Here is a 72089-nt window from a genome sequence, read left to right on the forward strand (position 1 = left end):
TTAAAGGGTGGTGACACCCTCAAAGTGTGCTACACAAACAATAAAAATATTGTTCTTTTTTTTTTCTGTCTTTGTGAAATGTGTGGGCTGTAGCCGCACCTGCATCCTTAAAGCAGCAGCAACAAGCGTGCGTCTGTCTGTTAAAGGGTGGTGACACCCTCAAAGTGTGCTACACAAACAATAAAAATATTGTTCTTTTTTTTTCTGTCTTTGTGAAATGTGTGGGCTGTAGCCGCACTTGCATCCTTAAAGCAGCAGCGACAAGCGTGCGTCTGTCTGTTAAAGGGTGGTGACACCCTCAAAGTGTGCTACACAAACAATAAAAATATTCTTCTTCTTTTTTCTGTCTTTGTGAATTGTGCGGGCTGTAGCCGCACTTGCATCCTCAAAGCAGCAGCGACAAGCGTGCGTCTGTCTGTTAAAGGATTACATCGGTGACAGCATCCAAGTAGGCATGTCAGACAGTCCGTACCTGTACTGGCAGGAAAAAGAAGCAATTTGGAGGTCCCTGTACAAACTGGCTCTATTTTACCTGAGTTGCCCCCCCTCCAGTGTGTACTCCGAAAGAGTGTTTAGTGCAGCCGGGAACCTTGTCAGCGAAAGGCGTAGGAGGTTGCTTCCACAAAATGTGGAGAAGATGATGTTCATAAAAATGAATTATCAACTCTTCCAGGGAGACCAGCCTCCAGAACGTACAGAGGGACCTGTGGTTGTGGATTCCAGCGGGGAAGAATTAATACTCTGTGAGGATGAGGATGTACACAACACTGAAGAGGGTGAGGAATCGGAGGATGAGGACGACATCTTGCCTCCGTAGAGCCAGTTTGTGCAGGGACAGATTAATTGCCAGCTTGTTTTGTGGGGGCCCAAACGAACCAATCATTTCAGCCACAGTTGTGTGGCAGACCCTGGCGCTGAAATGATTGGTTTGTTAAAGTGTGCATGTCCTGTTTATACAACATAAGGGTGGGTGGGAGGGCCCAAGGACAATTCCATCTTGCACCTCTTTTTTTTCTTTGCATTATGTACAGTTTGGGGCATAGTTTTTCAAACTGCCATCCTGTCTGCCACTGCAGTTTCACGCCTAGATGGGTCACGTGTTTGTGCCGCCCACTCGTGTCGCTTAGCATAGTCATCCAGCTACCTCGGTGCAACCTTTTGGACATAAAAACACTATTGTGAGGTGTGAGGTGTTCAGAATAGACTGGAAATGAGTGGAAATTAATGTTATTGAGGTTAATAATAGCATAGGAGCAGAAAAACCTACAAATTCTGTGATTTTAGCCGTTTTTATGCTTTTTTTCAAAAAAATACAGATCCAAAACACAAAACCCAGAACCCAAAACACGGAAGGGTGGTTTTGGCAAAACCAATCCAGATCCAAAACACGAAGAAAGATCCAGATCCAAAACCAAAACACGAAAAGTGGCCGGTGCACACCCCTAATATATATATATATATATATATATATATATACACTGTATATATACATACAGTGCTGGGGCCACTTGCTTGCGTTTGCCCCCCAGGCTGAAAGTTGCCAGCCAGCCCCTGCCTACAGGTAAGGGAGCTAACAGCGAGGCTATTGTGGTCAAAGGCTTCAATATAAAAACTCACAGATAATGAGGGACAAAAAAAACTTAAATAAAATGTATTAGTAGCTGTTGCACGCCTCTGACAATTGCAACCATAGACTGTATGACACCAAAGATAATCGCTAATAAAAACGGAAGAAAAAAAAGAAGAGAAAAACATACAAACAGAATTTAGTGTGAAAATGTAGCCATGTATCCTACATTCTCTCATTCATGTCCATGAATCAATCACTGTACATATTTCACCTGCGTCCCGCGCAGGGAATATACTCTGCATCTGGACACATCAGAGACGGACTTTGGCAATTTATAAATCGAATAATAAAAAGTGTTTTACAGTAGTTAATTATTTCCTTCTACAGTCACAGATAGTCCTTTGGCAGTGAAAGGGTTAACCCTTTCAGTGAGTAAAACCAAATCAGTTAAGATTTTCCAATGCCGACCAGCAGGGATATCAGAAAGGCCACATTTCCAGAAACGAAGATCAGAAGAGCCACAGTCTCAAATTCTATCTGAAATATACAATTATGTAAATTTAGTTTTTGTATTTAATTGTAACATTTTCACATGAGATTAATTGAAGTAAAAGTTGTCTGCTTTCCACCCCATATGTAGAACACTTTTATGCTGTTGCATTACTACAGTGTGCTATCTGTGTGTACACAAAGTAAGATTGCATACCCATAAGCCTCTCACATTGATGCCCCATGTGTGCCCTGCTTGGAATGTCAAGAGCACAATGCAGTTCGCCATGTTAGTTTCGCAGAAAACCCCTACATATGTTTTGGTTGATTGATTAACTTAAAACTGTTCACAATAATATTAGTGTTTTATTCAGTAAGAAGACAGATATTCATTAATATTTGATTATTTTAACATAAATACTTGAAAAAGCAATGCCATAAATAACGATTGGTGCCATGCAGAGGAAAGCAAAGGCACGGTTATTGCGCTATAGAAACAAATAAGGATGGACCTGATTGATAACCAAGGCATGTGACATACTATGGCTGCCACTTGAATTATGTGCACAGAACTAAGAGTCTGATTCAGAATTATACTCAAAACCAATGGTTTATGTACAACTCCAATGGTGGGTGGACTATGCATGTGCTGTGATACAGCTGCGGTTTCGGTGGCCGTGTCGGGGAAGCCGCTGCCTGAATGACAGGCTGTGACTGTTTGGTGGTGGGGAGGCTATCTGTTTCACAAAATGTGGGCGTGTTTGCTTCAGCTCTATCATTGGTGCATCTGTCTCAAATCAGAATAATACGCACAACTCATCATGGCCTGCAATTCTGTAGACATGGACTCAATATGCCCTTAATAAACTTAACTTATGTATGAATACCCCTCTGCCACCCAGTTAAGCCCTTACAGTCATACTGCAAGTGGAGATCCTTCTGAGATGCATAAAACTTGATTCTGGTGCATGCATAAATTATAAGATGCATATGGATACACACTATAGAATAATCAGACCGAAGATTTTGCAAAACTCATGGATGGATAGTGGATGCAAACCCGTACTTCGGGATGGGTAATACCGAGTACTGAGGCGCAGAGTCTAACATGTTGGCGGTATTCACCAGGGGTCCCCACAAGGAGGTTTGGACTCAGCTCTGTCCAATGAGCAGGTCGCAGCCTTCAGACTTGGTTCCCTAGTACAGGTGCTGGTGTACTCTGGATATAGTGGTGTACAATGAAGGCATACAAATGTAGTCGACAAGCCGGGTTAGAACCAAATGGACAAGATGGTACCAGGGATCAGACCATGTCAGGGTCAGGAATGAAGCCAAGGTCAGAACCGGAATAACAAGTGCAGTACCAGGGAGGAGAGGGACCACGAGTAAGCTAAGGGTCAGTAACAAGCAGTAGGGTTCATTTAGATATAGGAACGTTGGAGTAAGGTTTGGGAGCTTAAACTCTGGCACAGGTATCCTTATATAGGAGGAGGCTTGAACTTGGCGTCTCCTGTGATGTCACTTAGGTTGTCCTGCAGGTCGGTGCGTGCACCCCTAGGGGAGCTGCGGCCAAGTGTACTTTACAGTTGCATGAGAATGGCGGGGAGAAGCTGGAAGTAGGACACTAGCAGCAGGCGCAGGGGACTCGCTACCCACTGCCGACAGGGACCCTACTGCTGCTGGACCCGGTGAGTGTCTGGCACGCTATGACAGAAGAGCCATTTTCAATCGTTCGGCCCAGTTTATAGGGCTGACTGCTGTTTGGATTATCTCATGCACAACATATTTCAAAATGATGAGCCAAATTCCACAGCAGCAATTCTGGTGTTCTCATAGGATCGTTCCAATCATAACAGTCATTGACAATTGTGTGCACTAGCCATTACACTGAAAGATAATTGAGAGCTTGGATTATTGGTACTGAGGGGTATACACTGCTTAACTCTGCATCCTACTTACTATCACTAACTGCACACAAAGTATTGAAGAGTATAAATAGGTTGTGTAACAGGAATCAATACAGTAATTATTAGCAAAAAACAATACAAAATAGTTTACCTTATCATCAGTGATTTCATATATATCTGAGGATAAAACAAACACATAAAAATTGTGGGTTAGATTTTTATGCACTAGGCTACTCACATACAGCCCTAAACTGGCAATCTTAGAGTGCTAAACACCAGGGGTCTTCCAGCTTATGAGATCACAGGAATTATTTATCTATAAATAATATTTGCCTAACATTTAATACATCCCACACGGGAGGTACTGGGGCAAGTATCTGGTGACATGATCCATATCCTGACTCTGCCACCTGCTTTAAAATACTGTAATAGACTGCATTGCACAACGTGGGACTGGGCTATGGTAATGAAATTTGCAGCGGATGGTGTCATCACAGCTCTGCTTATTACAGGGGAAGTGGCTGGGATCCAGGATGGTAATTTTTCTCTTGAGAATCTGGGAGAACTCCTCACAAATATGGGAGTCTCCAGGAGAGCAGCAATGTATGCTAAAAATACAAGAGACTTACACAATAGATTTGGGACCTTGGAAATAAAGGTACCCCAATCTTCTCCTATACATAATGTACTCAGTTGTGCACAACTTGACAAAAGTAAACTTGAGGCAAGTTTGAAGTTGAAGACATGTCCTTGTTGATTATTGCACTTAGGCCCTGATACATAGCCGGACACTCTGACAGAGCGCTCGCTCTGAGGGCCTGATTCAGAGCCGGACGCTATTTGCGGACGCTCGTTCTGAAAAAGGGGCCGGATATTTAAATTAAGTGCTCGCTCTTTGCGGTCTGTTGACGTCTCTATGTCTGAACGAGCGAACGAAACATGCGCTCGCTATTTTGAAAAAAACGCCCCCTGGCCGCTCGCATCATACGTCATCTCCGCTATTTATTAGATTAATCGAGTACATCAAACGGCGTATGAACTGCTCGCTATTCTTGTGGTAGCATTTTCCTACCGCAATCATGCGAGCAGTTCAGGCTAAGAGACAACCAAGTGACGTGGTCAATGACGCTGCTTTGTTAATTATGCACACCCTTAAAACGCCCGTTTTGACCGTTTGGCACGCCTGCGTTCGGATCTCCACTCCCCGTTTTAAGCACCTTCCCCTGTTACCACCCACAAACGCCTCATCCTGTCACTCAAACACTCGCTATTTTGCGAGCACACGATTTCCGACCGCACTGACTGGTTCGCGCATGCGTATTACAACCCATACACATGCGCAGATGTGCGAACATCGCTCGGAGCGAACGAGCGGCCGCTTACGAGCGGCTCTGAATCAGGCCCGTCCCTCTGAATTTAAGAGCGGCCTCCCGGCCGCTCGCATAGCTCTGGGTGGCCACCCACAGCTATAGCGAGCGCCAAAATGATGGTCGCGATGGTCAAGACTATCGTGACCATTGGGCTTGCGATGAGACCCTTGCGGTAGGGTCTCATTGCCGCAAGCCCTAGAGTGCTTTTGGCTCTATCAGAGCCAAAAGCACTCCCACTGACATCACTTGTGATGTCAGTGGGGCCGGCCCCAGACGGTAGGCGTTCCCATGGGAACGCCTCCGTCTGGGCAGCAACGCCCCCAGCACGCCCACCAAAGGGGGCGTGCTGTCACTCACCATCGACAGCACGCCCCCTTTGGTGCGAGACCCATAACGACGGCTTGGCCGTCGTTATTCGGGTCTCGCACATGCGCACGACGGAGCAGCCTCGCGAGCGGGCCTGAATTAGGCCCCTACTTCACTATGGAGACTTCATGGAGTGCATTTTAAATGACGAAGATGGGTAGTAAAGAATTATTAGTGCTACCTTATACTACTTTTTCATATCAGATAATCAACCAGAAGTTTATTAAATTATTAATGGATTATTAATGGATAATACACCAGTTGTGGCCTTTTTTGGCTTTATTTTGGGTACTATTAAAAAGCCAGAAGGACCATGGTGATGAAGTTAAAAGACCCTTATATATGCCTATACGCTGCTTAAATATGCTAGTGTGTTATCAGCTGTATGTTGTTTGTTATAGTATTGTAAAAGGTGTGTTATTACTTTTTGTTTTTAGACCAAGCAGCCGCAATTTAGGAGTGCAGGTTATAGACAAAATAATTTTTCCAAGTAATTAGCTTGTATGGTTAATCAAACACAAATAGAGCACAAGCAATATGACCCAGGGTGTGTCCTATATGTAACCCACTGAACTTACATGTATGCAGCAAAATGGTGCATTTTAGTACAGTAAAAAGGTCACAAAAACGTAATTGCAGTAGTAGAGTATGAGGTAGGGATGGCCATTGGTGTGGTTACCATCGATGGAGATACAGCAATTGCCATCGATGGTTACCAACTATGTAATGGATGACCATCGATGGTTTCACCAACCGATGCTCATCCCTGTTCTTAGACTGACCAGTCCGTGGGCCAATCAGAACCTGGGGGTGGGGCTTAGTGGGTGTCAGGGGCGGAGCTATGCTCTGTGTCTTGACACCTTGTAAAAAAACATTTGGTTATGCTGTACCATCGATAGAGGAAAACCATTTGGTTCTACCCCACTGATGGTAAAAGCATTCAACATCGGCCATAAACCATTAATTATGAATCATAGACGGTCAATGGCCATCCCTAGTATAACGTATACTGTAGATGAACACATTTTATAATTATTATTCCACAACCAGTAAATGGGTACAGTGGTAATATCACATAGGGGTTCTTACCTTTTGATTTTATTTGGACATTGGTCTCCAGGATAATATAGAACAAAACTTCCCACGCTAAAAATCCACCCATCACCTTTGGCATCCATTGAGTTGGGGTCGTGTCCAAAAGAATCAGGCCAAGGAAGATAGCAGCCACTGGAGGTTGGTGGAATGTGGTATGTTTAGTAGTGATAGCAGATAAATTATTTACCATCCAAATAAAACACATATCTGCAGACATAGATTAGGTAGAAATACACAAATATTCTAGGATTACCTGCTAGTATCTTTATCACTAGTGCATTGATTCTATGCGCCCAGTTAAAGATGAACCGCCTGTAAGTAAAATACATGTTCAGATGGTCACATACAGAACTTTGTGATTTTTAACTGTCCTCTCTAAGCCACACAATTAAAGATTTGAGGGGCATTAGATTATATTTATTCTATTCTTCAGGTTTCTCACAGCTGTGTAAACAGGTATATGAACATCCAGAGGACAGAGCGGTAGCTGAATAAAAAGGTTTTCCTAGAAAACTTTACCTGCTGCTTTTTGGGTCTGGACGAAACAAAGCAGCAATTGGTTGGAAGAATGACAGTATCATGACTATACATCCAAGGACTGGATGGGCACCTGCGTCCTGTGTAAAAACAAAATGCAGTGCAGTTATAGCACTTAACCAGTACTACAATCTCAGCTTTTGCTAATTGGTGGTTGTTATCTTAATCAGCTTTTAAAAATGAGAATTTGGAGACTAATGCATCAACATCAGACTTATCTTAACCCTAAAAGACATGCTACATCACCACTTATCGCAGCAATGCAAGATGTCCGAGTGCTGCAATGTATGAAAAGGAGTCTCCGGAGGAGTGGTACAAAAGTCATTCCTCTGGGGATCTTGGTTACCCTCTGTATTGGATTTTGGAAAAGAAAACCCTCAACAACAGGTAAATATGAGAAGCTTGAGCATGTGTGACCAGTAGAGCATAAGCATCATCTGGTCAGTAAGTAAGCATAACACGATCCTTGTATGGCATTATGTATACGTAGAAAGTGATGAGAAAAGCTTAACTTTTCATCACTTGATAAGTTGTAATCACTGACTATGGTGGTGCTAAGAGAATACAAGGGTGTCGCTGTAGAAAACATCCCCCAAAAAATGTAAATTATAATCACTTCATACATTAACCCTTTGTTTGGATAGGATATGAAAGTCTAATTTTGTGATACTAGTCTAAAACCCCATCCGAAAAGCTGGATAGTAATAATCATAGACTCTACTTCAACAGCGTCCAGAACTGGGGCACTAGGGAACTATACTTGTGGAGTCCAGGAGGGATACTGTAGGTCAGAGGTTCCCAAAGGCGGTCCTCTTGGTTCCCCAAAAGTTCCGGTTTTAGAAATATCCATGGATGAGCACAGGTGGTTAAATCAAATTGACTGAGGCACTAATTAAGTCACATGTGCTCAACCATGGAAATCTCCAGAACCTGGACCTTGAAGACCGTCTTTGGGAACCTCTGCTGTAGGTATTGTATCAGGTTGGAAATTTTGGAGATCAGTACTTTTTACTGCTACTTTGAAAGTAGAGTGGCATTTAGGGGTGTTATCCCGAGTCACAGACTTCTTTATTTATTGTGTGCCGAACTTAGCAGATAAAAAAATAAAGGACATCCATGCTTGAGCACAGCTGACTTAATTAGTACTTCAGTATATTTTATTTAACAATCTCTATCCCTAAAAGCTGGACCTGGATATCCCTAAAACCTGGACTGTAATGGGTGGAGTTTGGGAAAGTCTGCTCTAACCCATCTAACCTTTCAGACTGTTGTACCGCTCAACAATTTGGAGATGCTCTATACATTTGACTGAGGCTTGAAAATAACGGTTATAAAGTTGGTGAAGGCTATAAAGAGATATCTTAAGGATTCCTTCTTGTAATTATCATGGTTGAGAACCTTTTTAAGAAATACAAATTAAGGGTAATAACTGAAGCCAAAGTAAACTCTGGAAAATGCAAAAATCTCACATACAACAGCACTTGAGCCTTTGCTGTTGCATAGTACATCATAGTTTACACAAAATGTCCTGTATGGATGAGATGTCAGAAGGAACCTTTCCTACAATCTCAACAGAAAAGTCTGACTTAAACAAAACAGTATGTGTCAGGATCATATTAAAGGAGGAGGCGCATGTGCAGTCTCCATGTGGCCTCCTTCCTCACTAGTGCCCAATGCAGGAGAGCAGACTCTGGCACTGTGCCTATCTACTGCTCATGAGCAGATCTCCAGGAACATTGTACCCGCACCATGTTCCCAGTAATCAAGGGTGTAACTAGGTATTGCTAAATTTTATGTACCACCCAATTGAAAAATGTATATAACACTAACAAAGAAGATACACCCCCCCCCCCGCCCACCCTAAGCTCTGCACCCCTTGCACCTATGGTTGTTACGCCATTCCAGTCATGTTTCTACTGCGCTTGAGCAAATAACAGGGAAAATATCTGCCATGCCATTTTCCCAATGATGTGTGCAGCACCAATGACAAGGGACTCTAGAGAGGGGAGTAATAAACATGGGTGCAGTGTGTGCACATAGTAGATACGCTACTGGTTAAGTGTTGTGAATAGACTAAGCAAATTTTAAACTTTTTGTCCACAATTACAAAAACAAAAATGTGACAGGTGAAACACTAAAGAAAACAAAACCTTGCTAATCATTAAACATTAGGGTAGATCGATTAGGTGTTGAGGTTGTGTAGAAGTCAATGCTCAAGGAAATACTGTATTGTCTCATAGTTAGTGTAGTTGAAAAGGGGATGTATATTTCAGGTTTTAATCAGTTTACTGCCGCACGGGATGCCGGAAGTCGAAATCCCGGTGCCGGAAGGCCGACCCGCATGCAGAACACCGGCGCATGAATCCCGACATCAGTTGAGATGTTGACTGCCGGCATCCTGAACGTAAGAATAACGGACCGGGTTAGCTGCTAGCCGCAAGGGGGGGGGGTTTAGGTATCACAGGGGGTTAGGGTTGGCTGTGGGGGTGGGGGGTTAGGCTGCGGACATGGGGGGGTTAGGTTTAGGCACCATTGGGGTGAGGGTTAGGCTGCGGACACAGGGGGTTAAGTTTAGGCACCACTGGGGGGGGTTGGGTAAGGCACTAAGGGGGGAGGGTTTGGTTTAGGCACTATGGGAGAGTTAGGGTGCGTGGGGGGGGGGAGGATAGGTTAGGATGCAGGAAGGGAGGGTTAGGGTGAAGGGATGAGGGTAAGAATAATTACGGAGCCCTTGTCGGGATTCTCAGCATCGGGATGCCGCTTTCAGTCTTTTGACACCTGGCATCCAGACTGTCTGTCTCTCATACACAATACTATATATTTCAAGTAGACAAATATCCATAACACAACTTAGGATCAACCATAAAGTAAAACAAAGATTGTCCGATATATTCTCATAAATCTAAATATTCAGTTGCTCTTTACTACAACATATTACATTATTATAAATGGTTAGTTTGGGTGTAAATAGTGTGGTAAGCCTCATGATCCTTATTTTTTTTTACTTACAACTCCATCCGTCAGTAAGTAGTGATTTACATTCCAGTTTTCAATGTTTTAAAATGACTGCATGACTTACATGTGATAAATGGAGAAGGCAGAAATACTTACATAACTCCAGCCAGCAACTTCTACAAACACCATGATAAATGCAATTATAGTCAGAATAACAGTCAGTGCCATGAGAAGTATGTGAGTCTGTATGAACCAAAATAGAAATAGGTATCAAATTATGGGGCTTTTTCAGAACAACAAAACTTGTTATTATTATGCATGCTACAGTTCCGCGATTTTTGCATGCATGAAAAATCCCTAAAGACTTGTATGGAGCATGTGTCCCATGGTGGGTGTACACACAGAGTTACGGTACCTATTGAGACACAGGGTGTCTGTAATGTGCTGGCTGTGCCTGGGCGGTGGCTATTCAGACACAGAGATGTACCATCTTACAGGTGTGTTATGAGAGTGCCGTTGGAGTGTTCTGAACTGGCTGTGAACTCAGAATCACTCACATTGGAGGCTATATTCTGATGGAGGTTCCGCATCTAGCATGAGGCTAGTGCAAGTTTTAATGGTGCGACCGATGGTTGCGTTTAAAAACATACCAAGTGGGATTTTAGTGTCTGACATGCACAAAGTGGGCGTCTTAGTCCCTGCACAGTCAGACATACGGTTGTATAGCAGGGGAAGGGCTAATATTAGCATAAAGTCGCAGACAGGACTACGGCAAGAGATGCTAATGCAGCAGAATCAGGCCCAAGTCTAACAGCAGTTGTAGTGCAATATTTATGCATGCTCTGGCTGGCTGGTGCAAGTCCATGGGAAGCCCTAGGTGACTACCCAAACCAGTTGTATGTGGTGCTAACCCCCTTTTTGAATGTGCCTCCTCACCAGCTGCTTCTTAACTTGGCAAGTGGTGGAGGTATCCTTAGTGCCTCAGACTGGGAGTGAAATACAGATGCCACAAGAGGGTGTATGTAACCTGTTTGTTCAGCATAAATAACAGATACATTGGGCAAACCCAAAAGTTTCTTCTCATCTTTGACACACCTAAAATGAGTAATTAATACACCACCGTCAAGGCCAGTATACAGTAGACGATGTCTAGTGTGTACTGACCTAGTCAGTGACGGGACCCAGCGGGGTGCCGGCATCGTCGAGTACATACAGCTGATGATTTCGCCCGTCAGACCTGCATGCAGGTCCGATGGACGATGTAGCAGACGACGTGCAGGAGCGTGCATAGTCAGCGACAAACGGTACTCACTGGCCGATGTGTACGATATGTTGTCCGATCCGCCGTATCAGACGACATATCGTCTAGTGTGAACCCGGCATTATATTTACATCATAGGCGCCTGTAGGCACACAAACTTTGGTTCCATAAACCTCATCTTAGCCACTAGATATACCTCTTTTATACAGGGAAAGGGACACTATCCCCCTGCCATGTTAATTCTCATAGCTGATGAAAAAAGGCTTGTTACATATATTATGCAGGTAAGATAACAAAAACATATCTCAGACTTTGCTACCCATACTGTAGGTGCAGCCCTCTATTTCTAAAGCTCTATGGCCTGGAGGGGGGCAGTGAGAAATATATGGGCTGCAGGGGGCAGTGAGAAATCTATGGGTTGGATGGGGCCAGTGAGAAATCTATGGGTTGGATGGGGCACATTTGGGGTTTCAGCATGTGGGACTCTACGAGATTCATCAGTTATTCAATTATTGGTGACTAATATATTGCTAATAATTTGAACCTCCACAAGTTTGTATGTCTCTAAAACAGTGTTTATGTATTTTTTTTTCATATATATTGTTTGTTTTCTGTATATCTTTATGTACAGTAGCTATGAGTTATATGCGATTCATGTGTTTATAGCAGAATATGTTTTATTTTTTAGACACCTACTTTACTGACTGCGTACATTGTTGCAAAGACCACCTATCTAGGAAGGGGAGGGGATAAATGGAATAGATAAAAGATTAGAGCGATTAGAGATTTTAGGGGATATGTATCAAGCCTTAGAGGGAGATAATGTGGAGATTGTGCCCAAAGCAACCAATCAGCTTCTAACTATCATTTCATAAATTGTGTTAGATAAATGACAGTTAGATGAGAAGTTGACCAATGCAAAAAAAAAAAAATTATATTATATAACTATTATATATATATATATATATATATATATACACACATACATATACAGTAAATCTCTCTCTCTCTCTCTCTCTCTCTCTCTCAGATTAGAGAGATAAGAGATATGATAGACAGGAGTGCATCAGAGTTCATCACAGGATGTCAAGGATACAGCAGATCAAGTGACAGGTATCAGAAAAGTAGTGTACAATAAACCAACAAATTGGATTAATAATATAACAATTATGGTTTTGGGTTCCAAGATGGGAGATGGGGGAGGGAGTTAGACACTGATATCTAGTACAGCTTATAATCAGCAATAAATATGGAAGTACAATAAGTAGAATAGAATACACGATTGGAGGCCTAGGACAGAGATTCACCATCTCATCTCACCTGGAACCATGCAGCCTTTCCAAGGAATGGTTTTCCAGCTGCACTCTTCATATAACGAGCCATTATCTTCCCGATGCTGCCAGTAGTCATCCATGCAATCAGCATCAGGGCACCTTTGGAACAGATGGTGAATTAGAATGTGGCGTCCCCTCTATGTGTGTGCTTTCCAAGTAAGGTATAAGAAAAGCAGATTGCAATTTTAACACTAGCCAGTCATTAGGAATTGCAAACATCATTAATTGTTTAAGAATATAGAAACAGACTAAGCTCTTTGGGGGTTCAGTCCTTCTATTTTTTACTGTAGTACTAAAGGATAAAGTAAATCATTACACATACTCACCATGACCAAGTACTAAAGAACTTCTTCCACTCTGTGCACTGCCTGACGACTGAAAACTTGAAAGGTCAACAGCACTGCTGGACATGGCGGTCTTTGAGTGTTTTTGGATCTGCCCTGTGTACAATGAATTGGTTTACAATTTGTTTCACTATTCATTCAAAAGACCATAGATGATATTAATGAAAACAGTTCTGACTTGGGGGTAAATTTAATAGGAATTGTGTCTGTCTGAGATGCCATTCACGGGGGAGTTTGCCTTTAGTAAATCACAGTGTTTGAAGAACAGGTCAAACACAGGTAACAAAACCTGAATCTCCCTGAAAAACACAGGTGAACTGAAAACAAACAGAAGTATATACACCATCGGCCAAACTCGCAAGTACTTTCTATAGACAGGAATACAACACGGGAATTTACCAAGAATCATTTTCTTACACGATCATAAATGGAGCACACTCAGGGCAAAATAGAAGTAAAAATAGATTCCCTCCTGAGCAGCGTGTTTAGCAGAAGCATGCACAGATCAGTGTGACCTGTGAATTGTTCTGAGTATAAAACAGGCATTAAATGGTTAATAATAATTTTATATATATATACACACACACACACTCGCAAAAGTGTTAACCAGAAATGTATACCATTTGAATCATTTGGTTAATAACATTGCACACAAGATGTGATGAAGTAAAGTGTTTTCATATTCATGAAATCAATCTTCATAAAACAGTATTTAAACTTAACAATACTAGTTAAAATACAATAGAAGATATAGGGGTCTGTTTACTAAGCAATGTTAGGAGACAGAGTGAAAAGTGATAAGGTGCCAGCCAATCAGCTCCCAACTGTAATTTTTCAAACACAGCCTGTGAGATGGCAGTTAGGAGCTGATTGGCTGGCACCTTATCACTTTTCACTCTGTCTCCTAACACTGCTTAGTAAATAGACCCCATCGAGATGAGAGAGAGATAGGGGAGAGAGAATAAGAGAGAATAATGTAAAATAGCTGCTGAGAAAGCATATCCAAGATGACTGCTGAGAGAGCACATCCAAGATGGCTGCTGAGAAGGCATGGTGAGAGTGTGTGGGGGTTGGTATGGCTCATGTCCTATTGTCCAAATCGCATGGTCCCTAGACAAAAACTCCATTTTGAATGTCAGAAAACTCGCATAATGTTGTAACTCTGTAAATCATATACAGGTTGAGTCTCCCATATCCAAAATGCTTGGGACCAGGGGTATTTTGGATAACTGAATAATCCGTATTTTGGAATAACTGCATACTATAATGAAATATCTTGGGAATAGGACCCCAATATACACACATAATGCATTTATGTGTTATATACACCTTATACACACAGCATGCAGGTCATTTTATACAATATTTTCAATAATTTTGTGGCTCAAGCAAAGTTTGTCTACATACATGAAATTCTTTTATGTTTCATATACACCTTATACACACAGCCTGAAGATAATTTTATACAATATTTTTAATAATTTGTGCCTTAGACAAAAAATTTGTGTACATTGAACCATCAAAAATCAAAAGGTTTCATTATCTCAGTCATGCCAAAATTATTCCGTATTTCGGAATATTTGGATATGGGAGACTCAACCTGTTTCCATTAATGATCATAATTATAACAAACCTATTTAAAGTATACAACACCAAAACTATGATATTATTATAACTATGGGCCTCATTCAGACCCACTCGCGAGCGGCTGTCCGCTCGCAAGTGGGTCGATGGTGTGCACTGCGCATGCGCACGATGGAGGGAGCTCTGTCGTGCGCATGCGCGAGACGCGACGAGTGAAGGACTTTTCTTCGCTCGTTGTGTCTGATCAAAGGGGGCGTGCTGTCGATGTTGATTGACAGCACGCCCCCTTTGGTGGGCGTGCCGGGGGCGTGCCTGCCAGACGGAGGCGTTCCCAAGGGAACGCCTGCAGTCAGAAGCCGGCCCCACTGACATCACTAGTGATATCAGTGGGAGTGATTTTGGCTCTGATAGAGCCAAAATCACTCCTGGCCTTGCGGATGAGAAACTCAACCGCAGGCTTCTGCTCGCACTGGCGATGGTCGCGATGGTCAAGACCATCGCGACCATCACCCTGCACGCTCGTATAGGCTGTGGGTGGTGACCCACAGCTATACGAGCGTCCAGGAGGACGCTCCATATTTCTGGAGGTGGGCCCTGATTCAGAGCGAGCACTCTGGTCAGAGCGTCCGGCTCTGAATCAGGGCCTATGATCACAATGCTAGTAATTCACAACTCAATTGAATCAAGCACATAGTACATGGCCCTAACACAGCTCACCATCTGATATTAAACTGAAATATATATTCTGAATATTGCAATTACACAATCATATCATAATACTGAAAGCATCCACCAACCACATGGACAAACTGCAGTCTCCATTAAACACATGGTATGTGGGGGTCATCCTTATCCCATTCAAAGCTGTTATTATTTCAACTTCCATGATATACCACTGATACCAACCTATGATTACATCCATGATACTATACAAACTTATTCCGATACTATAACATTGTATAATACATATGAACTGATTCATCTGTCCTCTAATTACCTGTGGAGGTGTGGTCAGAAAGGGAATATCCTATTGGTCCATTAAAACTAATGCTCAGTTTAAACATGTGGGCTGTTGTTTAAAGCCTTCCTGTATTTAGGCTATGAGTCATATTCAATTAGATGCGCCCAGCGATACTTTTTCGCCTCCCAACTTTCCGCCTACTTCGCCTGTTTTGTAGTCAGAAAAGTATCACGCGTGTCCTCGCGTATCTCCGTATTCAATTTGAAAGTAGGCAAAAACGGCACCCGGCGAAATTGAAACAGGTGGAAAGTGCTGTCACATTTGAGGAAATCAGCCTGACACCCCCCAAAAGATTCACAGACATGGGGGATCACTATGGGTACCCCCGAATAGCCCTGCTGAAGGTATTTGGGCTTTTTAAACAGGCTCAATAGGTGCCGTTTTGCGTTTTTGGTTAAGTGGTGAAGAATAGTATTTAGCAATTTTTTTTGGACAACATAAGTGTTCCCATCAAATTTGGGGTACTTGAAAACGGGGGGTAGCATATTTAAAAGTTGCTAATTTGAAGTAAAAAATATCATGAAAAATCCACCTGCCACATGCACCTGCAATCTTAAAAACACCTGGGGCATACTTGGGGGACCCCCTGGAGTCTATTTCGCTAGTTTTTAACTTTGTCCCCCCCAATTATTTTTTTTGCCCCCTTTTTCAAAGTCATTTTATGGGGTGTCCTTAAGTGTTTTTTTAAAAAATGTTGACACAGTTTACCTTTGGGGGACTGTCTGAAGGCTGCAGGGGGGTTTCCGCAACACTGCACCCCAAAACCCCAAATTCTGCACCTTTTCCGTCTGTTATTCATAGGCAAAACTTTTTCGCCCATTACATTGCATTGACTTTCCGCCTAGGTGGAAAGTCTTTCAAATTGAATACGGAGTAAATTCAAAACAGGTGAAAATGACGTCATTGGCGAAAAAGTATCGCGGATACGGACTTTTCGCCTCAAATTGAATACGGGCCTATGTGTGACCTGTGGCTCTAGCTAGAGGTAAACAAGTGCTACTTAGGTTGTATTGTGGGATCTGTCTCCATCTATGGGTATGTTAAACCATCTGGCCAAATCAGTTCTGGGATAAGACTCTGGGATAAGTAATTACATATACACACACACACACACACAATATATTATATAGATATATATATTTATTTTTATTTTTTTTAGTTGTATAAGGAATATTATTATGTATTGATATTAATATATTCTACATTATATGGTGATATTGATATACACACTGTAACAAGGACGATCCATGATGATGATCCACAATCTTTTAAATGCTCTCTCTGAATACTACCTTGCATTGTCTGCACTTTCTTCATTGGGTAAAATTAAGTAGCAGTTAAGCTATGTTTGAGTAGTGAAAGCAGCTGAAATACTGTACCGTGGTTTCAGGTAAATAGTCAATACACACGCTGGACATACACACGCTGTTAAAGTGAACATGTACAATGTTACATAGCCATGTTACAGGTGTAACATATCTCCATTTGCATGAAAACTAAATGGAAATTATATATATATATATATATATATATGGGGTGAGCGGGTTCGGATTTCTGAAATCCGAACCCCCCCGAGCCCCCCCGATCCGAGTCCGATCCGAGTCAGGCTCGAGTTTTCCCGCCTGACTCGGATCTGAAATCGAGGCAAAACGTCATCATCCAGTCTTCCGGGTCTCGCGGGTTTTGGATTCTATAAAAGTTACCCGCGTCGGCGCTATTTTCTCACTTGGCTGTGGACAGTGAAGAGGGAGAGTGGGAGTTAGGGCTGGCTGGACTGTATAGTGTAGTGTAGTGTTGTGCTGTGTTGTGCTGTGCTGCTGTTGTCCATAGGGGCTGTGTCCACTCCTCCAAAGTAAATAGGGGCTGGCTGGGCTGTGTTGTGCAGTTTGTTGTCCATAGGGGCTGTGTCCACTCCAAAGTCTATAGGGGCTGGCTGGGCAGTGTTGTGCAGTGTCTCATAAAGGCTGTAGTCCTAAAGGGGTGCTGTAGTGTTGTCCAGGGGGTGACCTGTCCATCAGGGGTGCTCCCCCCAAGTGCAAAAAAAACCCATAGTGGATGCCAAAAAAATATAATAAAATATTTTCTGTATTTGTGACTTGTGTGCGCTGTAGCCGCACGTGCATCAACAAAGTAGCAGCGCCAAGCGTGCGCCCGTGTCAAAAGTCAAGGGCCGGTTTGGACATCCGGTCTGGACTGAAGGACGTGCCAACAATTTCTGACATGTCTACTGTCACTGCATATGATACTGTCACCACTGACAGAATGGTGGAGGATTACATTGGTGACAGCATCCAAGTAGGGATGTCAGACAGTCCGTACCTGTACTGGCAGGAAAAAGAGGCAATTTGGAGGCCCCTGTACAAACTGGCTCTATTTTACCTGAGTTGCCCCCCCTCCAGTGTGTACTCCGAAAGAGTGTTTAGTGCAACCGGGAACCTTGTCAGCGAAAGGCGTAGGAGGTTGCTTCCACAAAATGTGGAGAAGATGATGTTCATAAAAATGAATTATCAACTCTTCCAGGGAGACCAGCCTCCAGAACTTACAGAGGGACCTGTGGTGGTGGATTCCAGCGGGGACGAATTAATTCTCTGTGAGGATGAGGATGTACACAATACTGAAGAGGGTGAAGAATCGGTGGATGAGGACGACATCTTCGTAGAGCCAGTTTGTGCAGGGACAGATTAATTGCCAGTTTGTTTTGTGGGGGCCCAAACGAACCAATCATTTCAGCCACAGTCGTGTGGCAGACCCTGGTGCTGAAATGATTGGTTTGTTAAAGTGTTCATGTCCTGTTTGGGAGGGCCCATTGACAATTCCATCTTGCACCTCTTTTTTTTCTTTGCATTATGTACTGTTTGGGGCCTAGTTTTTCAAACTGCCATCCTGTCTGCCACTGCAGTGTCACTCCTAGATGGGCCACGTGTTTGTGCCGCCCACTCGTGTCGCTTAGCATAGTCATCCAGCTACCTCGGTGCAACCTTTTGGACTAAAAACAATATTGTGAGGTGTTCAGAATAGACTGGAAATGAGTGGAAATTAATGTTATTGAGGTTAATAATAGCACAGGAGCAGAAAAACCCACAAATTCTGTGATTTTAGCTGTTTTATGCTTTTTTTCAAAAAAATACAGATCCAAAACACAAAACCCAGAACCCAAAACACGGAAGGGTGGTTTTGGCAAAACCAATCCAGATCCAAAACACGAAGAAAGATCCAGATCCAAAACCAAAACACAAAACACGAAAAGTGGCCGGTGCACACCCCTAGTATATATATATATATATATATATATATATATACATATACATACATACATACATGCACACATACTGATTAAACATGCACATATAAAGCTGAGGGAAACAAATTGCAAACAGATTGTTAGATGCATGGCATGCAAAAAAAAGTACTGTACATATTACTAGGACAACATCAATCATCCTCTAATCTAGCTCCCATTACCTTCACACCCATTCTGGTACAGTAGTTACCTACAGCTCCAACCTAATAAGCCTAAATTTGCACGATTATCCTTACAATCCTTTGCCACTTCATTTACTTGTGAGTCTATTAGTACTAGTTTTAAAGACATCCATGCTTAAGTACAGATTAAATAATTAGTACCTCAACCATTTTAATTTTCCCATCAGTGTTCATGCATGAATATCCTTAAAACCTACACTGTTAAGGTATCTTGATGACTGAGTTTGGGAAACAGTGGTTTAATAAAAAGGTGAAGGATTTTTAGAAATATAGATAACATTGTGATTATATCCTGCTAGATTGTAAAATGTGTAGTCCTGGATTCATGTATAAAAAGGAACCTTAAACTACTTAATAAATTTAATAAGCATTCACGAGAGAAGGAAAAGATGACTCACATTATATTAATTATTACAGTAAAATATTGTTGCTGGCTTTGCTTACTAGGCCTGTTCTAATTAATCTCCCAGAGAGTTTAACTTCTACTTGTTTTATTATATATTCATTAAAATTGGGAGGTATAGGTCCATCAGATCTATAGTAAAAGATCATAGGGGTTTCCCGTGCTGACCTCTTGTGGACCTTCCCCTTTAATATCGAGAGACTCAGGTGAGACAAGTACTATTCAGAAGAAGAAAAGTATGAAATCGTGTGATCCTGTCATCTATTCCAACTAAAGGTGAGCAGGGGTTACACATATAGTAGGACTGGCACCAGCAACAAATCAGATGTTTGCTGTCATTTTGTAATCTAGGCTACAAAAAAGGCAGCTAGAATCTGAGTAGTTGTAAAGCAACACAACAAGTTAGTGAGCAATAATATATTGTTGGCACAAACACATACAGCTACATAAGTGTCCTCTCTCATCATTGCTGCAGTTGCGCCAAACAGTTTCTCTTGGCGTGCCAGGTCCCATGTTGCTCTGCTAGCACTGGGTGTTTTTTTTTTGCCAAATTGTGATAGGATGCACTGGGAGACTGTGCCGGCTAATTTGATATGAGACACTTGTATATCTGTGTGCGAGTCTCTAAATCAGCATATGAAGTACAATGATGCAGAGGCTGTGGCTTTTTTACAAGCCAAGTTCCACTGTGCTTCATAGACAATATACAAGTATCATATATCAAATGAAAATCGGTAATCATTGTGACTAAGATGCATTTTTAGCAGAAAGAGATGCCTGACACTAAAAGAGTTGCATGATACCTGGCGGCTCACTAACACCAGGGATCTTGTGTCACATGGCGTATTGAGGTAGGACACACGTGTAAATTGCACAGACCTAAATAACAACCAGTTCATAATACCTTAGTGATGGATCATTTGCCATTTGCTTTGATAACCCTTATCAAATCAGATAATCTGTCTGGTGGGAAGGAAAATCTGGTCCGTTTTCCAGTGTTAAGGAGCAAATTTCTATTCTTATTTGCTCCCATACATTACCAGATTTACCTTCCAACCAGACAGATTGGACAAACATATCTACAGATATAGCTATAGGTGTGTACACAGCCTACAGGCTCATACACACTTAACAATATGCTCCATGAGCGATATCGTTAAGGGTTTCCCTTCACTGCTGAGCTCAATGTCATTAACGACATTAAGCATACACACTGAACGATATCGTTAATGATATTGTTCAGTGACGGCACCCTCCCTCATCCCTGTACTTGCAGAACCTCATGATATCATTAGGTTGCCCTGCAAGTATGGGCAATGAAAGACATTGTTAATGATCAGCAGGAGCGCGCATCGTTAACGATGTCTTGCATACACACTGGGCGATATTAAAAGCGATGAACGATATAGTTATCATTCATATCGTCAAACTTATCGTCTAGTGTGTATGCGGCATAGGAGAAGGGACAGGATATGAGGAGGTGTTGTGATCAGTTAAGCTGGCCATCCACTATACAATTTTCTGTCAGATATCTGTCCAATCTGGCTGGTTGGAATGAAAACCTGGTAATGTATGGGAGCAAATGACAGTCGATCATATGGTTTTAATCACTGAAAAAAGGAAATTTTTTTCAAAATGGTTAAATTTGTGTGTTTTAACCAATTTGTCTGAACAATCATTTTTGGCTATTTTCCAGTGTTTGTGAGCAAATGGACAATTGTCATTTAATCCCATACATTACCTGGTTTTCATTCCAACCAGCCAAATTGGACAGATATCAGACAGAAAATTGTATAGTGGATGTCCTGCTTAAGGGCCCGAACATGCATTTGGTCAAACCAAGCTGACCAACCAAAATCTCAAATTGTTTGAGCAGCATAATTTCTCTCATCTCTATGTCATCACTCACTGTTAAGCAGGCCATACACGGTGCGATTTTTTGCACAATATGGGAGATTTAGATCAATCGTATTAACCAATCGTGTAAATCGTGTGCGGTATTTGTATGATGACGATGTGCGTCCCCACCATCGTAATTCTGCATCGTAAATAGGATTTCTACCTAACGTGAACAATGCGACACACATCGTACGCTGTTTTGCAGGCAAAAGATCCAATGTGCGATGTAGGAGGTCTTGCAAAATCCGTGGCCACACCCCTCCATTTTAGGACAGACGACGCAATCGGAAACTAAGCATCTGTATCGTATGTACAATCGTACACCATTTGTCAAATCATATAGAGAATTTCAAGGGAAGAATCTCATGGGAAATCGTACAACACATCTGAACGTTGGGACATCGCACCGAGTATGGCCTGCTTTACAGTATATTATTTCCTTATTCACCATTTTAGATAATAGCTAGATACCATAGTTGTACAAACTGGCCAAGCAAGTCTTCATTTGTTGTTTATGTTAAATGATTATATAATTACAGTATGTAAACCAGTGTATATATGTGCATGTAGCTGTATATATGTGTTTTAACTTTTAAGACTGTATCACTGTGTATCTCTTTGCATAGACTAGCAGATATTGAAATCAGGATCTCAAGTTAGAACAGGTACTATATGCTAATCAAAACTGGTTTACATGCGATTCATATTGGGGACCAGACAATAGATCCATTTGTCAACAACAAGATTTACTTTGATCAAGTCACCTTAATTGTGAAAGTTCAAAAATGCTAAGGCATTTGGCAAGGCCTCATTGCAATTTAAAATACAAAGAAGTGAAGGCTAATCTTATAGAGCCCTGACCTTAATTTTGAATTCTATGTAACAGAGGATTGATGGTTAATTTGGTTATTTTACAAGGTTATGTCACTAGCCAGGGTCTCAATAAAATGGAAAAAGTATATTCCTTTGTATATATTCCTTCGTATACTGTATATTCCTTTGTAGAAGTGACATATGCATACCTTAATGCAAAGAGAATACACTTTGAAGCATACCATGAGAAAAGTCCAGATAGAGAAGATTAGGGGTATAAATATGAGTTGTCAGTCTGAAGTTAAAAAGTTAGTAAAGGGTTGATGGTTAGAGGAATAGGAGGAGATGGAGCTGAACACACCTGGATTCCTGTCCTCTCTCTTCAATCTCTTCCCTCTCCACACATAACTCCCTAGATATACTCTATGGGGTATATTTACTAAAGGTCAATTTTAAATCGATGTTGTGTTTCTGAAGCTAAATAACACATTTACTAACAGACAGTTTTTGGATTTGTTTTTTTAAGTGGTAGTATGTGTGTGATTTAGCTCCAGAAACACAACATCACTTTAGATTGATTTATATTGATTAAAACTACCCTTTAGTAAATAGAACACTATTTGTTTCTCCTTCTCTCTATGGGGTCTATTCATCATCACCTAATTTCTACAAAAGCAGGTGAAAACATTTTTCACCTGCAATTGTAGAAATTAAGTATTCAGGCCACTCATCATGAAGGTAAAGCAGGAGATATCTGTGATATCTCCTGCTTACCTTCCTCTCGCGGAATTGCCCACTGTCCCCATACACTAGCATGGGGACAGAATTCATCAAGCTCCGAAAATACAATACTTTCGGATCTTGAGTACGGGAGCATTTGCCATCTTCAGATAGCGATAAATTATAAAATGATACAATTAGAATATTTGCCTTAAGAAAATGATAGTAATACGAGGAAAGCACCCAAGATGGCTTTTACACTCACCATTTGTCATAGCTGGGCCACTGACAAGAAATACATAGTAGCTGGAAGTGGCACTGGATCGTTGTTGGTTAGGTAGAACGATATTGCTCTGCGTAATGAATGAACATTTCAACACCCCATTTACATAAGATGTTACTAAAGAGCCTGCAGTGCTCTACAAATATAAAAAAATACATTTATAAGTTTGTTGGAGAGCTATATCACAGACAATATAAAAGGCGACTTCATACTTATACTGTAGGAGGCTCTCTTACTCCGGAGAGCAGTTACTGCACAAGTCTTCTACATTTATTTAGATCTAGGAAATATGTTACAGTATGTCTACACTGCCTACACAGCTGCTTCTGCAAATAACCAGGAGGGAAAAAGAGGAACTGGACGTAAAACACAAGAATGGGTAGATAAGCAGGGGCACACAAAGGCTAGGGGCAAGAGACATGGGGAATGCCATTAGGGGATCAGCCAGCAGCATGGAAGACAGACACGGTGTAGGGCATTTCACCTTTTGATATGTGTACTCTAACATGACAGAGTTGTGCTGCGCCAGTGTGCTATATAATTTACATAATGCTTTGTCATTCCGATAGAACTCCAATGTAATTTACAGACCATGACATATTGCAAATACTGTTTGCTGCCTTATACCATTCTCTTTGACCCTGGTGTAAAAGAGCAGTAACTTGGTATTACTGATGAAGTCAGTGGCGTAACTATGGAGGGTGCAGGGGGTGCGGTTGCTATGGGGCCCGGCGGCTTAAGGGGCCCGCCGGCCCAGCGATCGCACCCCCTGCACTTTCCATATGCCGGGCGCCCGCTGAGATTGTGTTACCAGCGGACACCCGACTCCCACTCAAACCCCCGGCGGCAGCCGGAGGACGGAGCTCACTCAGTCTTCCGGGTCCCGCAATGCACTATGGGAGTGACGTCATGACGTCACTCCCATAGTGCCGAGGAGCGGACGCCGGGGACGGAGCTCAGGAATGAGCTCCGTCTTCCGGGTCCCGCAGTGCACTATGGAGAGTGACGTCATGACGTCACTCTCATAGTGCCGAGGAGCGGGCGACGGGGTGGTCGGTAGCTTCACAGGAGCGGGGATAAGGTAAGTTTTTTTTTGTTTGTTTTGTGTTTGCGCCCGCGCCCGTGGGGGGAAGTTACTGGGATCTCACTACTGGGGGCATTACAGAGGGCTCACTACAGGGGGAAGCTACTGGGGGCATTACAAGGGGCTCACTATTGGGGGAAGCTACTGGGGGCTCACTACTGGGGGCAGCTACAGGGGCTCACTACTGGGGGCAACTACAGAGGGTTCACTACAGGGGGTTCACTACTGGGGTAGCTACAGGGGCTCACTACTGGGGGCAGCTACAGGGGGTCACTACTGGGGGCAGCTACAGGAGGTCACTACTGGGGGCAGCTACAGGAGGTCACTACTGGGAGCAGCTACAGGGGATCACTACAGGGGGCTCACTACTGGGGGCAGCTACACAGGGCTCACTACTGGGGGCAGCTACAAGGGGCTCACTATTGGGGGCATTACAGGGGGCTCACTACTGGGGGCAATTACAAGGGGCTCACTACTGGGGGCAACTACAGGGGGCTCACTACTGGGGGCACTGCGTAAGGGGCACCATTACAGTGGGCATTGCATAAGGGGCACCATTACAGTGGGCATTTAATGTTTTAGGGGAACTACTGTGGTTATTGTGTAAGACCTAAGTTAGGGGGGGGCCCTTAAAAATGTTGCTATGGGGCCCAAAAAGTTCTAGTTACGCCCCTGGATGAAGTCTACCCATTACTTCAGCTAGAGGTACTGTAAGTTTGGAAGAGATTTCACACTCAAAGTACAACCCTATTTTCAAATACAAAAATATGAGCCACCAGGCATATTATATGAATTGAACAAAGAGGAAGAGCACTGGTAAGTACTTACTACACTACACATAATTTAGGTGAGGGGGAAATTACTGCAAACAACCGGACCAAACATTGCTTTTTTGTTATATCATACACCAAGTAAGGGGCATAGTAATACATTTCAAACACTAATTGGGGACAATAATAGAGTGATTAACTACCAGCCACTCAGCTCCTAACTATCATGTTACAGGCTGTGTTTGAAAATGACAGTAAGGTTCTGATTGGTTGGTAGTTTATCAATCTCCATTTTATCACTTTAAAGAAATAAATACATTTGGCCCATATGGGAGAAGAATGATATATTAAGTATAGTACAGGGGCACAATTTGATATTTATGTATGGCGGAGCACAATCATATTCATAATAGTACGGGGGCAAAAATATGTATTAATACTAAGGGGTTACTATTCATTTAAAACATAAAGGTGGCAATGAGCTGTACTGTATATTTTCCACCAGCCAGGCATACCAGGAGGGACCCAATGTCATTTCTCTGCTCATCCCCAAGTGCAGTCCCCTCTGTACTTACTGCCCTGCTAGTGAAGGGGATGTTTTTTATGTTATTAACAAACACTAACATTGTTGTTTTTTCCTAAATGGCCTTCTTTTTGTGTTACTCCACATGTGATCTAGAGGTGTCAAAACCTCTGCACATCACAGGCAATTTGTGTTTGAAACTGCTGGATATACATAAATCCGGTGGTTGCAGGGCAGAATCACCACTTTTACAGCAGTTTTAAAACTGGGCAAATAAACGCTTGCTGACAATTTTACCCCAAATCAAGGCAAGTGAGCATTTTGGAGTATTGCAGCCCCATCATACTGATTCCACCCGCACTTACTGTACAAGCTCTTCAGTACTAGTGCTCATCAAACTGGCTTATGCCTATATGCTGCTGATCGCTAACTGGCATCCCTGGAGGGGAACCTGTACTACAAAGTATGATAAGGCCATGAGAGCAGAATGTGAATGGTATGACTATTTGAAACATATTAGTGAGGGCAAAAAGTATATTAAATAGATCTTATACGCTGGCCGCTAACAATCACTTGTTAACTTGGTCAGTCTACTGGAAGCGAAACTAATAATGATATAGTTTGCATGACATTTATTAAACTGCACAGAAGAAGTAAATAAGAAATTGTCAATGTTCCTATGGCACTGTATGAAACATAACAAGCAAAACAAAAAAGAGAGAGTATACTTTACTGTTACAGTGTCCCTTGAAATTTAGCAAATGTTTGTTCATTTATGAGAGAAACAACCACAATAGTGTATTATTATAAATAGGGGTGAGCGGGTTCGGATTTCTGAAATTCGAACCCCCCCCGATCCGAGTCAGATCAGAGTCAGGCTCGACTTTTCCCGCCTGACTCGGATCTGAAATCGAGGCAAAACGTCATCATCCCGCCTTCCGGGTCTCGCGGGTTTGGATCCTATATAAGGTACCCGCGTCGACGCCATTTTCTCACTCGGCTGTGGACAGTGAAGAGGGAAGGTGGGAGTTAGGGCTGGCTGGGCTGTGTAGTGTAGTGTAGTGCAGAGTAGTGTTGTGCTGCGCTGTGCTGCTGTTGTCCACTACTTCAAAGTCCATAGGGGCTGGCTGTGTTGTGCTGTGCTGCTGTTGTTAATAGGGGCTGTGTCCACTACTTCAAAGTCCATAGGGGCTGGCTGGACTGTGTTGTGCAGTCAGTTCTCCATAGGGGCTGTGTCCACTCCAAAGTCCTGTGCAGTGTCCCAGTCCTAAAGGGGTGCTGTAGTGTTGTCCAGGGAGTGCTCTGTCCATCAGGGGTGCTCCCCCCAAGTGCTAAAAAAATAATAATTTTTCTGTGTTTGTGAATTGTGTGCGCACTGCGCAGTAGCCGCACGCGCATCAACAAAGTAGTGCCAAGCGTGCGCCTGTGTCATAAGTATAGGGCCGGCTGGCTTGACCGTTAAAGGGTGCTGTAACCCCCAAAGTACACTCCAAACCCAAAAAAATATTATTTTCTGTGTTTGTGAATTGTGTGCGCAGTAGCCGCACGTGCATCAACAAAGTAGTGCCAAGCGTGCGCCTGTGTCATAAGTAAAGGGCCGGCTGGCTTGACCGTTAAAGGGTGCTGTAACCCCCAAAGTACACTCCAAACCAAAAAAAAAATTATTTTCTGTGTTTGTGAATTGTGTGCGCAGTAGCCGCACGTGCATCAACAAAGTAGTGCCAAGCGTGCGCCTGTGTCATAAGTAAAGGGCCGGCTGGCTTGAGCGTTAAAGGGTGCTGTAACCCCCAAAGTACACTCCAGTCCAAAAAAAAAATTATTTTCTGTGTTTGTGAATTGTGTGCGCAGTAGCCGCACGTGCATCAACAAAGTAGTGCCAAGCGTACGCCTGTGTCATAAGTAAAGGGCCGGCTGGCTTGACCATTAAAGGGTGCTGTAACCCCCAAAGTACACTCCAAACCAAATAACAAAATATTTTTTCTGTGTTTGTGAATTGTGTGCGCAGTAGCCGCACGTGCATCAACAAAGTAGTGCCAAGCGTGCGCCTGTGTCATAAGTAAAGGGTCGGCTGGCTTGACCGTTAAAGGGTGCTGTAACCTCCAAAGTACACTCCAAACCAAATAACAAAATATTTTCTGTGTTTGTGAATTGTGTGCGTAGTAGCCGCACGTGCATCAACAAAGTAGTGCCAAGCGTGCGCCTGTGTCACAAGTAAAGGGCCGGCTGGCTTGACCGTTAAAGGGTGCTGTAACCCCCAAAGTACACTCCAAACCAAATAACAAAATATTTTTTCTGTGTTTGTGAATTGTGTGCGCAGTAGCCGCATGTGCATCAACAAAGTAGTGCCAAGCGTGCGCGTGTGTCATAAGTAAAGGGCCGGCTGGCTTGACCGTTAAAGGGTGCTGTAACCCCCAAAGTACACTCCAAACCAAATCACAAAATATTTTTTCTGTGTTTGTGAATTGTGTGCGCAGTAGCCGCACGTGCATCAACAAAGTAGTGCCAAGCGTGCGCCTGTGTCATAAGTAAAGGGACGGCTGGCTTGACCGTTAAAGGGTGCTGTAACCCCCAAAGTACACTCCAGTCCAAACCAAAAAAATATATATTTTCTGTGTTTGTGACTTGTGTGCACTGTGGCTGCACGCACATCAACAAAGGAGCAGCGCCAAGCGTGCGCCTGTGTCCCATAAGTAAAGAGCCGGCTGGCTCATTTCTTAAAGGGTGGTGTAACCCACAAAGTGCACTAGTCTCCAGCAAAAATAACATAAATGGAGGACCAAACTTTCTCTGATAAAAATAAAATAGGGAAAGATCAAGAACCACTTCCTCCTAGTGCTGTTGCTGCTGCTGGGAGTTGTTCATCATCCCAGAGAGGAAGTAGGAACACCACCACTTTTACTAAACAATTGACCCTCCAACAGTCCCTAGCGATGAGGATGAAGTACGACAGCAGTCATCCTGAAGCAAAACGTATAACTGAGGCCTTGACTGCTATGTTGGTGTTAGACGTGGGTCCGGTATCCGCCATTAGTGCAGTGGGATTTAGACAATTGATGGAGGTAGTGTGTCCCTGGTTCCAAATCCCGTCTAGATTCCACCTGCATCCTCAAAGCAGCAGCGACAAGCATGCGTCTGTCTGTTAAAGGGTGGTGTAACCCTCAAAGTGTGCTCCACAAACAATAAAAAAATTTTTTTTTTTTTCTGTCTTTGTGAAATGTGTGGGCTGTAGCCGCACCTGCATCCTTAAAGCAGCAGCGACAAGCGTGCATCTGTCTGTTAAATGATTACATCGGTGACAGCATCCAAGTAGGCATGTCAGACAGTCCGTACCTGTACTGGCAGGAAAAAGAAGCAATTTGGAGGTCCCTGTACAAACTGGCTCTATTTTACCTGAGTTGCCCCCCCTCCAGTGTGTACTCCGAAAGAGTGTTTAGTGCAGCCGGGAACCTTGTCAGCAAAAGGCGTAGGAGGTTGCTTCCACAAAATGTGGAGAAGATGATGTTCATAAAATGAATTATCAACTCTTCCAGGGAGACCAGCCTCAAGAACTTACAGAGGGACCTGTGGTTGTGGATTCCAGCGGGGACAAATTAATACTCTGTGAGGATGAGGATGTACACAACACTGAAGAGGGTGAGGAATCGGAGGATGAGGACGACATCTTGCCTCCGTAGAGCCAGTTTGTGCAGGGACAGATTAATTGCCAGTTTGTTTTGTGGGGGCCCAAATGAACCAATCATTTCAGCCACAGTCGTGTGGCTGACCCTGGCGCTGAAATGTTTGGTTTGTTAAAGTGTGCATGTCCTGTTTATACAACATAAGGGTGGGTGGGAGGACAATTCCATCTTGCACCTCTTTTTTTTCTTTGAATTATGTACTGTTTGGAGCCTAGTTTTTCAAACTGCCATCCTGTCTGCCACTGCAGTGTCACTCCTAGATGGACCACGTGTTTGTGCCGCCCACTCGTATCTCTTAGCATAGTCATCCAGCTACCTCGGTGCAACCTTTTGGATATAAAAACACTATTGTGAGGTGTTCAGAATAGACTGGAAATTAGTGGAAATTAAGGTTATTGAGGTTAATAATAGCATAGGAGCAGAAAAACACACAAATTCTGTGATTTTAGCTGTTTTTATGCTTTTTTAAAAAAAATTACAGATACAAAACCCAGAACCCAAAACACGGAAGGGTGGTTTTGGCAAAACCAATCCAGATCCAAAACACGAAGAAAGATCCAAAACCAAAACACAAAACACGAAAAGTGGCCGGTGCACACCCCTAATTATAAGACATAAATGGACAAAATTAATATCACTTGGAAACCAGTAAATAGACAAACAACTGAAAAGATTTCTGTAAAACAACTATCAAATTTTGGAATAAAAGACTTGGCGATTACCGAAAGTTGTGTATGCTTCACTTCTGGCTTTGGCGGTTACATTAAACTGCGGTGATGACAGATTCAAACCAATATGGAATAGATTGCAGCCCTATTTAAACCAGCACAGCATGCATTGACTCAAGGAAGAGCTACACCATAGATCAACACATTGGATTGTACTGCATGCTGCATCTCAACATCGCAACCCACTCCAGACTGGAGGGTGACTCAGGATTTATACCCTGTATTCACAACAACGCTGACTTGTGTCCCCCAATTCATGACTGTGGTTGCTCCTTTGAGTTTTTATATCTGGTTTATTTTAAGCATGTGTTTTTATAGCTCTCTCATTATTGCTCTAGTTGAGCTAATTATCATTTTGTTTATTTTATGTACCTCCTGATATTTTTTATCCACTTGGTTATATAGACCCATAAATTTAGTTGTGTTCACAGATTTCTTTTCAGTTGCTTGTCTAGTCACCATAGAAACATTACCACTTTGTTTGCATATTCCCATTTCTGGGGTTTGGGAGACCCTGAGTATTGTGTCCTAAGCTGCTTTTTTTTCTGTGCGCTCCGAAGTATGACCACTATTTTTCTCTACCTGCACATAAGAAGTGCTTGCTTACTCTAATACTCACAGTGTTGGTAATAATTGGAGCGACTTTCCCAGTGGTATATGCCCGTTGTACCATAATATTTCCTGACGAATTGGTACAAATATAAACATCATCAGTTCCCTGCAAGATACAACATGATTAGCTATAATATATTCTAATAATTATAGGACTCAAATGTGACAAATGGTAACACGGGTATAGTCATCATTGACCAGGGGGTGGTGTGTTGTGGTTTCGGGGTGCTGCACCTTTGTGTGGGAGTACCTTTCCCACACCTCCTTGAAGAAGGCACCTGTGCCGAAACGCATTGGGGACCCTCACATCAAACCAGACACCGATCCAGGCTGACCTCCACTAAAGATCCCCATCCCCACCAGGGACCACCAGTGCAGAAAGCTCTCAGCCCACCCGCCTGCTGGTCCGCACCGCTCACACCTCCAGTGACCGGCTCCACCCTGGACCAGCCCCTCTCCCCCCCTGCTCCCAGGCGTGCTCAGCAACTCACTCCTGGCCAGGGGTGTCTCCACCGTCGATCCCCATTTCCACAAGGGACCGTCAGTGATAAGAGCATCCCGCACATCCGGCCGCAAGTCCGCCCAGCCAACATCGCCAGTGACCAGCTCCATCCCGGTCACACTTTCCACATTCCCCTCCCTGGCTTTTTTTGAACCAGGGGTGGTCCCAGCACACACGCTGCAACCCAGCCTCCCAGCAGCTCACCCATCCACACCTCGGGCTCCGCACCACCAGCGGCACGACCAAGAGCCAAATTCAGCTGCATACTCCGGTCGCTGACCTCCGCAGACCAATCAGAACAGCCGTGCACTTGCAGCACTCCAGCAACACGCTGATCCAGCTCACCAACAAACCTGCAGCTTCCAACCTATCTGCAACGGCCGCAACGTCGACCTACATCACCATAACAAAAAACCTACCGGTAGGTAAGTACTGCCAAGACTCACACCAATACGCGGGACGCCGCACAGGTGTTCCAACCCACTCTGCAAATCCCCCCACCCCCCGAGACTTCCTAGACTGTCGACCATAGGTCCAGCAGGGGTGACGTGCAAGGTCACTGAACCGCACGGGAAGGAGCCCCCTAAAAGGGTCCACCTACCTCTCCAGTCTCATCACCACTCATCACTGAACCCCACCCACCTGCCCGGGATCTTAACAGAGCAGCATTGTGACTACTCAATAAAAGATTTTGCCCAAAATTACTGTGTCTCGCTGACCTCATTTTGATCCTATTCCATTCCCCTTTTCACATTACTCCAAACTACACTCATACCCAATCACACCCTCCTCACTCCCAAAACATCACCACCACCAGAAGAAACATTCTAATTAACACCACTCACAAACACACACAAGTCATCACCATCACCATTACTAGCAGGAAGAGCGCACCTTACCCCCCCCTACCCCCATAGTCATCAGGTCAACAACTACAATGTTGATAGTCAAAAGGTTGACACTATAATGTCTACATGGTTAAAATGTTTTCACCTGCAAAATGTTGACACATGAAATGCCAAAAACATTATTTTCAGGGTTGGGTATTAAGGTCAGGGTAAAAATTAGGAGTTGACAAAATGTACCTTTCAATATTATGGGGTCCGTACAATGACGGTCTAGAAAACAAACTGTAACTGGTAAGCTGTAATTTGCTACAATTTTGCTTAAAGGCATCATGTTAAGTAATTATTTTATTAAACTAATAAAAAGAGAAAATTTGTATTAAAAATGCTCTGGAATGTAAATTAAAATTTTAAAGCAGGACAATAGTAAATGTAATGCAATTTACATAATTTCTGAAGGTTCCTGCTTTGGATAGATGGTAAGTTGTAGAAAACATATCACCATAAAATTACTATTGGGAACCTTTAATGTAAAATATATTGTGGCATTGCTACATACCAATATTTATCTTTATGAAACAGTGGGTAATATAAAAGTAGAATTGATCTCAGTCACACCCAATATACACATTCAAACATTTCCCCAGTGACTGGCTGCTTCATGCTTTAGGTCAGTGATTACCAGCCTCGGTCCTCAAGGCACAATAAAGCTGGCCATACACTAGACCAGTGATTCCCAACCTCTGTCCTCAAGGCACACTAACAGTCCTGGTTTTAGTGATACCCATAATTGTGCACAGATGGTTAAATCAAAATAACTGAGGTACTAATTAAGTCACTTATGCTCAAGTATGGCTATCTCCAAAACCTGGACTGGTAGAGTACCTTGAGGACTGTGGTTGGGATCCCCTGCACTAGACCAACTTTCATCCAACCATTCAACTAGCTGGCTGGTTGGATTGAAAATCTGGTAAGGTATGGGAGTAAATGATAATCAGCAATTTGCTCCCAAACGCCGGAAAACAGATGAAAATGGTCGTTCAGACAAGTTGGTTAAATATTTGAGTTAAATAATTTGATTAAACAGTTTTCCGAGGTTTGGGAGCAAATAGTTTATTGTAATTTGCTCTCATACCTTACCAGATTTTAATTCTATTTAATTGAGCACAGATGGTTAAATCAAAATAACTGAGGTACTAATATAAGGCCCCCATATATCAGCAATTGATTGCAGCAATTCTGCAATTTGCAATCGATTGAAAAAGGGAAAGATTTTTATACACAATCAATTGCAAATTGCAGAATTGCTGAAATCAATTGCTGATGTATGGGGCCTTTAGTCACTTATGCATAAGTATGACTATCCTTAAAATCTGGACTGTTAGTGTGCCTTGAGGACCGTGGTTTGGAACCCCTGCTTTAGGTCTTGAAGAGTTTCTTGAAGCAGCACAGACCATTATAGTTTAACCCCTTCGCTGCGGAAGACAAGCCCCATATGTCATCTTCATGTAACGGTGGATGACAAGTGGGACTCCTCATCCTCATTGATTGGGGAGAATAATAAACAAATCTGATCTTCCCCATTGGTCCGGATGACCGGTGGGGACAGGACGTGATGACAGTCACTGGGAGTTTCTGAAAGTGCCATCAGTGCACACATACACGCTGACGGCACTGTAAAGTATAATTTGTGTGGGTGCTGCATAAATATATTTATTTAAAAAAAAAAAATCAGTGATTTATTTTATCGCTTCAGATTTATTACATAAAAAAAAATCAGGAGATGTGGCTTGACAGTGGGCCCTAATTAATATGTTGACGCAATGGCGATATTTAAGCAGATTGAGCTATTGTTAGCGATTCTGCATACGTGTGATCTGCACTGCATTAGTGCAGCGATTGAATTGCAATTATGCTCACACAGAGGATTCACTCGCAAAGTGAGTGACAGGTAGTCAGTGTTTAGGGAAGGTAACGGGGAGGTGGTTAGAAAAATGCAGGCTTGTCGGACCATTTAAACACCGCTTTCTGGGCATCCATAAATTAGCCACAGCATTCTTGCTCGCAGCAGGAGAGTCCTCTGCCTGTCTGGAGACCCGCTTTTTCTGCGACAGCTTAGACTTACTCATAAGGCTGATGGCCACCTGATCTGCATTCAGGGTACTGGTTTTGTGTGTTAACGGCGGATGTGAGATGCTTTCAGTGAGTGTCTCCAAGCACTAAATGTTGAGAGCCTTATTAGCATATTTTCACAATTTCGAATCCGTGGGAGATCGCAGCTGCGATGGCATTTGTGTCCACATCTGAATCAGGCCCAGTGTTAGCAGCACTGCAGAGGTTAAAGATACAAGGCCTGATTCACTACGGATCCCAACTGCGATCGCGGCTGCGATTACGCATGCAGTCTGACTGTGAAGATATGCTTATCCATTGCAATTGATAGCACTACATAAGAACGACCATCTTACCTTACACACATCCTTAATGTTTAGCAAGACTGCAAAATAATCGATAACATCGAGTACAATCGGAGCCTCAGGCACACTTGCACAAGGTCAGACCTTACTCAGAAATTGCTAACCTTCATGCACGCAGAGAGTACACAAGCTGTGTATGGCATCTCAGTGGATAATTTATGAATGCCCCGGCAACAGCGTTCAAACGCCTTGGTACGCCTGCATTTCGCCCGACCACTCTCCCATCACCACCCACAAATGGCACTTCCTGTCAATCACTCTGCGATGGGTCTGCGTAGTCACTGCGATCGCAGTCCCGTTCTGCGTATGCACTGCGCGAACAATTGACTGATTGTGAGTGTAATCGCAGTTGTGATCCTTGCTGAATCAGGCCCACATTACACAATATAGTAAATTAATGAAGCATCATATGAAAAAGACTGCACAGAATATTAATAAATAAGTTGCATTTACCCTATACAATTCTTTTACATACAGGTGCTATGCAAAATTAAAGTGCTAAACAATAAACAAACACAAAAGCTGTAAATTGGGAATCTGTCTTCACAGACCAATTGCAAATATCTTTGGGGTAGATCACAGAAGCCACACCAATAAACAGTAATAGTACATATCTGTTTGAGGAATCAAGCCATTCATAAACAGCTGGTGATCATCCTGACCGCCTGCATTTTAAGGGGCCCATACATCTGCACAGACTGACGAAATTTCGTGTTCTACCGAAATCGGGGGCGATGGATTGGGAATATTTAACATGTTGAAAAATTTTGATTCCCCGATCCAGACTCTACAATGGCTGAAATTGTTGAATCAAGGATTTTTAACATGTTGAATTTTCCTGATCCGCTGACGAATCCTCGATCATCAAGGTCTGCTGATTGGAGGTTTTGGTCGCCGATTAGCAGCTCCAGTTGCCTTTGGCAGAACAAGGAATCATGACTCTCAGATGTATGGAGCCATTTAATTATGATCTGATAGGACGCATTTGCAATCATGAGGGAAGGACTTACATGCAATAAAAAAAAAAAAAACGCAAGATCCTTTTTTCTAGATCAGAGATCTGACTTATGGGAAGACTCGAGCTGGGACTCGGTTCTATTTGAAACCCCTTCTGTCATATGTTATATGTCAACAAAGGCATCCACATGCAACTATACAGATGTGTCCTGCTACATCTTTGCCAATCACGCTACAAACATGCGCACGCATCGTGCCATGCGATTACCCGCAGCAGCATACGCTACGGTGTGCACTGCGATCGCACCATGCAATCCTATGGAGATGGGGGTGTGAATGCAGTGTGTGTATCTGATCATGGGCACACGCCTCGTGCCATACGTGGTTCAATTTGCTGGGTACACAGCAATGTTGTAGCAGGACACATCTGTCCTAGAATTTTTAAGGTATTTGTCTTAGAGTTTCTTAACAAAAAAGAAATGAGACCCCTTTTTCTTACCATTTTTGTATCATTCGAGAAACCAATGGCCACATAACCTGATGTTGAGCCGCTCATTTCAAATACGTAACCATTACTAGAGGGAACTGAAGACATGAACAGACAATTGCTGTCACTGGGACTACAGTTCTCCGGACTAGTAAGGCAATACTTCCGAGAACCGCATGTGGTATTAGACATCTGTATCTGTAAGGAAAATATGGTTATTATATTCTGTCTCACACAGTACATATCACATTCATACTGTATGTATACAATTTAATGTCACACAGAACATGCCATGCCAATTGGTCTGTGTACCATTTACAGACTTACTGCAACTATGGTGTCACTCTCCAAACCAGTCCAGAACGTGGTGTAACTACTCAAAACAGTTGCTCTGCAAAGAAAGAAAGAGGTTTACAGTATATTGCCTTTCTTTATTTTTATATTTTACAAAGCGCTACAAAATGTACACATCATCGTATGTATTATGCAATGTTAGCTTATTTTAAAATATTGTGACAAAGGGCTCTATTCAGCAAAAGTGAAGGTGTTGCCCAGAATATTATCGCGCAACATTGTCACGATTTTTTATCAATTATACATATTTATGGCTGCTATTCAGCAATATTTTGGTTTTCCGAAAACGGTATCTCCTGTGTCTGCTTATGTGCATGCTCAGTCATGCGCTCGGGAATAGTCTCTGTCCCTGCTTTGAGGTGACAGTCGACGGATAAGTCCAAATACAGCCTGTCCAAATTGATTGACATGTGTCCACAGGCTTTATATCAGTCTGTATACATGTATATTTATGTGCTTTTATATTTAAAAATGATATATACATTTCAAATATAAAAGCACAGAAATATACATCTTTTTTAAATATAAAAGCACATAAATATAAATGTATACAGGCTAATATAAAGCCTGTGTACACATGTCTATCAATTTAGACAGGTTTGACATGCTCTAGAGTGACTTACCTGTCGGCGGTCACCGCAAAGCAAGGACGGAGACTGGGCAGAGTTACAAGATGCTGCAGGGACTTATGGGAAAATTTCCCTCTGTACCTGCGGTTTTCTGGGAATTTAATGCATTTTTTCATCATATAACACCATTCTGAGATGGCGTTATATAAAGTAAATATTTTTCGAGTAATTTAAATGCTTTTTGCTTTGCTGAATAGCAAAAAGCGTTAAAGCCCTGTAGAGATCAATTACTGATCCCTAGAGTGGTACTCTGCTAGATGGGGATTAATGGAGAAGATTATTGCATTATCTCCTTCATTAACTCATTGCTGAATAGAGGATTTACATTAAAAGAAAAAAATTACGGAAATCATAGTTTCCGTATTTTTTATGTAAAATAAATCATTGCTGAATAGACCCCAAAGACAGTTATTCTGTAGTGTAGTCTGTCACTTGAGTGCAGCTCTCACCTGATATTGTTATAGACAAACCTTAAATTCACTCACTGGTAGCCCACTCGCATCATGCAATGTAATGTAAACCTCATCCGCCATTTGAGAGGCAGTTAAATGTAAAGGAAACATTTCCCTGGCTAAACATGGAGTCCAATGTGAATCTCAAAAGGAGTATATTTACCGAATATGTTTTGTGGGCAATCCCTGGAAAACAACATTTTGGCAGGAGGAAGGGGTCCCTGCCAAAGGCAAGTATCCTCAGGAGTGGGCTCAACCACTCAATTTACTATAGCTGCTGCTAATCTGTCAGATTGAACCCGGCTGTTAACACCATAGCCCAGACTAATTTATGGGCTATTTTAAACACATTTTACGGGAGAGTAATCCTTCCAATCTCTCCCTATCAACCCCCACTGACACATACACAGGCCACGCTGGGTCCGAACCCCTAAGCAAAGTGATAGTGGTAGTAATCACTCACTTTGCTTCTAACCCTTTGTAGGGATAGAATATTTCAGAAATTCCATTCCGACAATATGGTTTATCCCTTATTAATATAGCACCACCACAATATGCTGTACATTGTTTTACATAGGAGTCAAGAGTCATCAGCGTGTTTTTGCAAGCGCAAAATGTATGCCTCCTAGCAGGTCAGGATTAGCATAACCATGGCTTTTCTTTACTGTCCAGATACTCCTCATTGTTCCAGGTTTCCAGTCATAAGTGCCAGATGTGAGAAGGTCTTCAGTGACACATATGCATGCATTTGCTTTCTGATCATGCACCGCAAAATCACACTGGTGTAGTACTCCTTCTGCATGAGCCCCAAAATGTTTCATCAATCCTATGCTCTGCCATACACAGATCCACACTAGAATCAATATTGTCAGAAGCCAATTAACCTAGCAGTTTGTCCTTGAACTGTTGGAGGAAACTAAAGCACCCAGAAGAAACGAAGTGAAAATTGGGAGAACGCCCAACTTTTGCCTTTTCTACTTACTGTTTATATGAGGGTCAGCTCCTCATTGGAAGCAGCGGGCCTACAGGTTTGTTTGCAATTTAATTATAAATAATTTTGACATAATTTCTTTCTAGCGCCCCCACTATCTTTGGTTGTGATATATTCAGGTACAGTGCCACATGTTTGTTTGCTGCAAATAATACAAAAAGTGTATGTTCAGCAATATCCAAAACCTAGTTCTCTATTGAAACTCATATCAATTGTAAGTCTCAATATGTTATATACCTACTAATCTGTCCTTGTGGGCTATACTAAATAGGAAGTACAACATGCGCTTTAAAGTCTAGATTTATGGAACACAGAAGAAACATTATAAATAGATTTTTGATAGTGTTCCTAGACATTTTTTTCGGAGTCACATTTTGGTGATCCAACAGGTTTAAAACTGATTGGTTTGGAGGTGGTATCTAGGACATGTAGGGCTGGAGACCGTTTCAGGATCCTATGCAGACAAGAAGCTGCATGGACCCTGAAATGCAATCTCTCAAACCACAGGGTTTGAATGAGAATATAGATTTAGAGTTTATATAAATATTTTATGATCTATTAGAAATTAAAGATTAGCATTAGATATTTCACTTATTTGCTTATTAACAGGCTATAATAGCCTAAAAACAAAATGTCATAGTAAATTAATTAATTACTGTCACACTCATGTAAATGGTAGCTACCTAAAGATTAGTTGAGGGAGATACAGTTTATGATGTAGGAATGCAGAAACATAGAATGAAATCAGCTTCTGTAAAGTAATCAACACAATGTCACTGTACAGTAATCAGTACAGGCATAACAAAGTCTGACAACTTCTCTCTGTAATACAGTTCCCATACTAACCATCGAGGTTCTTCTAATTAAATAGTTTTTTTTGTTGAAGAAGAGAAGTCACATAAGCAGAAGTATTCCACGTGTGGGTCGAATCACAAAATAGGGTGACAATCTTTTTTTATACTGGAGAGCACCACTTTTTGGCATCCCACTAGCAAGTCACTTATGTTTGTGCTCTAGCTTCAGAATGTTTGGTGCATATTCCATTTGGTAGTTTTTCACCCTCAGAGGACATCACAAAAGGGTTAGGCTACATGAGGGAAGGTTAGGGTGAGGCGCTAGGGCGAGGGTTAGGCTATATGAGGGAAGGTTAGGGTTAGGCACTAGGGAGAGGGTTTGGCTACATGAGGTAAGGTTAGGGTTAGGCGCTAGGGCGAGGGTTAGACTATATGAGGGAAGGTTAGGGTTAGGCGCTAGGGTGAGGGTTAGGCTACATGAGGGGAGGTTAGGGTTAGGCTACATGAGGGGAGGTTAGGGAGATGACGTATTTTGACATGGTCAATGTCAATATGTCAAAAATGTTGACATTATGACTATGTTGACAATCTCATGTTGACATTATGAATGTCGACAAAAATATGCCTCCCCCTGGAAAGTTCATGATTGGGATTCGTATATACTGTATGCGCTATAATTGGCTGAACACAATAACAGGCCTAATACAGTATGATCAAGTTTTGGGGCATTATACAGTAGTTGCACAGAGGAAACACTCTCAAACAAACAACAGGATTTGCCCCTTTGTGAGCTGCATAAATACATCAGAAAGTGACTGTATTAATAGTGGTTAAATGGATTAAGCCTAAACTAACATTTAACATAACCTTAATTATAGTCTTGGGTTTTTTTTAAAAAAAAATATTTTTAAATAATGTATATCCTGTCCCACAGTACCAAGGGAGTCTGCAACATGTTTTGCTACTTACAAAAAAAATAAATAAAATCTCTCTCAACCCCCCCTTATGTCCAGCCCCTGGCACCCCCAAGCCACGGCGTGGTTTGCGGGGGTCGTTGTTGCGCCACTGAAAGCAATGGATTGTTACATTATTTGCAACATTCGATATTTACCATCTGATTGCAAGTTTTCACTGGTCTGCATGATCTTATTTGTTTTAAGATACAGTGTTACATGTACATCATTGCACTATTTAGAGCAGTATTTTATATGTGTTTTATGATTATCATGTGTATTAATTAAATCAGATTTATTCTCATCTGGCAGTGCTCCCAATATTTTTTTCTTGTTTTATTTTACGGGCCTAATTATCTAGAATTTACACTACTGCAACATCTTTGTACATTTTAAGGGGACTGCATTATGCTTCAATTTTTGGGTCAAATGCGGGATATATCTGCGACATTCAGCCACTCAGGCGACATGGAAAATAAGTGGTAAAGGAATGAGTAACAGCTTTACTTGTCCATTCTCCATAGGTACTGAAGGGATTCTTGTTCAATAAGAATAACTAGCTGAATAAAGCTGGGTACACACTTTTTCGATTGCAGGCTGATCGGGTAAAACTGTCCCGATCAGCCTTGCAGTGTGATCCGGGGTCAGCTGCCTGTAAGCCGCATACACACTGTGGTGCAGACATAGCACAGTGTGTACAGGCTTCTATCGGATCGGGAGGTCGAAACGATAAATATTAAACAGTACAAAAGATGCGACCTCCCGATCCCGACAGCTGCAGGAGCATTAAAAGCCGTATATCGGCTAACGCTCCTGCATCGGGACATCGTACACACCTATACAATCCAATGGCCGATCTCTCGATATTGGATGAATGGCCTGATGATTGTATAGGTGTGTACCCAGCTTTAGCTTGTTGGCTAGTAACTTTTCATGTATAGGATGAAGTGTAAAAGGGCTTTTCAGGCTTCATTAAATTGGCCTCCAAGTCTTAAAATACTCTGCAGTCTGGGATATTTCCTTAGAACTTGCAACCTGTCTTGTTTAGTTTGTATAACTTAGTAAACAAATGAGCACCACGCCTCTACAAACCAAAGACTGGTGATAACATTATGTTCCCCATGACATAAGAGATATGGAGCTTCTGAAAAGATTGTAAGGTTATCAATCTTCAAAATAGCTTTGCGAGTCTCCTGACCGGTTCTTTCCTTTTAGCAATTACTGAAATCTAACCACAGACTGAACCCAGTCTGTTTGTACATAGCTGTAAAATGTTATTAAGCACTTATTTCCTTTATGAGTCAAAACATTGTTGCAAGCATGATGCAACAATGTTTTCCATTAAAAATAATAATAAATAGTATTAGAGATAAGAAAAAAGGAATTGAGTAGCGAGAATATTGAACAGAGGAAAGTAAAATGACATACTTTTAATATTAGGCAACACTTGTAACCTTGCATCATTCAATAGATTTAATCTGAAAAAGATAAAATGACCCATACAGTATCTCAGGTGCAGTTCCCAATTCCCTACACATACCTGAAGCGCACAGGTCCTTCACCTTCAGGAGCCGTCCATGAAGCAGTGATAGACGATTTTAAATTGCCACTTGTGTGGCTGACAGCGGTGTCCTACATAAGATAAAATAGGAATGAGGTTTTAGTTTCAGCAGATTTTGATATTTATTTCATATACACATACAGTATCCTGTAGTAGTTGGCAGTATATTATGTAGCAGAACAAACCACATTTCTCTCTTTTTTGCATGCAGAGCAAATACTGCATGCTCTTGCATGCTACACACACACACGTATTAATATATAGGGAGATACATACATTTGTTTTTTTTAACACATTTGAAAGGCTAATACAGTAGATTACACATTGATATTTAATATTGGCATACAGATTAGAGGGCTACACTTTGGAATTGTTTTGGGTATTTTTACTTCTACATCTACCCTGTTTGGATTTAGGAGTTAGGACCTATAAGAGGCAGATGTCTAGGTACTCCTGGTAGGTTTTTAGCACTTCAATTTCATCATATTGCCTTATGCTGCTGTCATTTACCACATCAGTTCTGCTTTTATGAGGCAGAGGGTCTCCTATAGAAATGTATGCAATACACAATTTGCACTCACCACCCACCCCCACAAATTGCCCTTTTTACTGCACCAAACATTTACACATCCATAACAATGCTGGCTGAAATTATGTACTGTGCTAAATAGACAGGAGTTGGAGAGGAAATGTAAGCATGGCCAAATTAAAGTATTGGGGTGGTCGTAAGGTATAGGTGTACTATGGCTCCTGCTCAACTCCTTGTCAAAATATGAATGGGCGCCGATTGGCTGCATCTAATTGGCTGTATACATGTGAATACTTACCTTTTAGGTCAATACTATAGTAATGTTGGTGTTGCAATGTTTTCACATTGGGTTATATTAGCAAATCAGTCCACAGCAATAACGCATAATGCCATTTAATCTTTTAAATGGGAAGGCAACTGGTTTGTGTACGGATATGAATTTAATAAAACCTTTAAATTTCGTCTTTACAGATTAATCTAATTTCCTTTAACATAGAATGTGACTTTGGGGCTGATTCACCATTGAACACTAGTCCTCCAGGATCCCTAACTGGTCACGTTTTCCCAGACCACTTAGTAATGAAAGCACCTGTGCACCAGCTAACCCATATATGAAAAGATGTGTTGCTTTCATTCCTAAAGGCGGCCACACATTGAGCATTTACAGGATCTACACGAACAGACAATTATCGGCTGCTACGGCTAATAATTACATAATTGTGTATGGCCGTGACAGAGTTCAAATCATTACTCTATCAGGTATGAGAAATCTTCCAACATGCTCAAACCATGCTATAATTGCTGCTTGGATCTGACAGTGAATATACTCACCATCAAATAGAGACCAATTATCGGACAGTGTATGGCATTGTCAGATAATTGGAGGTATATTTACTAAAGGTTGCTTTTGGTGTGTTTGTAGGTGATTTTCATTTGATTTTGCAACTCAGAGATTTACTAAAGTCAAAATAGACTATGAATTCAAACATAAAACCAAACATTGATACTTTCACATAGACCACTACAGGATCCTCTCATTTACTAACTAACTTCCCGCTATTTCATTAACCAGCACCAGGCTGAACCAGTCGGAGTGGTAATGCCCCAGCAGGAAGGCACACAGTGTGGGGTCCTCCTGGCAAAGCATTAACCAGCCCCAAACTGCTCAGCCCAGGGCTGGTAATCCTCAGAAAGTGGGGACCCCCTCCAAAAAAATGGGGTTCTGCCTCCCAAGTATCAAACAGCCGTGGCTTTCAGCCCAGAGCTACTCCCTGCAGCCCTGGTGGCAGTGGATGCAGGGGCAATGGTAGTAATAAAGGGTAAATATTGTTTTTCACAGTGGGACTACAGGTACCAGGGTGTCTGCCCTATGGCACTTGTAGAATTACTGGCATTGATACTCCCACTATTTAGGTGCTTTTAAGCCTAGGAAGCATACACAGATCTGTGCATGCTTCTTTTTTACATGTGTTTATACCAGTCAAAATAACCAACATTGAATTTGATTTTGAAATCGAATGTTAGTAAATGAGAGATTTGGCCAGTGATTTATACAGTAAATTTTGAGTTCATTTTATTTGATTAAAATAAACAAACATCAACTTAAGAATCGACATTTAATACATGTACCCCTTGGTCTCTGTCTGCTGGTGAGTTTAAACTCACAGTAGTGTATGGCCAGCATAACTGACACATTCTACAGATCCACAGGTGGTCTGCAAAACATAATGGGCAGGGCACTCTTCCCTCATGTGCTTTGCCATCCCTCACTTATACCATCACCTTCTCCCCACTGCCTACAACCAACGGCACCTTTCTCTTGGGTATTAGGACCGTTGATGAGGCGAAGTTTATAAACCATGTCCATGTCCTGCAATGTTCTGTACTGTAACTGACTTATAAGACACTGTGGGCCCCTTGTGATGCGATATAAATAAATGATAAGAATAATAAAAATAATAAAATATTGTTCTGTACGTCAAGGACAAGAAATGATCCAACAGGAAATTGTATCATCTTACTTGACAAACCACCTGCTCAATTCCTGCCCTACACCCTCTGGCATCTGCTCTTTATTTGATCCTGCAAATTAAGAATCTAAATTTTTAACTTCATGTTTGATCACATACCCTCATAAATCAATCGTTCCTGGTCTCATGTACTAATTCAGCCTTCACGAACATCTGTAATATCTCTCCAACGATGGTTATATTTCCATCATTATATAAACTGTGATCACATCAACAAATCAAAATCTGACTTCAAAACTCTGATTACTAACCCATCCCTCAGCTCCTATGTCCTTCCAAGCTTAAGAGACTTGCCTGCACTTTCTTTCCTCACACAGCTATGGGTACCTCTTCAGTCAGACTTGATTCCTAACGCTCCACAGTGACTGCTGATACGGTTGTTCTAGTGGTATGCAGTCAGGAAGCAGACGATTGAAATGCCGACCGCCGGCTTCCCGACTGTGCAATCCCAACAGGGGACTAACGATAAGTGTCAAAATCCCGACACCTATCATTATCCCTACGTTGGGAGCCCGACGCCTGGCATACCGAATGAAGGATAAGCCGGGTGGTTTGCCGGGATGGGGGGGTGGGGGAGGGTCAGGCACCCCCCTGGAGGGTTAGATTAGGGGAAAGGGGGGTTAGGCAAACCCCCTCAAGGGTTAGGTTTAGACTGCGGGGATGGGGGAGTTAGGTTTAGGCACTTACGGGGGGGTTAGGCACTAGGGGGGAGGTTAGGGTTAGGCACCCCTAAGGGAGGGTTAGGATTGGGGGAGGGGGGAGGGATAGTTATACTTACCTTACTTATCTGTCGGGATCTTCACTGCTGCCGGTCTTCAGGCGTCGGGATTTGACATAGGTCCGGCGGTCACTTATAGCGATCCCGTTCGAATTCTCCTGGAACTCTCTGCTGCATTTGACACTGTTGACCACTCACAAGTTATGTCAACACTACATTCCCAGTACTTAGGACAGGAGCCCTATGGCTCTCATCCAATGTATTAAATCACTCTCAGTGCTCATTTTCATGGATTTACTTCCTTTATCAGCTGTAGTACGATTCTCAGTCCTAGTTTCTCTGCTCTTCTATATCTATACAATTTATTTTGGAAGACCTTAGGATTTTAGCGTAATCTCTATAAGGAAAATACTGAAATCCACATTCTCTCCCTATATCTCTCACCATCTGTGTTGGCCCAAGTTACTGTATATTTTTATGGCATTTCATCATGGATGTCTTTTCACCACCTCAAATGCAAAACTTCCAAAAACAGAGTTATTAATTCCCAGGACCAAGAGAAGATACCCAACATCTTACTGTTGACATAATATTAGACCCATGAAGACTTTTACTTCGGTGTAATTTTTGATTTAGAAAAGCACCTGTCCTTGTTCAAATTCTGTTACATACAACTAAGCCTTTCTAAATACACACTTGAGACACACACACACACACCTCTGCAAAAAATGCAAGTCATGCAGTCATTATCTCCCACAAATACTATTGCAATTTCCTCCTTACTGAGCTTCCCCATACCAGACGTTCACCCTACAAGGTTTTGAATGTAGTGGTTAGACTAAATACCCTTGTAAAAAATTATTCTACTGCTGTCGTTCCATAAATTGGTTGCTTGTACACTACTATAATGGAACTCAAAACAAAATAATTTTATCGACACACAAAATCATGAGCAAAACGGCACCAACATACGTATCTTCACTTGCTTTAAACAATTTCCCAAGTCAACCCTCTCTTCTGTAAAAGATCCACAATATCTGCATTTCTTATTCGCGTTCACTATTCCCAGTTACAGGACTTTTTGTCAGGCTGCATCCACGCTGTGGAATGCCCACCCTTGCACAACAAATCCTTCTTCTATCTACCAAATATCAAAGAACTCTTTGAAAACTCCTCTCTAATGCTGCCCATCCACTAGCAGACCTCAAAATGACTGCACGATTACGACATTGTAATCGTGCAGTCGTTTCAAAGTCTGTGATGTGCCTTCACTGAGCAAGCAGGCACATCAATCATCTGCAAACATGCTGAACCTGACGTTCTCGTCAGGTTGTTCAGCAGTTTTGCCCGATGATAGATGTGTAAATGACCTGTGGGAGCGCGCATCGCTGGTCATTTTAGACATTTTTGCAAACAATTTGCAAACTATTTATGAATGATAACAATATCGTTATCGTTCAACTTAATAGTCTAGTGGATGTGCACCTTTAGAAAGCTTATTAGATTGGCAAACTAGCCTTCTATCCTTATTACGCCTCTGCCCTAATTGCCACTCCTCTTCACACAAAACTTACATGTGTTTTCCATCTATGCTCAAACAGCCTAAGATTTACATTGTTATGTGCATATATTGGCTAGACTCATAAAGCGCTTTTTACACTTGCAATTTGGCTAGTCCAATATGTAATATGTGGAGTATGTAGACTTTGAATGGTCAGTCTGACCTGTACAAAAGAGGAAAAATGGGTCTGATGTGTTTGTAAATGGACAACACTTTGCTGATTTACTCCATAGAGGAAATGGAAAAAAATGGCTCATGATGATTGTGAGCATAGGTTACCAGTAGCTAGGTTATCACTTTCACTAAATAAACTCCAAGGCATAGCGGCAAGGGGACAAAGAGCCTGTGTATCACATATGGAACTCGGGCATTACAGTGCCTAATACGGTTATAAGGGTACAGATCTACTGTATACACCCATTTTTAACAGAAGCACACGCTATGTATAATAATACATGCATAAAGGATGATTTTGCAAAGAAACAAAAAGGCATAAGCAGACAAAGGAGGTAATTAATTGCTTCTTGCTAGCATTAATATATTTCTGTGATTAATACTGGGTATTACTACAGTTAATGGGGGTATTACAGAGCATTATTCTTGTTGATCTGTTTACTAGACAGCTTTGTATACGCAACAGTCGGGAAGCCGGCGGTCAGCATTTCGACTGTCGACTTTCTGACTGCATTCCCTTTCCTACAATGCATTAGTAAGTCAAAGGGTAGTAGTGGTATGCAGGGACATGATGGGTAAAAATGGAACACATTACTTTTCATATGTAATGTATGGTTTTATCCCTACAGTGCTACAGACACTTGATGGCGCCATATACATTAATGCATAATAAATTAGTAACCTTGGACTTCATTATTTTACAGCTTTATAATGTGCAGTCATGCATTTCATTTGGTGTTGCACTATTTGCATGTATACCACGGACGCTTTTTTCGTGGCAGCCTGCCATATACATGGCAAATCACGTGGATTAAAGGACACAAAGTTACAGATTTATAGTATCATGTGATCTTTCCACATTTTTAAAAATTATTTTATCTGGGCTGTTTCTAATCAGTATTTCCTCAAATTTTATTTTATTATCTAGGTTGCCATGGAAACATAGGATAAATGGTGGTCGCAATGAATAAGGTGGAGCCAATAATGACGATAATCTTATGTGCTCCTACCTGCACATGTAATCCTAAAATTACGGTGCACAATCATTCCAGCCCCATCTTTTAACTACATCTTCACCATGTGCATTCATTTACCACTGTAAAAGGTAGCTCATTAATACTTTGATGAATAAGAAAACAAATTTGATTACATGCTGCCACATTCAGGTAAAATAGATGCTCCTGCAAAATGTTGTAGTAAATGTCATCAAATCTGGTGTATGATACAGTAAATGATTAACTTACTGCTCCCGTACTGCATGTTAGTAGTTGAGTGTTTGCATCTGTTTTGGAAAAACTTCCAGTAATCCTATCACCGCCCACCGATCGAGCCTCAAGCAGGAATCCTTTAAAACTACTGCCAGATGTGGACTGTATGGTTACTAAAGTAGAAATGAATAGAACGATTAGTGGGCAAACATGAAATTTATTAAAGCTCGGATTGTCATTAATATACAGTAGGTTTACTTTAGAGGCAATGCAGTATTGTCCTTGGAAGGATATTCTGATTTTGTCTTCTGTAAAACAAGTATTAGGGTATATTTACTAAAGTGTGGGTTTATAGAGGTGGAGGTGTTGCGCAACCAATCAGATTCCACTTACCATTTATCTAGCACCTTTCTAGAAGATAATAGCTAGAATCTGATTGGTTGATACGGACAACTCTACTTCTATAAACCCGCACTTTAGGAAACATGCCCCTTAGTGTCTGCAGTAGAAACATGGACAAATGTAAACACTTGTTCCAGTATGTTACAGTGGGAAAGCCATCAATTTACCAGTGACCCTTACATGCAGGTGGCAGGCCACATGCTTCATTAATATTCATGTAGGTCTTTTCTCGCACTGAGAGATATATGAATATCAGTTGCTGATGGATTCACCATATTTATGAGGAAGTCGTGGAAGCCTGCATTACTGATGAGGCCTGAGGAACCAGTTTGATTGCTTATGCTCCTGAGTGAAACCCCTGGCTCACCCAATGCATTGTCTCCTGTGGAAATCTTCTGATGAGAAAGTGATACTAATATCCCTGCTTTGAAATTGGATCTGCAGTACTATGGCTATGTGCTCTGCATTTTATCACGTCAGTTGAAAAATGGTTTGCTGGAGCCGCATGCCATGTTCTGCAGTTTTTTACCATTACAGCCTCTATTTACCGTCTACATCTCTAACAATAACCTTTTCTGCTGCAACAATAACAGTAGGAAATGTAGATCTCTACTGATTCCCCCTGGGGTAAGGTCTCATTATAAATCAGCCACGTACAGTAAACCTGAAACCAACTGTCTCCTTCTAACAAGGTGTTTTCAGACTGTAATCTCTCTGCACAAATGTTCAGTTTATCTGGGATTAGACACTGGGTAGCAAGGAACAAAATCCTCTAAATCAATTAAATATTTAATTGGTCTCTACTCTATGTTGTTGAAAAAGGTACAAACAAATGTATAATATATTCATAAAAGTTAATTGAATTGTAAAGAAAAGAAAAATGTCAGCATGGCGAGTTAATTAATTTTCTGCAATCAAATTGTATAGAATTAAAATTGGATAAGAATTTTCTTAATGCAATTTAAATGGTGTGTATGCTATAGTAGTACAATTCTTCACTGCAGCGTACTGTACATGTTATGCTAAGGTAAATATGAAAATCTTTGTGCATTAATCTTGAGGATAATTGTATGCTATAATACACACCATTTAAAGTGTAATTCTTCACTGCAGTGTACTGTACATGTTATGCTAAGGTAAATATGAAAATCTTTGTACATGTGCATTAATCTTGAGGATAATTGTATGCTATAATACACACCATTTAAAGTGTAATTCTTCACTGCAGCGTATTGTACATGTTATGCTAAGGTAAATATGAAAATCTTTGTACATGTGCATTAATCTTGAGGATCGTTTCAAACATCCTTGAGGCTGCTTGCCAATTCAGTAAGTGTGGCTATGTACTACACTTACGGGAATACACAACTTGCAGATTTTTGTTCGCAGCCCCATAGAGGGAGAATGGGCTTGATGGGGGGGGAGGAGGGGTCAGCTCTGTTGCTGGCATTTCTGTGCCGTTTCATGGGCAAGTCGCCCCCTGCGTGACTAATTCAATTGCAATCTAATTAATGTATGACAGATTTCACTTTTAAGTTTTCTGAGTGAAGAGATTGTGTAAGCGTTATTTGGGAATGTGCAAGCATGGGCTCCCTTTCATATATTGCCAATTTTTACCATTTTACACTTGTATTCTTTTTAAAAAAATATATAAATCACAATGAATTGTCTAAAGCCGGGTACACACGTAAAGATTTTCTGTCCAACCATCCAACTAGTTGATTGGTTGGAATGAAAATCTGGTAACTTATGGGAGTAAATGATGATCAGCAATTTGCTCCTAATTGCCAGAAAACAGATGAAAATGGTCTCAGACAAGTTTGTTAAATGTTTGATCTAAACAATTTGTTCAAACAACAGTTTTTATCCATTTTATGGCATTTAGGAGCAAATTGCTCATCATCAGTTACTCCCATACGTTACCATATTTTCATTCCAACCAATCAACTAGTTGGATGGTTGGACAGAAAATCTTTACGTGTGTACCCAGCCTTACTCCAAGTAGGTAATGACAAGTGGGTAATCCGAGGGGGGATCTGATGAAGCGATTTGCAGCATTGCATGAGGTGGGCTACAATGACAATGAGATTTACCAAGATTGAAATCACCACGCTGCCGTCCAGCCCATTTCACTACAAAGTAGTTGTGGGAGTGTTACTCTTCCGGAAGTCAGTGGGGATTTCCCGAAATTTGGGAGTTTTCTGAACATTACAGGAGAGTAGATAATTATGTTCCACAATTAGTGGTGTATTTGTATACCTAGAAAGCTAATTACTCAAAGACAAGTACAGAAAACTATTCTGTTTCGCAATAATCATGTGTGTTGTAGGAAGGGTGGAGGAATGTGTAAGGAAAATAATGGAAACTTTAAATCAGACAAGCAATACAGTACTGTACACACATCCACGTTGCAAATGCAGTGTGCACAAATGAACAATATTCTGGGCTTTTAATAGTCAGAGGCAATTTTAAGACATTTTACTATAGTGCAGTGTTTTTCAAACAGTGTATGTTTTCAAGATCTTCTAGCAGGAGCACAAGTGTGGTCATTCACTAACACAATAGATCTACATATGTATAAAAAAGTACTTGCCATTGTGCGCACTCTCCGGGGTCTAGATAAAAATGAAAAAAAAAAATTGTATAGTCTATAGTTTTTTCCTTTTAATAGTCTGCTTCTGGTTGAGTAATCTGGTCAGGGTAATTCTCCACTTAAAGGATGTAATCAGTAATTTTATATAATGTACTTTCCTCCATATGGATATGTAAACAAGGAGAAGATATATTGTGTATAGTAAAGTATTGTTTATTTATTCACAACATCCATTAAAATCAAATCCTTAATATGCTACCAAATAACAGAAAAAGCAGCGTACCAGATTGAGGGAGGTGCAAATATCTCACACCCAAAACTTGCATGTATGAAGTTTTTCCAACCACCTCCTGGATATAAGTGTTTGGAAAAACTTCATACATGCAAGTTTTGGGTGTGAGATATCTGCATCCCCTCAATCTGGTACGCTGCTTTTTCTGTTATTTGGTGGCATATTAAGGATATCATTTTAATGGATGTTGTGAATAAACAATATTTCACTATACATGATTTATATTTTCTCCTGGTTTACATATCCATACAGAGGAAAGTGCTTTATATAAAATTACTGATTATATCCTTTAAGTGAATAAAGGCAGAGAATTACCCTGACCAGATTACTCAACCAGAAGCGGACTATTAAAAGGAAAAAACTATAGAGAATATAGAATTTTTTCATTACACCCCAGAGGGTGCGCACAATCGCAAGTACTTTTTTATACATATGACAATTTGAGGTATGTGAGACCAACTCGACGTATTGGGTGTTGCACCATTGTGTTGAAGCGCAAGTTTCTCTATACCATTTATACAATAGATCTACAGGTGGTATTAATTATTCCTGAGGATAACTTGCACACATTGTTAGGGTTCCATGAGGACCAAGTTTGAGAAACACTGCTTTAGCGCAATCCAGAAAGAATGAATGCGGGGCTGGGTTCGGGGTCCCGGCAGTCGGGATGCCGCCTGTCAGAATACAGACAGTGGAATCAAAACAGTCATAATTCTGACACCTACAGGCAAGTCCCCTTCCCCTAACCAACCTTTCATACAGCCTAACTCTATCCCCTAACCCGAATACCATCGAGATGCTGGCGGTATTCTGAGCACCAGCATCCCGCCTGCCGAGACTGTAACTACATCCCGCCTGAAGGCTATAAACATGTGGAATCTTTTGACGACTTATATACGTTACATGTATGGAGACTGGCCTGATTCTGCAAAGGGTATTATTTTGTCAGCAAATGTGATGTGAATCAGTAAGAATCAGTGTATTTATTCTATTAAGGATAATAAAAAAATGTGAATAAATATGGCATTAAGCAGGGTTCAGACCTATACAATTGTTGGGCCGTTCTTTTGGTTCCAGACTCGTTCATGTGATATCTTCAGAATGTGTATGCACCTTCCATCATGTTTACTCGGGAGAAAACTGGTCGCATCGAAAGATCAGGTTTTATGTGCAGTTTAATATTCCTCCGATTCCATGGTACAATATTGGCCTAAAGCTGAAGTGTATACACACTACTGACCGTTCTGCCCAAATGCCTCCAGCAGCATCACAGCCTTTGTGTCTTTTCAGCAGATATTTTAGACACATGAATTACCTGGATCGCAAGTTATATTGTAAAGGTTTGTACGCATAAATTCGCCACTATGAACGGAACTTCCGAATGCAAGTGTAATCGAATGTAAAAGCGCATTGAAAGTATAATTGTACAAGTGTGTACCCAGCTTAAGAGCAACAATAAGATATCCAAGAAATGCCATTATCGGATACAATGGACTCAGTATGGAACTACATCCTGTTTTATATATTTAATAGAAGCTTTATTCCTTCAGTCTTACCTGTTATTACGTCACCAGCAGCAAACGTAGTGTTAGACACTGTGATGCTATAAGGGGCTGCAGACGATTGGGGGCTATTGCTCCCATGTGCCGGAAGCATGGAGTCACATGACGGACTTATTTGTCCACTTGGATAGCCAGAGACAGCCACCAAACACCCAGCAACACAAATGCACAGCATTAATCTATGTTCCATTTCTACCTGAGGAGACAAACAGAAGGTAACATGGTGTGCTGTATACATGTAAAGCATTTTTATGCAAATATATATGAGTGTGAAGAAAGCAATGTGTATATGACACAAAAAGTATTTATGCACTTGTACATCTTTAAACCGTTGGTCAGCGATGATTTATTGCAGAAGGAAACAGTTACAGGTTTCATTGGATAGTTATATAGTATCCAATGTATGAATATTCACCTCCTGTCACACACTTGGTTCCATAGCCGTCATTATTAATGCGCACTCTCACCAGCTCTCTCTGGTGCCAAAGATCAGTATGAAAACAGACACATTTACACTATGCACAACTCTGTATAACCCACAATGCCATTGATATGCCTTTGTTACCCAACATGCCTACACCCCGTTACACCCCTTCTGCATTATTAATGGTTGCGTCTGCAGGTTCTGGAGCATGCAGATGCAAAAGCATGCAAGATACGCCAACAATATTGGCCTTGCATTTAATTTTGCATCAGCCCCATATTTAATGAGAAGACAAAGTTACTCCACCATGATAGTCCTGGTTTTAAGAATATCCATGCTTGAGTCCAGATGGTTAAATCAAATTGACTGAGGTACTAATTAAGTCACCTGTGCTCAATTATGGATATCCTTAAATCCTGGACTGTAATTGTGGAGTTTGGGAACCTCTGAGTTATAACATACATTATATTCCACAGTTCAGTTTAGAAAATAGCAATACATTAAAATAAAAAGTACCTTAGATAACAATATTCTAGTCCAAGCAATTATGATGAACAAACCATTAAATAATAGAGAAAATAGTCAAAGCTAAAACAGGCAAAATCACAAATGTAAGAGTTTTCATTGGCAATATTGCTCTTTATCACATCACTAAATATATGAAAAGGGTTATAGCTTATAATAGTGCTCTGATAATACTGGGAAAGCCTATTTAACAATTATCACAGCACTAATCTCCCCCCACACATTTTCATAACTCTCCCCAACACCTACTACACCACACACTCCGCTCCCCCTTTTGGAACAGTGGTCAAATATTAACAGAATGGAAGGTAGGCAGAGTTTTTACAAGCTGTGACTTGTGACCCTAAGTATCAGAAGAATGTGTGAAGACAAGACTTTTCTATATCAACCAAGGAAAGGCACTACATGTAAGCATGTGCTATGATGTGTGCACTGGATGGCTGAGGAACAACGAAAGAATTAACATTTCATTTAACATTAATAAGATGTGCATTTCTTCATTATATTTGCATAATTCCATTACACAATTTCAAAACATAATTTCTTCATTAAACTTGTATAATTTCATTACATGCAATTTCCTGAGTTAGCCACATCTGGTGTTTCCCTAATAATTTACAAATATCCTGCTTTAGAGAACTAAACTACACACACTAAAATAACACGTGATTTTGTACCACTCACTTGAAATAAGCCTCCACAGCTGAACGCTGCACACTGCAGAGGAGCACAGGTAAGGGAGAGGGGTTGTGTTGCTGGTTTACAGTCTGCAGCTGCAATAGTTTCCTATTCACAGGTGTCTGTAATGAGAAGAAAGACTGTACTACTGTAGTTTTTATCCTCCACCCCTGAGGGTGTGGCTTATGTGTATAAAGCTGTAGACTGTTCCCTGAGTTTATTGACAAAATCCAATTGTTTCTTTTCTTCCACAATAAGTACACTTTGGTTGCTGGAATGCCTTGTGATTATGAGCTAATCAGCAAGGCTGGTATATATAAGGTACACAGAGTGAGACCCAGCTGCTAAGTAAAGTAGCATCATTATTATTGACCAAGAAAGATTTTGTAGCCTAGTTTTCTATTCATATAAACTTTTTAATGGTTGTGTCTATTATCTATTGTGAATTTAAATTGCATTCCTATTTGAAGTGTCTATAGGGCATATTTATCAATGATCAGTATTAGACCAGAAAATGTTAATTTGCAGGGTTAACCCAGGTAGCTCCTTGGTGTAAAAGGGGACAGGGTTGGATTGCCGGGTCGAGTGACCTGGCAATCCAAGCCAGGTAAAGGCCCCCATACATCAGCAATTTTGCAATCGATTGTGTATAAAAATCTTTCCCTTTTTCAAATTGCACAATTGCTGCAATCGCTGATGTAAGGGGGCTTTTACTTGCAGGGTTTAACATGGAAATGACCTGGGCACCGCATGCTGGCCGGCTTCAGTGGTGCTTGGAGATGACATCATCCCCAAACTTCCACGCCGGAAGAGCTGGGTCACTGCAGACCCGGCTCCGGTGTGAACGGCGCCGACTCGGAAATTTCCTGGGTCGACACCGGCTAAATTCCGGGTCTGATCCGGTTTGGAACCCTGTTCCAACCTCCGTGTCAGACCTGGAATTTAGGTATAAAAGCGGTATTACATGACCCATTCCACCCAGTACAAAATCCTCTGCTCCTGGACTTCCCACATAATTATGATTGCAGATACCTGTGTTGAAACATTTGTCTCATCAATTACCTAGTTCAATACAGGTGGCTGCAATCATAACTTAAGTGGGAAGTCCAGGAATAGAGCATTTTCTACCAGGTGGAAGGGGTCATATTGGAGGGTAGGTATTCGCTGCAATAGGAATTATTTTTCACCTTAGTGTACTAATATACGAGGACTGATTTAAAAGTAATGAGACTCATTTTTTTTATTCAGAATCTGATGACTCCACAGGATCTGAACATTTTTTTCAAAGTAGTATCCTTCACATTCAATACATTTTTTGCAGCATTTCAACAATGATTCAGAGACGTGCAGTATACTGTTTTGTGACATTGCTTTTAGTGTTGCAGCTGTGGCATTTTTCACTTCAACTACTGTTAAGAACTTCTTTCCGCGCTGTTGTTTTTTCATGGTTGGGAATTCCCAGAACTCACAGGGCGCTAAGTCCAGGCTATATGGAGGGTGTTCCAGTGCTGTCCCAATAATTTCATTCAGTGCTGCCAATGAAACAGCAGCAACATGTGGTCGGGCATTGTCTTGGAGCAAATACCACTGTTTCTTCAGCAAATGTGGTCTTTTCTTCCTCATGGCTCCACACAAATGGGTTTGCAGGATGTTTGCATTGTAGTCACCATTAATTGTCTGTCCACTGGGAACCCAGTGCTGTAGGATCATATCGTGCGCATAAAAGAATAGCAGACATGCTGAAGGAATCACACAGAATTTTTGGACGGACGCAAATTCGCATGTTACACTGTTGTTTGGATTCTGGATCATAATGACAAATCCACCATTCGTCACATGTTACAATCGATATCATGAAATCTGGTATCCTCTCTGACTTTCGAACGTTGTTCTTGCATGTTTGAACTCGTCGTCGCATCTGTTCTTCGGTGAGATTTCTGGGTACCCACTTGAAACACACGCAATGCATTTTCAGTTCCTTTGTCACAATATGCTGAACCCGTTCGAATGAGATACCAAGTGAAGCCGTAAGTTTGAGTAGAGTTAACCTTCTGTTATTTTGCAATATCTACACAGCTTTAGTAACGTTGACATCTGTAACCACGGTGGAGGATGGTCAGTCACTCGTGTATTACCCTCTTTGACATGCTTCCACCACCGAAATACTGGGTGAGGGAGTAGAATGTGTTAGTACACAGATGAGGAATGGTATTGGATGCTTCTTCCACTATCTTAATTGGGCAGGGCAGCGGAGAATAAAGCTGGGTACAGGAGCGGCTCTAGGCATGGGCAAGCCGGGCAATCGCCCGGAGCGCCACTGTATCTGGCGGGCGCAAGAAACGCCTACCCTCCCGGCGCTATAGTGAATATGTAAGCTCAGGGGGAGGGAGCAGAGGAGGGAAGGGGCGGCAACACAGGATGGCGTTGGGCGCAGCAAAGTCTAGCGCTGGCCCTCTCTGGGTACACACCTAAAGATTTTCTATCCAACTAGTTGCTTGGTTGGAATGAAAATCTGTAATGTATGGGAGTAACTGATGATCAGCAATTTGTCCTAAATGCCAGAAAACAGATGAAAATGGTCGTTCAGACAAGTTTGTTAAATGTTTGATCTAAACAATTTGTTCAAACAATAGTTTTTGTCCATTATCCGGCGTTTGGGAGCAGATTGCTGATTATCATTTGCTGTCATACCTTACCAGATTTTCATTCCAACCAATCAACTAGTTGGATGGTTGGACAGAAAATCTTTATGTGTGTATGCACCTCATAGACCATCGTTTTCTCCAAACTTTCCTATGATATCCAAATGCTGCCAGTTAAATTGGTTATTTCAGATTATCGTGTATATTTACTAAAGTGCAGGTTTTAAGAAGTGGAGTCATTGCCCATAGCAAGCAATCAGATTCTAATTGGTTTATTAATACATTTGACTGGTCCAAGGAACTCTAAATGTCATTTGATAGTGATTCTTATGACTAATTTTTTGTATTAATTGGTAGACACATTTTTGACATATTTTGGGTATATTTTGTATGGGAAAATCAAATAAATATATCATAGAAAATAAGTGTGTTGTTGCTCAGGCACTGTGTTTAAAAAAATGCCATTAGGGTACCATTGAAGTGAACCTGCACCTTAATCTGTACCCCAACACAATTCTCAAGTGTATATGAACAGTATGAATAAAAATTTAGTTTGATCAAGCACGTATTATTCATGTCCATTCATCTATAGATATATGAAAAGTAAAAAAATGAGTGACATGAAAAAAGTAAAAGCATTTTAGATTATATTATTGCATATGCCTTCAAAGTCAAACGTTTTTTCGGCACATTTTATTTCTAAAACAGTTAGACTCTTTCAGACATGTCAATAAAGTAATTCTATTATGGTCACTGTACATTTTCCATACAAAAAAATATCAATATCAGAAATGAGCTGTCAACCTTTCTATTTCCAAAATCTACTACACAAACTTTGAAGTGACATGACAGAAAGTCAAAGAGGAAAATCTAAAAATATTAAAACATAATTTGTATGTGTTGATTTGTAACATACATTACTAGCTAGTTTTTAAGCTATTTGTAATAGCTTAATGTTATACATACATTATTTACCAAGCATACCAGAAGACAAAAAGATATAGGGCCGTATTCAATTAGCGGCGAAAATGGCAGTTTTTTACGCCATGGATGAAAAAAGCCGTTCTTCAAAAAAAGGTGATATTTTTGCCAAAAAACAGGCAAAAACGCAATTGACGAAAAGAAACTTGAGAAAAGTTTTCTCCATTCCAGACCAGTCAAAAAAAAATAAAAAATCCCTGTTTTTGGCTAAAAATGTGGGGATTTCTTTCAGAACCCTTTGGACATCCCCCCCCCACTAAAGATAAATGACCCCAAATATTACGTAAGTTGTGCACGTTGGTGAACAAATGGCCGTGCAAATTTTGAAAATGGTTTTAATGTATTGGGTATTGGGTCTGATTTTCTGGGGACGGTATGAATGAGTGAAGTATTTTAAACATTTCTCGCGGTCGCAGCAGGCAGTTTTTTATCATTTTTAAAATTGCGTTTGTGTGACACGAAAATATACTTGCACCAATTTTAACGTACCCCCAATGCACATGGAACAATAATTTCCTGGAAAAAAATTGCTTCCTATAATTTTCATCGTTTTCAGTTACATTTTTTCACCCAAAATTGTGTGGTCGTTTTTACGCCAAAGTGCGAAACATGAATTTTTTTGGGTGTAATTTATCACTAGGGGGGTGGGTGTCCAAAGGGTTCTGAAATAAATCCCCACATTTTTAGCAAAAAATAGGGATTTTGCATTTTATTTTTTTTTGCCTGGTCTGGGATGGAGAAAACTTATCCCCAGTTTTCTTTTGCCAATTGCGTTTTCGCCTGTTTTTTGGCGAAAATATCGCCGTTTTTTTAAGGAAATTGGCCATTTTCACCTATGGTGAAAAAAAAACGTCTGTTTTCACCACTAATTGAATACGGCCCATAGTATTAATTGTGATATACATTTGTAATCCCGCTATGCAAGGGATTATTTATGACAAGGAGTATCTTGCTAATGTTTATGCACATGTCATTATACAGGCTGTAGAGACTATTTCCACCTCAGATTCTGTACCTCGAAGTGACGTGCACTGAGGGCGGAAGTGTAGTTTCCTGGCCACTTTCCACCAAAAAAAGAAAGTTAACCCCTTTCGGGCTCGCTTCGCTTGCCACGCTTCGGGCACGGTGCCTCGCTACTCTCACCACGATTATATTCCCCCTCTTAGCCCACTTGGATGGTAGGGAATGACGTTGGACACTGGCTGATGACGTCATGGTCAATCTACACAGAAGGGGATCTAGCTGCTTCCTTACACAGACAGACCACTGCCTACAGTTCCCAGCAGCCTCTGCAGCTGCTCAAGATGTCAGGAGGACATCACATGTACTGTGTCGGTTGCTATGAGAAGTGACCGTTGGAAGCAAGTGGCAGTTGGTGCAGGAGAGGTGTGGTGAGGCTGTGTGTGTGTGTGTGTGTGCGCGCGCCGGTGTCAGGCAGGTGAGACACAGAGAGAACGTGTTACATGCAGTAAGAGACAGCAGCAGAAGTAAATATAAAGAGCAGAGAACAGACAAGCCCATTGACCAGAGTAGCTGAGACTCACAGAGCTGAGCAGTAACATATTCACTGGATGTAAATCAGCAGTAATCAGGCCTAATACTTACCTACAGACTAGGATGCCCGGTTTACATGAGGGGCTGTTTACCCTACTGGAAAAAGTTTTGCAAACAGAATCTGATGACCAGCCGCAGCATAAAGAAGACAATGGCCCTCATTCAGACCCAGTCGCAAGCGCTGAGCGCTCGCAACCGGGTTGATGTTTAGGTCCTGCGCACGCGCAGCGGCCGCACTGCGCGTGCCAAGCCCCGGAGCGAGAGAGAAATTCTCTCGCTCCAGAGCTCACTACAAAAGGGCCGGCTGTCGATGTTGATCGACAGCTCGGCCCGTTTTTTAGGCGGGGTGGGGGGGTGGTTTCACAAACGGAGGCGTTCCTTAAGGAATGCCTGCCATTTTGTGGGTGGCTGCACTGACATCAGCAGTGATGTCAGTGGGAAGCTTCCTGCTCCCTGGGGCTTGCGGTTGCCGAGATCTAACCTTAGGGTCTCGTCGCAAGCCCCGATGGTCGCGATGGTCTTGACCATTGTGACCATCAACCTGGTCGGTCGCTAAAGATGTGGGTGGTAACCCACAGCTTAGCTAGCGACCAGGAGGCCGCACTTAAAAATAGAAGTGGCTGCCCTCATTCAGAACGAGCGCTCGCTTCTTGCGAGCGCCTCTGAATGAGGGCCAATATGTGCACCACCCCAAGTCCGGCACCGAACTGATTACACTCGCAAATATACAGGTGTATTGGTTTACTAATGAGATTCTTGAAAATAAATATATTTTATTTATGATGTTGATACTAACATTATAGTTACAGGTATTTATGGATCTGAATACTAAATAGCTGTAGCATCATTTACATATTTATTGAATTCTTGGGCATCTAATTTGTTTTATTTTTAATATATATATTTATTGAACATAGTCTTAAGTTAGGGTTCTTACATGTTTACATTCCTTCAATATTGGTCTTGTGGCTGTGCTACACCTTTGTATACATTTATTGAAAGAAAACCTGGCAGAACTTTTTTTAGGTTTCTATTAGCAGACAAATAATGGCCAGGAATTTATTAATAAAGAAACATAATTTAATATTTGATAGTGTCCCCAGTTTCTGTGAGGCCTTACTGTCTGTACATTGTTGGTGAGATCTTTGCCTCTGTGCCTTGGGTGTGTCAGGAACTTCGGATCAAGAGAAATTCAGAGAACATCAAGATTCTTCAAGCAAGTTTCTGTTGCCAGCACCCAGTTTATTACCCTATCACCTGTGTATTACACATTAACTATTATTTTGACTACTTCTAAATAGAGATGTGTGCGGACCCCAGTGTATTGGTTATGGTTTTGGATTCATATTTGTGTTTTTGGTTTTGGATTCAGATAAAAATCAATAAAAGTCTATACAAAAAAGCTATTCTTTCCATATCCAAAACCTAGTTTGGATAACTCTGAGTTCCAAACAGGCAACAGATCCGAACCAGGACTTGGTTTGAACTGGGTCACAAAAGTGAATCCAAACCTTGACCCGGTACTACTCGAAACCCCTAAATTGGGTGTGTTTGGATTTCATAAATCCACACCAGCACATCTCTACTTATGAATTACATTCAATAAACAAGACATTATGTGACTGTTCACGCTTTTGCACGCTAGAACCAATCTTAAAGCCATCCAGTAATCGGGAAGCCATAAGTAAAAAATCTCCAGCAAATATACATGTAGTTAGAAGGTGCAAAAGTAAATAAACACATACATGCAGACATACATAAGAATAAGAAAAGATGCTTGGCTGCTGTAGTTTGGATTTTAAATTGAAATACTCCGGGTAAACATTATTGCCTAGTGCCATTACAAACAACTGGAGCTGTATTTCCATTTGTTTTGGTTCTAAATAGCAAAATTGTTATTGACATGTATATCTTTATTTCCTATGTGCTAACTTGATAATCATGACCAAAATTAAGTTTGCAGCTGTGCATCCACCTTCTGAGATTTTCCTATGAATGTATCGATGGGATCGGTATGAAATACCGCCGCATCTATGTCCGGCGGTTCAAATCTCGACGCTGCCAGCCCAGCACCAGTGAAGATCCCGACTGCACTAAAGGTAAGTAGTAACTAACCTAATCCCTCCCCTAAACCTCCTTTAGGGGGGCCTAACCCTAACCTCGCTCCCTAGTGCCTAAACTTAACCACCCCTTCCCCACCTAAACCAAACCCTCCTTTGAGGGGTGCCTAACCCTATCCTCACCCCAGGGGTGCTTAGCTCTAACCCTCCTGGGGGGTGCCTAACACTAAATCCCCCCAGGGAGCCCCTAACCTAACCCTCGCCCCCCCCATTCCCAAGACTGTCCGCGCCCAGCTTACCTTCGATCAGTATGCCGGGCGTCGGGCTCCTGGTGTAGGTAAAATGACAGGCGTCGGGATCCCGACATTTTCATTAAACCCCTGCCGGGATTAGACAGTCGGGAAGCCGGTGGCTGGCATTTCGACCATCGGCTTCCTGACTGCATCCCATATCGACATCATACACAAGGATTCCATTTTGTACAAACTCCTCAGCCATCATGCTGGTTGTGCCTGTCACGCAGACGGCAAGACTGGAATTGATATGTTGACTTTGGACATTCATAAAACATGAAAGATCTTCTGGTAGTTCTTTGGCCAACTTGTCACTCTATTAATGAGGCAGGATTTCAATAATATTTGTATTTGTGGTAAGAGTTAAGCAGAGAAGTCTTTATCTGAGAAATAGACTTTGCTCTTTTATCTTTCAAACAATTGAATAAAGCTATACCTGGCAACCACTAAATAGTACTCCACCAGGGGCTGGCTGGCAACTTTCAGCCTGGGGGGCAAACGCAAGCAAGTGGCCCCAGCACTGTATGTATATATACAGTGTATATATATTAGGGGTGAGCGGGTTCGGATTTCTGAAATCCGAACCCCCCCGAGCCCCCCCGATCCGAGTCAGGCTCGACTTTTCCCGCCTGACTCGGATTCTGAAATCGAGGCAAAACGTCATCTTCCCGCCTTCCGAGTCTCGCGGGTTTTGGATCCTATATAAGGTACCCACGTCGGCGCCATTTTCTCACTCGGCTGTGGACAGTGAAGAGGGAGGGTGGGAGTTAGGGCTGTGTAGTGTAGTGTAGTGTAGTGCTGCTGTTGTCCACTACTTCAAAGTCCATAGGGGCTGGCTGTGTTGTGCTGTGCTGCTGTTGTTAATAGGGGCTGTGTCCACTACTTCAAAGTCCATAGGGGCTGGCTGGACTGTGTTGTGCAGTCAGTTCTCCATAGGGGCTGTGTCCACTCCAAAGTCCTGTGCAGTGTCCCAGTCCTAAAGAGGTGCTGTAGTGTTGTCCAGGGGGTGCTCTGTCCATCAGGGGTGCTCCCCCCAAGTGCTAAAAATATAATATATTTTCTGTGTTTGTGAATTGTGTGCGCAGTAGCCGCACGTGCATCAACAAAGTAGTGCCAAGCGTGCGCCTGTGTCATAAGTAAAGGGCCGGCTGGCTTGACCGTTAAAGGGTGCTGTAACCCCCGAAAGTACACTCCAGTCCAAACCAAAAAAAAATTATTTTCTGTGTTTGTGAATTGTGTGCGCAGTAGCCGCACGTGCATCAACAAAGTAGTGCCAAGCGTGCGCCTGTGTCATAAGTAAAGGGCCGGCTGGCTTGACCGTTAAGGGTGCTGTAACCCCCGAAAGTACACTCCAGTCCAAACCAAAAAAAAAATTATTTTCTGTGTTTGTGAATTGTGTGCGCAGTAGCCGCACGTGCATCAACAAAGTAGTGCCAAGTGTGCGCCTGTGTCATAAGTAAAGGGCCGGCTGGCTTGACCGTTAAGGGTGCTGTAACCCCCGAAAGTACACTCCAGTCCAAACCAAAAAAAAAATTATTTTCTGTGTTTGTGAATTGTGTGCGCAGTAGCCGCACGTGCATCAACAAAGTAGTGCCAAGCGTGCGCCTGTGTCATAAGTAAAGGGCCGGCTGGCTTGACCGTTAAGGGTGCTGTAACCCCCGAAAGTACACTCCAGTCCAAACCAAAAAAAAATTATTTTCTGTGTTTGTGAATTGTGTGCGCAGTAGCCGCACGTGCATCAACAAAGTAGTGCCAAGCGTGCGCCTGTGTCATAAGTAAAGGGCCGGCTGGCTTGACCGTTAAGGGTGCTGTAACCCCCGAAAGTACACTCCAGTCCAAACCAAAAAAATTATTTTCTGTGTTTGTGAATTGTGTGCGCAGTAGCCGCACGTGCATCAACAAAGTAGTGCCAAGCGTGCGCCTGTGTCATAAGTAAAGGGCCGGCTGGCTTGACCGTTAAGGGTGCTGTAACCCCCGAAAGTACACTCCAGTCCAAACCAAAAAAAAAATTATTTTCTGTGTTTGTGAATTGTGTGCGCAGTAGCCGCACGTGCATCAACAAAGTAGTGCCAAGTGTGCGCCTGTGTCATAAGTAAAGGGCCGGCTGGCTTGACCGTTAAAGGGTGCTGTAACCCCCGAAAGTACACTCCAGTCCAAACCAAAAAAAAAATTATTTTCTGTGTTTGTGAATTGTGTGCGCAGTAGCCGCACGTGCATCAACAAAGTAGTGCCAAGCGTGCGCCTGTGTCATAAGTAAAGGGCCGGCTGGCTTGACCGTTAAAGGGTTCTGTAACCCCCAAAGTACACTCCAAACCAAAAAAATATATATTTTCTGTGTTTGTGACTTGTGTGCACTGTGGCTGCACGTGCATCAACAAAGGAGCAGCGCCAAGCGTGCGCCTGTGTCCCATAAGTAAAGAGCCGGCTGGCTCATTTCTTAAAGGGTGGTGTAACCCACAAAGTGCACTACTCACCAGCAAAAATAAAAAAATATTTTCTGTGTTTGTGTGCGCTTTAGCCGCACGTATATATATCAATATAACATAAATGGAGGACCAAACTTTCTCTGATAAAAATAAAATAGGGAAAGATCAAGAACCACTTCCTACTAGTGCTGTTGCTGCTGCTGGGAGTTGTTCATCATCCCAGAGAGGAAGTAGGAACATCACTACTTTTACTAAACAATTGACCCTCCAACAGTCCCTAGCGATGAGGATGAAGTACGACAGCAGTCATCCTGAAGCAAAACGTATAACTGAGGCCTTGACTGCTATGTTGGTGTTAGACGTGCGTCCGGTATCCGACATTAGTGCAGTGGGATTTAGACAATTGATGGAGGTAGTGTGTCCTCGGTTCCAAATCCCGTCTAGATTCCACCTGCATCCTCAAAGCAGCAGCGACAAGCATGCGTCTGTCTGTTAAAGGGTGGTGACACCCTCAAAGTGTGCTACACAAACAATTAAAATATTGTTCTTTTTTTTTCTGTCTTTGTGAAATGTGTGGGCTGTAGCCGCACCTGCATCCTTAAAGCAGCAGCGACAAGCGTGCGTCTGTCTGTTAAAGGGTGGTGACACCCTCAAAGTGTGCTACACAAACAATTAAAATATTGTTCTTTTTTTTCTGTCTTTGTGAATTGTGTGGGCTGTAGCCGCACTTGCATCCTCAAAGCAGCAGCGACAAGCGTGCGTCTGTCTGTTAAAGGGTGGTGTAACTCTCAAAGTGCTCCAAAAAAATCAAAAATTTTTTTTTAATGTGTTTGTGACTTGTGTGCGATGTAGCCACACTTGCATCCTCAAAGCAGCAGCGACAAGCGTGCGTCTGTCTGTTAAAGGGTGGTGACACCCTCAAAGTGTGCTACACAAACAATAAAAATATTCTTCTTCTTTTTTCTGTCTTTGTGAATTGTGTGGGCTGTAGCCGCACCTGCATCCTTAAAGCAGCAGCGACAAGCGTGCGTCTGTCTGTTAAAGGGTGGTGTAACTCACGAAGTGCTCCAAAAAATAAAAAACTATTTTTTTAATGTGTTTGTGACTTGTGTGCGATGTAGCCGCACTTGCATCCTCAAAGCAGCAGCGACAAGCGTGCGTCTGTCTGTTAAAGGGTGGTGACACCCTCAAAGTGTGCTACACAAACAATAAAAATATTGTTCTTTTTTTTTCGGTCTTTGTGAAATGTGTGGGCTGTAGCCGCACCTGCATCCTTAAAGCAGCAGCGACAAGCGTGCGTCTGTCTGTTAAAGGGTGGTGACACCCTCAAAGTGTGCTACACAAAGAATAAAAATATTCTTCTTTTTTCTGTCTTTGTGAATTGTGTGGGCTGTAGCCGCACTTGCATCCTCAAAGCAGCAGCGACAAGCGTGCGTCTGTCTGTTAGAGGGTGGTGTAACCCTCAAAGTGTGCTCCACAAACAATAAAAATATTCTTTTTTTTTTTCTGTCTTTGTGAATTGTGTGGGCTGTAGCCGCACTTGAATCCTCAAAGCAGCAGGGACAAGCGTGCGTCTGTCTGTTAAAGGATTACATCGGTGACAGCATCCAAGTAGGCATGTCAGACAGTCCGTACCTGTACTGGCAGGAAAAAGAAGCAATTTGGAGGTCCCTGTACAAACTGGCTCTATTTTACCTGAGTTGCCCCCCCTCCAGTGTGTACTCCGAAAGAGTGTTTAGTGCAGCCGGGAACCTTGTTAGCGAAAGGCGTAGGAGGTTGCTTCCACAAAATGTGGAGAAGATGATGTTCATAAAATGAATGATCAACTCTTCCAGGGAGACCAGCCTCCAGAACGTACAGAGGGACCTGTGGTTCCAGCAGGGACGAATTAATACTCTGTGAGGATGAGGATGTACATAACACTGAAGAGGGTGAGGAATCTGTGGATGAGGAGGATGAGGACGACTTCTTGCCTCCGTAGAGCCAGTTTGTGCAGGGACAGATTAATTGCCAGCTTGTTTTGTGGGGGCCCAAACGAACCAATCATTTCAGCCACAGTTGTGTGGCAGACCCTGGCGCTGAAATGATTGGTTTGTTAAAGTGTGCATGTCCTGTTTATACAACATAAGGGTGGGTGGGAGGGCCCAAGGACAATTCCATCTTGCACCTCTTTTTTTTCTTTGCATTATGTACAGTTTGGGGCCTAGTTTTTCAATGCCATCCTGTCTGCCACTGCAGTTTCACGCCTAGATGGGTCACGTGTTTGTGCCGCCCACTCGTGTCGCTTAGCATAGTCATCCAGCTACCTCGGTGCAACCTTTTGGACATAAAAACACTATTGTGAGGTGTGAGGTATTCAGAATAGACTGGAAATGAGTGGAAATTAAGGTTATTGAGGTTAATAATAGCATAGGAGCAGAAAAACCTACAAATTCTGTGATTTTAGCTGTTTTTATGCTTTTTTTCAAAAAAATACAGATCCAAAACACAAAACCCAGAACCCAAAACACGGAAGGGTGGTTTTGGCAAAACCAATCCAGATCCAAAACACGAAGAAAGATCCAGATCCAAAACCAAAACACAAAACACGAAAAGTGGCCGGTGCACACCCCTAATATATATATATATATATATATATATATATATATAATATATATATCTAGCACTATATATATAAATATATATAGCACTATATATATAGCACTATATATATATGAGACTCAAGTGGATACCTTTGTCCGAGGATCGACAACTGTTTATTATATATATGCCTATATATATATATATATATATATATAGATAGATATATGCGTCCAATGGTCCGGCACTCCTATGTGAAAATGGACAGCTGCCCGGGTGCTCCTGTTGAATTAATGCAGATCAAAATCGGGTGGCACTAAATGAATAGTCCAGAACCACACAGGTCACTCCAGGGCTTGCAAAAAAACTTCCTTTATATATAATCAACGTTTCGGGACTGTGCAGAGTCCCTTTGTCAAGATTCAAACAGTATAAAATGCAATACTAAATGAGCTTACCTTATGCCCCAATCCAGTGATCAAAGCTTCCTCCGGAGGTAAGAGTGGCGTCCACGCTCTTCCGAGGTCGCACTCCGGATGACGTCACAGCCCAGAATCTTGACAAAGGGACTGCGCAGTCCCGAAACACTGATTATACATAAAGGAAATTTTTTTGCAAGCCCTGGAGTGACCTGTGTTGTTCTGGACTATTCATTTAGTGCCACCCAATATTGATCTATATATATATATATATATATATATATATATATATATAGAGAGAGAGAGAGAGATGGAACGACCGGCACTCTAGGACAATAACTGTAACAACGGGCCCAGGTTCCCCTCCAGAGGCAAGCTCGCATATATATGTCGGCAGTGGACGGAACTCCGGGACAGAAATGACAAAATCAAAAGACGCTGTCTAATGTAAGGTCAACGTTTCAGTGCATTTCAGCTCTTTTATCAAGACACAATCAAGAGATATACTGTGAACAAACAAACATATATACATACCATAATCACCCTGGTGCTCGTGTCACGCCAACCTGCTCGAGTCCCGATGACGTCATAGGCGCGCATGGCGCCGGCGGTCGGTGACTCACAGGAAAAGGAGGCATGGATACTTGTGTGTACAATCACCATGACAACTCAGAAACATAATGCCACTATTGAGGCCCAGCGCACACTCCAAACAACTACATAATAAACTGTAACCGCGTTGAGATGTAAAATAATCACAAAATCCTAGTGGGCAGACTGAATACTATGTCATGGCATATGGAAAAAATGACAAAAATGACATAGTGCGGCATCATCCTAGTATAATATACGCATCATCATGGACAGTTCTGTAAGAGGTTCCACGTACCTGGCCAAATGCATAAACGTAAGCTATGATATGAAAACATACAATAATATCTAGATGCAAGTAAAAGACTGTCTGTCAGTGTACCCAGGATACCATATAGCGTCCACATAGATAAAATGCACAAAGCTGAAAAGCAAAATCAATTACAGAAAACAATTCAAAGATAGCATTTCATTTAGTCCCAGTGGATGCACAGTCTGCAAAGTGTGGATCCTATAGGATTCTTTTTGGAGCAAAATATAGTCCCTATCTACACCTCTCCGGTTGGGAGGCACCCAATCTATCATTTTGTATTTGATAGAAGAAACATTGTGATGCAAGTCCTTAAAGTGTTTGGCCACAGGCTGGTCCAATCCTCTTCCTCCAATAGCCGCTCTGATGTTAGAGCGGTGTAATGCCATCCTCTCTTTGAATTGACGAGACGTTTTGCCCACATATAGCATACCACATGGGCACCTAACAATGTATACCACAAATTTGCTAGAGCATGTCAAAGGATATTTAATGAGAAACTTTTTACCCGATCTGGGGTGAAAGAATGCGTTGCCGGTTTCTAAAAAACTGCATGTAGTACAGCCGATGCATTTGTAGTTACCAGCCGGACGAGTCAAAAAATGAGAAGTAGGTGTCTTAGTTAACTGACTTACATCATTATGTACCACAATGTCCTTGATATTCCTTCCTCTCTTATAGGAGGTTAAAATGGAAGCGCCTTTGAGGGCAGGTAATTTAGGATCATTGGTAACTATAGGCCAGATCTCATTAGCTGAACGAATGAACTGTCTACTGGCTGTAGTGAATTGTTGGGTCCAAACTACTTTATTGGACTGATCCCTCGCTCCTCGCGGAGTCAATGCCTGTGTTCTAGAAGTAGCCAGAACTTTATCCTTTGCTCTTTTCAATGTTTTGTAGTGGTATCCACGTTTTAAGAATTTCCGTGCCATATTGTCAATATGTAGTATAGCGTCATTTCTATCACTACAAATTCTCCAAATTCTGAGAAATTGAGAGAAAGGGAGTCCTAATTTTAAAGATGTAGGATGATGGGACTGCGCAGTCCCGAAACACTGATTATACATAAAGGAAATTTTTTTGCAAGCCCTGGAGTGACCTGTGTTGTTCTGGACTATTCATTTAGTGCCACCCGATATTGATCTATATATATATATATATATATATATATATATATATGTAGATAAGTGCGGCACTCCAGCAGAGAGAAATACACAGACACAGCTGACAGGGTTAACGTTTCAATGCTACTTCAAAGCATTTTCATCAGAACCATGGAGTGCCGAACTTATCTACTTCTAGATCATCTCTTCTGTGGCAGACTGGTGAAGGTGACGCACTGTGGGGAGAGCTGCAGCTTACCTTACCAAGGCCCTGGTCACACATACACGGGGAGGCCATCATTAGTCTCAATGCACCCAGGTAGATTCCAGTGCTGCTTCCACTCTCTCCTCCCAGTCCAAGAGAGAGACTCTCGAGATGATGATGATGTCATCATCTCGCGAGACCACAGTAGCTCCTCCACAGCGGCGCCGGTGTCTGCGAGGACGATAAAGAAGGATCATACTACAGTCCAGTCAGGGCCGGTGCTAGGGTGTTAGACGCCCCCATGCAAACCATAAATTTGCGCCCTCCCTCCCATTCTTTAATAATGGACAGCGCTCGCTTAAAAAAAATCTTCTACATATTACACTGCACAGTGCCCGATTCACATTACACCATACAGTAGTTTCGTTTCTTCATGTTACAGCACACAGTAGTGCCCTTTATACACAATCCCCACATTAGTGGTGCCCCTTACACGGTGGCAGCGGCACAGGGCCGGCTTACCATATTGTGCCGGACATGATACATACACACACACTCACGTACACATGCTGCTCTTTATCAGACATGTAAATCTGATGTACATAACAGTTTGTATCAAGGGTTTTAAAATTTAATAAGTTGAAATTGTCAGTCATGGGACCACTATACTGCACACATGTCCTGTCCTGTGTACACATCAAAAAATGCTTACATGCCAGCTGCAATACTGTATGCAGATAGATGTGTGTAGGACATGAGACATTTTCTGCAGCAGAATTACTGCTATAAAGCCACATTTGTTTTGGGTCAAAACTTTTTTGCAATAAAAGAGTCTGCATTAGAAGTGGACATTACTGTATAGTCATCCCTTATACACAGGCATGGGAATCTGTATGAATCACTGCCGGACCTAACCCCGGCAGAAGAATTACAGACGCTGAAAGGCCGGCAGGTGAAGATCCCGACTCAGGTAACACCCCTAACTCTCCCCTCCCTTAGGGGTGCCTAACCCTATCCTCCCTCCTCCCTTCCCCTGCAGCTAAGTGCTCCCGACGCCCAGCTTACAAACGTTCGGTATGCCGGGCGTCGGGATTTCGGCATGAGGTTGATGATAGACGTCGGTATTTAGCCTATCATTAGTCCCATGCCGGGATTTCACTGTCGGGAAGCCGGTGGTGGGCATTTTGACCGCCGGCTTCCTCACTACATCCCCAGGCATGTGCAGGGCAGAGGTTGGGTATATGGAGCTTGTTACATGAAGTGTCCTATTTATTGCACACATATGTAATACGTATACCCCATGCTCTTATGTTTCTGTACATACTCATTAATTATATGCAACCCCTGAATCTCCTGCTGTGGAACTAGAAGTCCCAGCATGCCATGCAAGTCTCCTGCTGGGGATTGTAGTTCTGCAACATATAGCTTATGTGGGTGACCACCTGCATTGTGCCTGGGGAGTGTAGGAAAGTTGGTCTTCACCCTGCAGGTACCCCCCTCCACCCCCCCTCTCCCAGGGACCTCAGTCTTGTCCCCTTTACCTCTGAGCTGCCATGTCCAAACTCCCCTGCTGCCTCAAACATCTACAGCTGGCACTGAGGTAGTGAGAGGAGGCCTCCTGCCACCTGCACCCACAGCAGACCCTGGATCCTCTGTGCACAGTGCACTGCACACATTCACGAAGGCAGAAACAGCCCAACACATAAATGATCATCAGTCTCCCCCAGGGATCACCTGCCCTATATCCCTCATCTCATTGGTCAGCTGCCTACCATAAGCCCCGCCCAGAAGCTGATAGCTTAACCCTTGCTGCTCTGAAACAGCATCACCCTGTCATCTCCCTGCAGCCTGGGCTGGGAGTGAGAGGGTCGCAGTGTGCCGGGAGTAGGGGGGATAGTGGGTACAGCAGGCAGATAATAGGCAGAGAGCATGTTACCAGGCTGCAGCACTGTCAATGGGCACCTCGTCCTCTGCTTCCCCTAATTCCTGTCACAGCACACTCAGCATATCGGGAACAGTGCAGCAGGGAGCAGAGGAGAGTAGGAAGGGGAAACAAGTGCAATGGTGTTGGTGGTGAAGAGCCGCTCAGAGGAGCGTGGAACAGAAGATAGAGGAGGGTGGATTCGGCCAGGAGGGGGAACAGCAAGGGGTGGGACTGGGTGAGGAGCCTCTCTGGCTCAGCCTTGCTTCTCTGCAGCAGGCTGCCGTTGCCTGTCAGGCAGAGCGGCAGCTGGCAGCAGCAAAATATGACTCAGCAGCAGCCGCAGGGAGAGCGCCTCCCTGCAGTGCAGGAACTGCTGAGCGGGTAGCGCCGTACTCGTCCGATGGCTGGACTGGAAAGCCCTTCTCCCCCAGTCCTGCGTGGCAGCCCAACAGGCAGTGCAGCAGCGGCCCTTGTG

The 72089-nt window shown here is 42.2% G+C and overlaps 1 protein-coding gene across 5 annotated transcripts; it reads right to left on the reverse strand.

Annotated features, from left to right (window-relative positions):
• Positions 1-1342: 1342 nt before the first annotated feature.
• LOC148540744 (ferric reductase 1-like) lies at positions 1343-54641 on the reverse strand. 5 transcript variants are annotated; one of them, XM_088481988.1, is made up of 16 exons: positions 54533-54641; positions 52894-53091; positions 48087-48223; positions 41810-41901; positions 36424-36487; positions 36109-36294; positions 30836-30934; positions 23417-23570; positions 13211-13324; positions 12871-12983; positions 10446-10532; positions 7317-7414; positions 7051-7109; positions 6792-6929; positions 4118-4143; positions 1343-2107 (listed from the first exon to the last, which is right to left on the reverse strand). In XM_088481988.1, exons 2-16 carry the CDS (start codon positions 53087-53089, stop codon positions 2018-2020), a joined length of 1653 nt encoding a protein of 550 aa, XP_088338114.1. In that variant the 5' UTR covers positions 53090-53091; positions 54533-54641; the 3' UTR covers positions 1343-2017. The 5 variants fall into 5 exon arrangements, with proteins under 5 accessions (XP_088338114.1, XP_088338113.1, XP_088338116.1 ...); XM_088481987.1 differs by having other exon boundaries at positions 52894-53095; XM_088481990.1 differs by lacking the exon at positions 30836-30934 and having other exon boundaries at positions 52894-53095.
• Between the last annotated feature and the right edge of the window lie 17448 nt (positions 54642-72089).

Source organism: Taudactylus pleione, unplaced genomic scaffold (assembly GCF_031769625.1).
Source record: "Taudactylus pleione unplaced genomic scaffold, aTauple2 ptg000017l, whole genome shotgun sequence".
Classification (NCBI taxonomy): domain Eukaryota; kingdom Metazoa; phylum Chordata; class Amphibia; order Anura; family Myobatrachidae; genus Taudactylus; species Taudactylus pleione.

What these genes read in the sequence shown, in the direction of transcription:
- LOC148540744 (XM_088481988.1), bottom strand. Translation starts at nt 53,089, where the DNA reads ATGGAACATAGATTAATGCTGTGCATTTGTGTTGCTGGGTGTTTGGTG. An exon ending in TGCTGGTGACGTAATAACAG is followed by an intron (nt 48,224 to 52,893) that starts GTAAGACTGAAG and finishes TTTCTACTTTAG; the next exon opens with TAACCATACAGTCCACATCT. An exon ending in ATGAAATCACTGATGATAAG is followed by an intron (nt 2,108 to 4,117) that starts GTAAACTATTTT and finishes TGTATATTTCAG; the next exon opens with ATAGAATTTGAGACTGTGGC.